The sequence below is a fragment of the Emys orbicularis genome, chromosome 8, assembly GCF_028017835.1.
Source record: "Emys orbicularis isolate rEmyOrb1 chromosome 8, rEmyOrb1.hap1, whole genome shotgun sequence".
NCBI classification, from domain to species: Eukaryota; Metazoa; Chordata; order Testudines; family Emydidae; genus Emys; species Emys orbicularis.
In genome coordinates this window covers 107,050,574-107,115,494 of record NC_088690.1, presented here as the reverse complement: position 1 = coordinate 107,115,494, position 64,921 = coordinate 107,050,574, and the positions used below count along the sequence as shown (strand labels likewise).

General features: G+C 50.0%; 2 protein-coding genes across 2 annotated transcripts in view; both read left to right on the top strand.

Moving 5' to 3' along the window:
- PDGFRB (platelet derived growth factor receptor beta) overlaps positions 1–14,328 on the top strand; it is a 27,822-nt gene extending 13,494 nt beyond the window's left edge. Inside the window, exons 12-22 of the mRNA XM_065409095.1 lie at positions 575–679; positions 1,210–1,320; positions 2,315–2,468; positions 5,746–5,912; positions 6,175–6,293; positions 7,289–7,411; positions 10,652–10,763; positions 11,101–11,200; positions 11,312–11,417; positions 13,328–13,566; positions 14,175–14,328. Of these exons, the coding sequence (XP_065265167.1) occupies positions 575–679; positions 1,210–1,320; positions 2,315–2,468; positions 5,746–5,912; positions 6,175–6,293; positions 7,289–7,411; positions 10,652–10,763; positions 11,101–11,200; positions 11,312–11,417; positions 13,328–13,566; positions 14,175–14,328 (1,490 nt within the window). The remainder of the gene's footprint in view (positions 1–574; positions 680–1,209; positions 1,321–2,314; positions 2,469–5,745; positions 5,913–6,174; positions 6,294–7,288; positions 7,412–10,651; positions 10,764–11,100; positions 11,201–11,311; positions 11,418–13,327; positions 13,567–14,174) is intronic.
- A 22,169-nt stretch (positions 14,329–36,497) lies between these two features.
- On the top strand, positions 36,498–64,237 carry CSF1R (colony stimulating factor 1 receptor). The gene is made up of 21 exons (XM_065409494.1): positions 36,498–36,546; positions 41,960–42,214; positions 43,619–43,903; positions 44,796–44,932; positions 45,853–46,012; positions 47,360–47,549; positions 49,761–49,876; positions 50,371–50,491; positions 51,202–51,392; positions 53,277–53,389; positions 56,468–56,594; positions 57,195–57,299; positions 57,697–57,807; positions 58,367–58,529; positions 59,378–59,469; positions 59,625–59,731; positions 60,874–60,996; positions 61,512–61,623; positions 61,979–62,078; positions 62,955–63,060; positions 64,106–64,237. The coding sequence occupies exons 1-21, from the start codon at positions 36,498–36,500 to the stop codon at positions 64,235–64,237; spliced, it is 2,895 nt and encodes a 964-aa protein (XP_065265566.1).
- The last annotated feature ends 684 nt before the right edge of the window (positions 64,238–64,921 follow it).

Genomic DNA, 64,921 nt, shown 5'->3' with positions numbered 1-64,921 from the left:
TACAGCCCTTTACCTGAGGATCTCGAAGCCCTTCACAACCGCCTGTGGGGCTGGGAGAGCAGGACCGGGACAGAGAGCAGGGGGCATATGGGTGGGGTAGAAACATCCAGGACTTTCCTTGGGTTCAGGAACTTTTGGTCCTGACATGCATGGGGGAACAGAGAGCGGGGGATAGGACCCATTAGAAATCTCAGGGCCGATACATCCAGGCCCTGGTCAAAATGATTGCTGAACTGTCAGAAGGAAACCAGGCAGAATAAAGCATCTCTGAGAATGAACCTCTGCGGGAATGGAATTGTCAAACAGTGCTACCCCTGGTGACCACATCTGGAATAGCTACAGTTCTGTTTGGGAAAGACCCTCGGGCTTTTCCTCCTTATTAACGCACTTCCCAGCCAGGCGGAAATCAGCCCTGGCACAGACATCATAACTCCCAGCTACCGCCATTCCCTGCTGCGATTGCCGTGGGTGTGCGGTGCTGCTGTCTTTCCTTTTCTGAGCAGCTGCCTTGTGGGCCCCTCCCGTCTGGCCCTGTTGCAGCTGAAATCTGCATCTCCCTGGTGTTTTGCTGCAGGGCGCACTCTCGGATCCGGAGCCTTTGGCCGAGTGGTGGAGGCAACAGCCCATGGCCTGAGCCATTCGCAATCCACGATGCGAGTGGCCGTGAAAATGCTCAAATGTGAGTTTCCCACCATCTCTCCCCTTCGTTCACTGCCACTCTACCCCTCTTCCATCATTCTCCCCCACTGCATCCTTCCTGCCCGCCAGGAGACATTCCCTCCCTCTGCATAGACACCAGCTGGGTCAGTCATTTGTCTCACCCCTCCCAGCCCTGGCCATGGTGGGACCAGGACGGTGCTAGCTACAGGTCTGTTCGCTCACAGGTGATTCTAGCAGGGTTCTGTGGCCCCTGCCTGGCACGGACAGGGGTTTATTTCTAAGCACCACTGTCTTTCTTGCCTTCTCTCCAAAAGGCAAAGGTCTAGGTAAGCAGGAATCAGAGGGAGTTGCTTATGTCAGTATCAGAGCCGGGCTAAGCACTCAGGAGCTCCCGGCTCCCAGCCTTGTTCTCAGAGCCTCTCCCTCCGCCGACCCAGTGCTGTGTATGTGACACCAGTTCCTTGGGGGCTGTGCATGTGTCAGGGTCGTGCTCTCGTCTCTCACACCTCAGCATTCTTATTTCATCTTACTGATGCGTCCATTTAACAGCTACCGCCAGGAGCAGCGAGAAGCAGGCCCTGATGTCTGAGTTGAAGATCATGAGCCACCTGGGGCCTCACCTAAACATTGTCAACTTACTTGGAGCCTGCACCAAAGGAGGTACCTGTCCCCTCCCCTGCCCCTCCCCTGGACATGATCCCCCTTCATCACAGCTGGTACCTGTCCCCTCCCCCTACTGCCCCAAACATTAGCATCCTGCTTAGAGGTCACCACCCTTAGCATGGTTGCCAGGCTGAGCTTAGGCGGCCCATCTGTGCACATGGGCCTGCTGCCTGAATGGGAGAAAACTCTGCATGAGTTGCCAGATTCCACTCCTCCCTGCTGCGTGTCCATCCCCCTCCAGCAGCAGGCATAAGAAAATGGTCTCCATCCAATCTCCTTCCAGCAGCATGACCCGTGAGAGGGGCCGATGCTTTGTGGAGAGCCCAGGTAGCCGACGGTGCTCCAAACTCGAAGGCCAGTGGTCCTGCCTGTTCTCCACTCATCTGCATGTCCCAAACGCCCAGCAAGCAAAGGGCCTCCCTCCCTTGGGCTCCCTGAGTCCCCTTACAAGCGGTTGGGAGAACGTGCAGTGACCTCTTTGCGAAGGGGTTGGCAGTAGAGCCGGTCAGGAATTTCACTGGAAAATGCTGATTTGTCAAACTGAACCTGTTCTCAGGAAGAAGTCGGTTCGGACAAATTTTTCAACTAAAAAAAAAAAAATGCTGAAAAGAAAAGTGTAGAAATTGTCGACGTTTTCACAATGAAAGATGCCAATTTTCTGTCTCAAAGCGACTTGTTGTTTTGAAATTTAAGCTAAGCGTAGTCAAAAAAATTGTTTGTCAATAAAAAATGGTCAAAACTGAAATGAAATGTTTCAGCTGACCCAGAACCAAACGTTTTGAGGGGGTTTTCAGTTCATGACAGTTTTCAAGATTTCAACTTTACGTCCTAATTCGGGACAGGAAAATTTTTCATTATCTTGAAAATTTTCACAAGACAGGAAGCGCATTTCCCACCCAGCTATGGTTGGTAATAAAAGAACAGTCCTGGCCTTGAGCCAGCAAAGCTGCCCCAAGCCCACACCTGACTCAAGCGTTCTCCTTTCCTGCAGGCCCCATCTATATCATAACAGAGTATTGCCGCTATGGAGACCTGGTGGACTATCTGCTCCGGAACAAGCACACCTTCCTCCAGTACTACACCGAGAAAGCAAGGCGAGAGATGGAGGTGTATGGGAATGCCTCTGAAGAGGACAAGGTGTACAGGTGCCTTTAAAGTAATAGCCTTCTCAGGAGCAGCAGAAGGTCTATAAAAGTAGGGGGGCCAACGGCGCTCAAGACTATGGCCCCGCCCTCCATGTCTCCCCTTCTCCCTGAGGCCCCACCCCCATGCCACCCCTTCCCCCAAGGCCCCGCCCCTTCTCACTGAGCCCCCACCCTTCCACTTTGACTTCCCCCAAGGCGCCGCCTTTGCACCGCCCCTTCCCCGCAAGACCCACCCCCTGCTCACTTCTCTCTAGTCCCTCCTCCCATGTTGCTCAGCCTTACCGGTAAAATGTGGGAGGGCTATCCCCTCCCACTTTTAAAAGTGGGGGGGCCGTGGCCCACCCTGTTCTGGCGCCCCTGCCTTCTATTTCCTTTATGCATGCAGCCATCCCAGCCAGCCACAGCAGGGTCCTGTCCTTTCTGGGGCACTAAACCCTAAAGATTATGTTCTCTTGTTCACACTGGGGAAGACTAGTGACTTACGGGTAGGCTAACCTATGAACCAGATCTGCAGTACTTTGATTTCAATGGAAGTTAGGAACCTAAATACCTTTGCGGATCTGGGTCCCGCCCTGGAATTTTCTGCTTCTAATTCTTCATTTGCAGAACAGGCCCTGTTGTGCTCAGTGCCGAAGTGGGCAGATTTAGCGCAGCTTTGTGACAGCTTTTCTTCCCCGGCTGAAAAAGAGGAAAATAGTTCTGTTACTGTGCGGCTGCCGTAAGAGGCGTGGGAAGCTCTCTGCGGGTTGACTGAGATGCATCGCAGACGGACGTTACAAAGCAGGGTTTTGTCCCAGCGCACAGAAGCAATAGTGAAATGAGACAGGCGCTCAGTACATTGATTGAAGCTCCTGCAGTTTCCATTTCAAGTCAGAGGAGACAATAATAAATGTTGAACAAAAGAACGTTAATCTGGGCTCAGTCTTCAAATTAAGGCCTTGAAAATGCTAGCTGCAATTTTGTGCATGCAGCAGATTTTCACAGGGGAGTTTTGGCAGGTGCAAAACCTTGGATTGCTGCATGCCAGTTGCATTTGTGCTGTCTAAATGGATTAGGGTTGCCAGACGTCCGGTTTTCGACTGGAACCCCCGGTCGAAAAGGGACCCTGGCAGCTCTGGTCGGCACCACTTACCAGGCCGTTAAAAGTCCGGTCGGCAGCGCAGTGGGGGCCCAGGGCTAAGGCAGGCTCCCTGCCTGCCCTAGCTCTGCGTGGCTCCCGGACGCGGCCGCCAGGTCCCTGCGGCCCCTAGGTACTGGGGTGGCCATGGCCTGGGAGGCTCCGCGCTCTGCCCCCGCCCAGAGTGCCCGCTCCACAGCTCCCATTGGCTGAGAACCGCAACCAATAGGAGCTGTGGGGACGGTGCCTGCAGCGCCTCCCTGGCCATTCATGTGTCTAGGGGCCACAGGGACCTGGGGGCCGCTTCCTGGGAGCCACGGTAAGTGCCACCGGGACCCCGCACCCCCTCCTGCACCCCAAACCCCTCATCCCCGACCCCATCCCAGCGCCCACCCCTCAAGGCGGAGCCCACACCCCCAGTACACCCCAGCCCCCTCCTGCACCCCAAACCCCTTATCCCTGGCCCCACCCCAGAGCCTGCACCCCCAGCTGGAGTCCTCACCCCCACACACACACCCCAACATTCCAGCCTGGAACCCTCTCCCATACCCTGAACCCCTCATTTCTGGCCCCACCCAGAGCCCATACCCCCCCCCACCCCAAAACCCTCAGGCCCGGCCCCACCCCAGGGCCCGCACCCCCAGCCGGAGCCGTCACCCCCCTCCCGCACCCCAACCCCCTGCCCCAGCCCGGTGAAAGTGAGTGAGGGTAGGGGAGAGCGAATGATGGAGGGAGGGGGGATGGAGCAAGCAGGGGCGGGGCCTCGGAGAAGGGGTGGGGCCTCGGGAAAGGGACGGGGCTGGGGTGTTCGGTTTGGTGCGATTAGAAAGTTAGCAACCCTAAAATGGATAGTTACTATTTAGGCAGTTAGGCCCAAAAGGAGACCTCAGGTTTTGTGTACAGGGTTACCATAGTAGCACATGCAAATGGCTAATTAGATATGCACCATCACCTCATTTGCACACTGTGATGGGGTCTGTCAGGCCTTCTCTGCTGCCTGCTAGAGGCTTTGGGTCCTGACAGCCTGGCCCAGATCTTCAAAGTCTCTGGACTCTTTTGCTTAAGGAAAACCTGCTCAGGGCCAGACTACCAATGAGACTTAGTCCTCCAGGGGCCTAGAAGGGCCATAAGGAGACACTGACCAATAGGGAGCCAGCAGGCCAGTTAAGAAGGCTTGCCTGTGTCTGAACTGGGCAGTGCTGAGTGAGAGAGGAACAGAAGAGGAGGTTCTTAGTACTAGCCCAGAATATTAGGGGTGGCGGGAGGCAGGACTGCTCAGGGGCTTGGCTTCTACTTAAACACTGTAACTAAGCAGTCATCTCTTGTGTTTACTAGTTTAAAGGCACAGAGCCAACCTTGAGTTTGGTTTAACATTAACCATTTAAAGACTGTGCTCAGAGCAAGGGCTGTTCTGCTCCAGCCCAGCCGCCCGCCTACACACAGGCACGCAAGAGTAAGCAGGCAAATTTGCACATGCTTTTGCATACAGACCGCAGGCCTCCCTCTAAGGACCCCGTTCGCCTGCACCAATGTGAGTTGACTCCTGTGCAAAAACTCACATGGGAAAAAATGCAGGCACCAAATTGCAGGTGTGCTTAGAGAGGCTGGGCTCAGGCCTTGTAGGAGATGTGGCCCAGTGGTTAACTAAAGAATGAGGATTTTAAAAACTCAGTTTAGTGTGGCTCCTGCCACCTCTCCTGAGAGAAGAGGGCAGTTCAATCTGCAGAGTCATTCATTCCCCTCTCCAGTGCTTTCAAAGGCACCAACGCCCCTCCTACCCCCACCTGGGGTGGCCCCCCCTCCTGTGGAGGGAGAAGGAAATTCAGAGTCAGATTTTTGCCCTTAGGCATGTGCGGATATGTGCATACAGTTGTGCACACCTCAGATACGCAACAAATTTCCAAGGTGCACGTGGAAAGGGGGCATTTGCTCACATGTGGCCATGCACATGCCAATACCTGCTTCGTGCATCGGAATTTGCACCCACCACTCAGGCCTGAGCAACGATACGTGTGCCATTGTCCATGCCTACTTTTGGAATTCTGGCCCTCTGTAACCACAGTCCCTGAAATTAAGCCTCCCTTCTCTGAATCTGAAATCCACTCCACCCTTTCTCTTACACTATCTGTTCTGAATGGTTTCTTTGCTTCCCCATTCCAGCCTCACCTCCTTCTCTGTCGAAAGTGACGGGGGCTACATGGATATGAGCAAGGATGACTCCCTGGACTACGTTCCCATGTCTGATATGAAGGGAGAGATCAAGTATGCTGACATTGAGTCCTCCAACTACGGCACTCCCTACGAGCTGGACAGCTATTCCCCCTCAGGTAACGGGAGTCCCTGGAAGGGAGGGAGATGGTGTTCGTGCCACGGTGACTGGTTTCCTTTGCTTTAGGAGCTGGTTGGGATGTGAGCTGATTCCCGCAGGGTCTGCTGAGCCAGAACAGTGCTGGCACAGTTTCTCCCACACTGAGGCTCTGTGGAGGTCTGAAAAACCCCAGACCAACTTCTGTTCCCACCGACGCGAGCCCCAGTTTTAATCCGTGTGGGAGCCTGGTAACAGCCGTTGTGCCTTTTTCCTCCCTCCAGCTCCCGAAAGGACGGACCGCGTGACCCTGATAAACGAGTCCCCATTCCTCAGCTACACAGACCTGATTGGGTTTAGTTTCCAGGTGGCCAACGGGATGGAGTTCCTCGCGTCCAAAAACGTATGTGTGCCGAGTCGCCAGGCGGGTTTGGCGGGAGTGGGCTCTGAAAGGGAAGAAATCAAAGCTCTTTCTTGGTGTGTGACATGAAAGTCCTCCTGACCAGCCAGACCTTCAGTCAGGCTTCACCAGGAGCCGACTCTGCCTCTCTGACAGGCCTTTGCGTCAAATAGCCACTGACTGCCTCGACTTGCTGGCACTGTCCTGGGGCCTGTGTGGCCATACTACGTGTTAAAGTAGGTCTGGCTCCACTGCCTTCCAAACCCGCAGCCTGCAGCCCCTTAGAGCCGCTCTCCGGTTGGTCCTGGTGCTGTCTGGTTTCCTTTCCTCAGAGCCAGAAGCATCCTCACCAGAGGCCAGTGCTGTGCCAATGAACAAACAGCCATCAGTAGCACACTCACAGCCTAAAGGCTTCTGGAAACAGATGCTTCAGTGGGTATTCAAGCTGAACTGCCAATGAGGACAGAGCTCCCGGGGTCTCCAAGGCTAATTCGACTGGCTGAGCTTAGGCCAATTGTCAGTGTAACCAAAGCTCTATTGTTTGTTAGGAAAAGTATATAGCTGGGGTGTGACAGCAATGGGGACGGCCCTAGAGCGAAGCCCAGAGTGACCTTTCTGGTGCCCCACGAGACAGGCGGGTCTCCCACCAGTCTCCTTCACATGCCTGGCCAGGCAGCTTGCATTAAATGAGATGCCAGCAGTATCAACTGTCCGTGCTGATGCTGGAGGAGCCTTTCTTCTTTGCTGGTGCCAATGCAATGCTTGAGCAAACCCAGTGAGCATGCTATGTCCGGGGTACGTGAAGGCGTAAGCCAGGCTGGCCTAACCCTGCTGCTCCTAGACTCCGACTGTCCATCTGCAATCTGCATCATTGCTCGTTTCGCTGCTTTCTGGGGGGGTTTGCTCTGGTACCATGACAACCTCCGTGGCACCTTCTGTTGCTGGTGTTCTGTGGCCTGGGCCCCCCCTCTAATGGCACCCTGTCTCCTCCCCTACAGTGTGTGCACCGAGACCTGGCAGCAAGGAACGTCCTCATCTGCGAGGGGAAGCTGGTGAAGATCTGTGACTTTGGCCTGGCCAGAGATATCATGAGGGATTCCAACTACATCTCCAAAGGCAGCGTGAGTCGGGGACCCAGGTCCCCTCCCTTCCTGCCCCATTCCAGCAGGCGCACACACACCTTGTTCTACCAGGCGGGAATCTCTCTTCCCAAGGACGGGGGCAGAACTCTCACCTGACTCCCTTGATCCTCCCCCCCTCCCCAAATAGTCCGAACAGTCTATTATCCTGACAATAAATCATAGAATCATAGAACTGGAAGGGACCTCGAGAGGTCACCTAGTCCAGTCCCCTGCGCTCAAGGCAGGACTAAGTATTATCTAGACCATCTCTGACCAGGTGTTTGTCCAACCTGCTCTTAAAAATCCCCAATGATGGAGATTCTACAACCTCCCTAGGCAATTTATTCCAGGGCTTAACCACTCTTACAGGAAGTCTTTCCTCATGTCCAATCTAAACCGCCCTTGCTGCAATTTAAGCCCATTGCTTCTTGTCCTATCCTCAGAGGTTAAGAAGAACAGTTTTTCTCCCTCCTGCTTGTAACAACCTTTTATGTACTTGAAGACTGTTATCATGTCCCCTCTCAGTCTTCTCTTCTCCAACTAAACAAACCCAATTTTTTCAATCTTCCCTCATAGGTCATGTTTTCTAGACCTTTAATCATTTTTGTTGCTCTTCTCTGCACTTTCTCCAATTTGTCCACATCTTTCCTGAAATGTGGTGCCCAGAACTGGACACAATACTCCAGCTGAGGCCTAATCAGCGCAGAGTAGAGCGGAAGAATTACTTCTCATGTCTTGCTTACAATACTCCTGCTAATACATCCCAGAATGAGGTTTGCTTTTTTTCAACAGCGTTACACTGTTGACTCGTATTTAGCTTGTGATTCGCTATGACCCCCAGATCCCTTTCCGAAATACTCCTTCCTAGGCAGTCATTTCCCATTTTGTATGTGTGCAACTGATTGTTCCTTCCTAAGTGGAGTACTTGGCATTTGTCCTTATTGAATTTCATCCTATTTACTTCAGAACATTTCTCCAGTTTGTCCAGATCATTTTGAATTTTAATCCTATCCTCCAAAGCACTTGCAAGCCCGCCCAGCTTGGTATCGTCCACAAACTTTATAAGTGAACTCTCTATGCCGTTATCTAAATCACCGATTTAAGATATTGAACACAACCGGACCCAGAACCGATCCCTGCAGGACCCCACTGGTTATGCCCTTCCAGCATGACTGTGACCCACTGATAACTACTCTCTGGGAACGATTTTCCAACCAGTTATACACCCACTTTATAGTAGCTCCATCTGGGTTGCATTTCCCTAGTTTGTTCCCTATCCCTGTGCAGCTAGTAGCTCTGAACCATCCTTCAGATTGAGAGGCTGGGGCTCGGAGAGGCTGAGCTGCGTCACCATGAGTCACTTGCAGAGCTGGGAATGGGATCCGGATCTTCCGACTCCCAGCCCCTGCTCTAACCACTAGACCGCACAGAAAGAGGAAGCGCTTTTCTGCAGGCTCCCATGCGAGTGCTTTCAAGGAAGGAGATTCGGGCCTTTCAGGTCGGAAAGGGCCCCTGGTTCCAACGAGCATCCTCCAGGATGTTCTCTTTGTTTTAAATTCCAATAGGCAAGGCAGGGCTGGGGGAAGATGAATAATCCCTACCCCGTCACATCAGCAGTTCTCAAAGAGCTTTATGAAGGAGGTCAGTGTTATTACCTCACTTTACAGCTGGGGAAACTGAGGCACAGAGAGGAGACGGGATTTGCCCAGGGTCACTCAGCAGGTGAGTGGCAGAGCTGGGGCTAGAACCTAGGTCCTGAGTGCTAGTGCAGGGGTTGAGCCACCAGACCACACTGGAATCATGTTCCACTCTCCTCCTCTTGCTGAATCACTGCCAGCCAGGCAAAGCTGGGAGTGGAGAGCTCGGCAGGGGTAGGTGAGCTGCCCTCGTTGCTTGGAAGCCAGAAGCAGCCAGTGTAACGCAGGAGCCTTGGCCACCCACTCAGTTCATGGGCAAGGGGCAAGGCCCCACCCTTTCCCCCTCCGCAGCAGGGCTGGGGCTTTCCAATCCAGCTTTGCTGCCGCTGCTGTTCCGCATAAAATAGGAAATGAAACCAGGCCCCTTCGCAATCCTTCCTGGGGATTATTTTTGATACCAGTTGCGCAAGGAAATCCACATCCAGCACAGGGCACCACGCAGCTGAAGCTGCACGCAAGGCGAGTTTCAGTGCAGCACAGGCAGGGCTGGATTGGGCCAAAGACAGGAAACATGGAGAGAAGAGGACTAGGATATCTATCTTGGTCCTCTCTTCCTGGCTTCTTAGAAATCTCCAGGCAGGTCCTGATCTGTCAGATCTATTCATAGTAGGGTGACCAGCCAGCAAGTGTGAAAAATCGGGACAGGAGATGGGAGGTAATAGGAGCCTATATAAGAAAAAGACCCAAAAATCGGGACGGTCCCTATAAAATCGGGACATCTGGTCACCCTAATTCATAGTGATGCACATTTGCCAGGTTTCAGACATCCAGCTTAGACTGGGATGGGTGGAAAGTCACCATGTGACCGCATTTCAATGGCCTGGTGTCAGCTGAGTCAGTTGACTCAGGCAAAGGCTGGGTGTCCATGTCACAAAAGCCTCCATTGCAGCAATCAGGCTTGTTGGCTGAGATGAGAATGGATGTAGAAACTGAGCTGATGCCTGACCTGAGAAGGCAGCTTCTCCTGGTCAGAGCTGAGGTGCACTGGAGAGCGGACATGAGGGAAGCTCGTGTTGCAGCTGCCCCAGGGGATGCCGGGGGGACGCTGGGGCCTTCTTTCCCTGGACTGTCATTTTGGCACCTTTCAGCAGCTGCAGGTCTGTCTCCGAAAGCCAATAGTCCATTTGGCCAGGTTGGTGTAGTGGCCCAGCAGGAGAACTCAGCCCTGGAAGGGAGGTGGCTTTGCAGGGCCAGAACCTCTCCGTGATGCTGTGAGTGGGGGAGAGACCTCAGCAGGGGGACAGCCAGTGTCAGTACTGAGTGGAACTGTGAAGGGGACTGCAGTTCTCCTGTCCCATCTGACAAGGGTCCGTGTAACACCCTGCTCTGGGAAATGGGAGTCAAGACCCTAAGGGAAACGGTTGATGCAAAGTGCTTGAGAGTTGCTCCAAGGGGCTCTCCTCAGCCTTTGTAAACTGGGCTCCCTGAAGAGTCAAGGGGAAGGTGTCCAACTTCCCTGCTTATTGGTGCAGAAGTGAGCTGTCCCCAGGGGCTTGGCTGACTCATGGGCCTAACCCATTCCTGCTCTCTCTCGTCCTCACAGACCTTCCTGCCTTTGAAATGGATGGCGCCTGAGAGCATCTTCAACAACCTCTACACAACCCTGAGTGATGTGTGGTCTTTTGGGATCCTTCTCTGGGAGATATTCACTCTGGGTAAGTGCCCTGAGAATCACCCTCCTTCAATAGAACACAACCCACCTCCCAGGACCACACAGGTCCTGCAGGGCTTGTCCCTGAATCTCCCTCCAGTCCCACCGTGGGAGAAAGATACCAATCCCTGAGTCCCATGCCACCCATGCCAGGAGGGGGCCTCTGTGACAGACCCTTGTCCTATCACACCCTGACTCACACAGGACTGGCGATGAAGGTGGGGTAGGAATGGTGAACAGATGGGAAGGAGGGTGGTGCTGGTGTTATAACAACACTGACAGTGTGAGTGTGGTGGAGCCTCCCCGTTAGCCTGGTTTCCAGCTCTTCTTTCTCCTCCTAGGTGGGACTCCATACCCTGAACTACCCATGAATGAGCAGTTCTACAATGCCATCAAATGTGGCTACCGAATGTCTAAACCCACCCATGCTTCCAACGAGATGTAAGTGTTCACTGTGCACATTTGCACTGGCCACATCTCCTCAAACTGGCTCCATCACCTCTTCTGCCATCTAACTCTATGGTGTCCTTCCCCCCCCCCCCATCTCCCCAGCTATGACATCATGCAGAAATGTTGGGAAGAGAAGTTTGAGATAAGACCTTCCTTCTCTCAGCTGGTGGTACTTATGGGGAACCTCCTGGCAGATGGATACAAGAAGGTATGTCCCAGGAATGCTATGTTGGGAGTGTGGGGAGGAGACTCTACTATAGAGGAAGGAGGGTCCAGTGGTTAGGGTACTAGCCTAGGGCTTGGGAGACGGGTTCAAGTCCCTGCTCTGCCAGGCTTCTTGTGTAACCTTGGGCAATGAGTCTCTCTGTGCCTCAGTTCCCCATCTATAAAATGGGAAGAATAGCACCGCCCTATTTCACAGGGGTGTTGTGAGGATAAATACATTAAAGATTATGAGGAGTTCTGATGCTGTAGTAATGTGGGACATGTCAGCACCTTAGTTAGATACACCACAGGCATTTCTTCCTTTGTCTAAATTAAATATAACCTATCCTTGAAATATACAGAATCTGTATGAGAAATGAGCCCCATTTTACAGCCAAACATCTTCTATACTTGGTGATGCATCTTTCAGCTGAGCTGGAGAACTGAGGCTCTGACAAATTCTGGTCTATAAGATCCCCAGGTATTTTGGGGAGGGAAAGGGGTGTTAATCCCATTCTCCAGCATAGGCGCCAACTCCGTGGGTGCTCTGGGGCTGGAGCACCCACGGGGAAAAATTAGTGGGTGCTCTGCACCCGCTGGCAGCCAAGCTCCCCTCCTCCCCTGAGCGTGCCACGTCCCCGCTCCTCCCCCTGCCTCCCAGCGCTTCCCGCCCGGCCGCCACCAAACAGCTGTTTGGCAGCGTTAGCACACGCCAAACGAGGAGCGGGAACATGGCTTGCTCAGGGGAGGAGGCGGGGAAGAGGCAGGGCGGGGATTTGGGGAAGGAGTTGGAATAGGGGAAGGGAAGGGGGCAGCGTTGGGGCGGGGATTTTGGGGAAGGGGTTGGAATGGGGGTGGGGCCTCATGGAAGGGGTGGAGTGGGGGCGGGGCAGGGGGCGGGTGTCAAGCACCCACGAGAAAGAGGGGAAGTCGGCGCCTATGTTCTCCAGGGCATACTCCAACTCAAGCAATTACATTCTGGCGATCTAAATCCCTCTTGCAGTTCAAACTGGACACAGCATTCTTCTTCACTTCCTGCCCTAAATGCTGTGTAGCGTTGCTGTGTGCAGTTAAACATTTGCCATTTCTCGGAGGTGGCTGGACTTTGGTGGCAAAGTGCTCCCTGTGTATAGTTTGTCTGAGATTTTGTAAAGCACTTCAGGCTCTTTCGGAGTCAGTGGTGATAATGAAATGTTAACAGTTTAATTCATAAGGCTTGAAATATATTTGCTGGTCAATTCAGAGAAAAAAATGAAAAGCGACACTGTTTCCAGCAATTTGCTATAAAGATCAATTTGCTGTAGGAAAAAAATCAGCAGCCTTTTGTAAAGTGACATTTCCCAGCGTGGCTGGCTGGGCATATTGGTAATACTCTGGATACATAAAAAGAGAGGGACAAATGTCAGGTGTGAGCATTGTCTAGTTGTTGATGCCCAGGATTGGGGCTCAGGAGATCTGAGTTCTGTTCCTGGCTCTTCCCCAGTGTTCTCGGGTCACTCCATTCCACGTGCTTCCCCAATTGTCCAGCCATCCGCGGGCGTGCCTCGGATTTTGGACACAGAAGGCCTGATTCTCCTCTCACTCACACAGACATAGAGCACCATGGAGAACAGCAGTATCACCCCGATATCTCAGGTGGCTCACCCAAAAATGGAGCCGCTCAGGGGATGCTTTGAAATCGGCCTCCTCTCTCCCAGGGCTGCCCTGAGGGCTTCGTTAGCTCATGTCTGGGAAGCACCGTGCGATCCTGCAATGGAGGGCACTGTAGCAGTGCACAGTGTGCGGCTTCCAGTGGGAACAGGGCCCAGACTCTGTAGTTTCTCTTTATATGCCTGAGGATGCCGGCTTGACCCCGGTTAGCGCAACCGCCTCTCACCCACCTCGTTTCTTTTGTAACCTGCCCCGCGGGAGCAGAGGTACCAACAGGTCGAGGAAGAGTTCCTGAAGAGTGACCACCCTGCTGTTCTGCGCACAAGGCCCAGAATCCCCGGGGTCAGCAGCGCCGGGCTCACCCCCAGCTCCGGCACCGGAAGTGTCCTCTATACAGCTGTGCAGCAGGACGAGGGGGACAATGAGTACATCATCCCCCTTCCTGACCCCAAGCCCGATGGAATCGACGATGCCCCTCAGGAGGCTTCGGTCAGCCGGGCCAGGTAGCAAACACAGGCCTCTTCATGCTTCCCCCGAATCTGATCTCTGACCGTCCTGAGATCTAAACAACAAATGCTTCACACAACAAAAGTGGAAGCAGGAGAGTGTGGTCAGGTAGAAAGGGGTGGGGACAGGGGGAGGCGGAACAGGTAAAGCAGCTCCAGGATCAGCTCCCTTCACTCTCAGGATCCTTAAATCTACCCACAGCCTGGCCTTTCCCTTCACAGCTGCCCAGTCTATCTGCACTGCCAGCTGCCATTCAAGGTCCTCACGCCAGGCTGGGCTTGGGGCCCGGGGAGAGGCTGGACAGCAAGTTGTTATGTATACGCAGCAGCTAGCGCTCTAGGTGTGCACAGCCCGTGGGGCGTTGATGGCTGCACTGTGTGTGCGTGAGGGGGGTGAATTTAAGTTCCATTTTGTCAATCGTTCTGTGGGAGTTGGAGCCTGTCTAAGATGGAGGATGGCACTAGGCCACTGTGGGGGCGTAGGTAGTTACTCCTCGTGCCACAAGAGAGCCAGCCATGTCTTCCCTAGCAAGTGGGTCCTTGCTTGGGACATCAGCGATTACAGACAGCACATTTATTTCTCTCCTTTCTCTCCTCCCCTTTAGTTCTACTCTGAACGAAGTGAACACAGCATCCACAATATCCTGTGACAGCCCCCTGGACCCACAGCAGGAAGGGGAACAGGAGGAACCTGAACCGAAGTCGGGCTGCCAGGAGCCAAGCCCAGGGCACCACGACATGGAAGAGAGTTTTCTGTAGAAAGGGCAGGGCTGATGCTACCCCACACTCTACCAGTGAGACCAGCTGGGGGGCAACCAAACTTGGTGGAGAACCTGGATGGGTGCTTCTTTATCCCGCCCTCCGTCCCACCTCCCAGCACAACATGGACTATAGAGGCACCTTTCCCCTCCCCCAGCCTCACTGCCACACTCCACCCCATTGATCAAACTACTGAGACGAGGCGGGGTCTCCTCACAGACAAACCTCTTCTCCTCACAGTGAAGCCTGCAGTGCTCCCAGACCAAGGGGCAGGGCTCCAGCGGGTCTCCAGAGGAGATGCTGCCGTTCACTCCATTTGTTTGATATCCCAGCCTCTTTCCCGCACCCCGGTGCAACAGGTGGCTCTGAATTCCAGTCTCCATCTGGGCCGAAGCTGCCTCTTTGATGTTCTGCGTATCCGCCACGCTGTGGTACAACGGCCATACGTGGCTTGGCTGGACAGACAGATTCCTTGCAGCTCCCTGGTGGGGCGTCGGGAAGCCGATAGGCCAGGCCCCAGTCACTAGAGAACCGGATCATACTGATTGGATTCTCTCTCAAGCACAGCAGAGCTATTGTAGCCGCTGAGGAGAAATGAGCCATGGAGAATCCAGTCACCAGGAGAAACCAGTCACGTTCTTCCCCGCTTGTCCTCTCCAGCCTTTCTGAGAGGAATGCGGCACCACAAGCACTGTGGTACAGGTACCTGTGGCACTGGGCCACAACGCTGCATTAGCACCCTTTTCCTCCACCCCCAAGGAGATGTCATAGGCTGACCCTCTTTCTGCCCACAACAGCACCCTGGGTTCCTAAGGGCCTGCCAGGAATCAGGGATGCTCTGATAATGACTCTGCTGTGGCAGCAGCAGCGCATTCCAGCGTTATCTTCCTCTGTGTGGACTTTAAGCCTAGATAGTCTCCATATCGATCATTTAAAGGGAACAAATAAGATCTCTTAATTCACTAGCCAGGGCCAGTATAGGAACAAAAATGGCTATTCATTAATCTTCTAGTGCCACGGAACCTATTTCACCTGCTGGGAAAGTCTCTCAGCCCAGCTGGCTCCAGAATCTTTGTTTTATCTTTGGGAAGCAGTGGTATGACGTTGGTGTTACTTTGTTCATACGAGTTCCCCTTTCTGTGCCGTCTGGGTCCCTCACGTGAATTGCAGCCTCTTGCCCTAGGTGAGTAACCAGGTTGCATAAACACAAGCCCAGGCGATCCAGGGACAGCGAGAGAGAGAGAGAGAGAGAGAGAGGTTGTGAAGTCATCTGAGAGCTGTATAGGGTTTATGGTCCTGCCACTCACAGTCTCTTTGACTGTACAAATACATGGGGGGAAGCCAACTTTTAAACAACAAGCAGCATTTGTGTTTGCCAGGAGCAGCCATTCTCATGCTGACAGGATCCATGGAGCCTTGCAGGATGGTACATTTTGGGACCCAAACAGAGGAGGAAGGATCAGGTTGTCGGATGGGAAGTGGGCCTAAGACAGGGACTTTCTCTTAGAAAGTGGAATGCAGAATGGAAATGTTGGAGAACCCCTCGTCTTGCTTCAAACCCCTCTACCCCATTGGCAGGGCTGTGACCTGTAGCGCTCTGAGCTTCCACTCGTTAGTCGAAGAGTTAGACCAGGTGGAAAACAAGGAAACCATGAAAATCGCCCAAAACAGGAAGGTTATGACAATGTCTTCAGCTTGGAAACCAGCATTTTCTCCCTTTTGAATAGCATCAAATTGCTTAGCACCCTTTTCCTCCACACCCACAGCTCCTTCTAGCTCATCCACTTCCCTGTCCCTCTCACACACATGGTGGCTGTGCTCTTATTAACAGAGATGGTTGGAAATGTTCACATTTTCAATGACGTTCTTTGTGGAGGTTTGTCGGCCAGTTTATAGAGCCGTCTAAAACTGTCCACCAAAAAACACTGACAATTTTGGTGTGTTTTCCAATCAGCTCTAGTTAAAGGTGACATATTTGTAAAGTTAAATCAAGAGGAACAGGTACCTGTGGCAGGGAGGGTTATGTTTTTAATAAAATGTGAAAGCTAAATGTAGCACTGTTAGTGGTAGCCAGCCAAGTGCTACTGCAATACTGCAAACCATGGCCAGAGGTGTTTCTCTATTTCCTGCAAGTATGGTCAGATTTCTCATATCCCATCATCCTCAGGAATCATTCTGTGAATGGCAACTCTTTTCCTACACACGCATCCTCTTGATCGTAGTGCAAGATCCACGTTCAGTGGACATGACTCAAGAAATGCCCCAAACCACAGGGAAGCAACATAGATCGTTGGGGTTAGCCCACTATTCCTCGGTTTCTTAGGTGCTCTGTATGGCACAAGCCACCACAGCTTCAGCCAGGTGAAGGGATACTGCTCTTATCAAATCCCCTGGAAGGGATACTGCTCTTATCAAATAGTTTGTGTTGTGTTTTTGTCCCAGCTTTCTAAGACCTCTCAATCTGGGTGGATTTAATAGATCCCCTCTATGGTCAGAGCCTTTATCTGCCAGGGCAGATTTCTCTTTTTATGATGCCCCATGCTACTACTTGAAATAGAACCTGTGATTTAAAGAACCCATTAGCTCCTGCCCGCACAGCAGCCCTAAGCAAAATTTAGCTGTACAAATCTGACCTTGTGAATCTGGGGCTAGCGGGAAGTCTGGCAAAGGTGTGCTGGTGCTGAACACTGTCTGGCTACTTCCAGCCCCATCTGGGCTTGACATGAAGAGTTTGATTTGCCTTCTGCTCCGCTGGGCTGGAAAGCTTTTTGGTTTCACATCCTGCTGCGAGTGTGCAGTGACTCGCTGCCTTGTGTCAGAGTGAGACGCCCCCTTGGATAAGGGCAGACAGTGCTGACCAGGTGAGCCTCCCCCAAGGTAAGAGTCCAGCTGGGTAGCCTCAGGAACACCAAGAAGGGAAAAAACCTTTTCAAAGAAAGGAGTCTGCTTGTTTTAATTCCCAACCAGCCAATGGGTACAATGGTGGCGGCTCCATGGGCAAAGTACACCTATCCCTTACAGTTGCCAGAAGAAATTCCGTGGCCAAAATCTGCCGGGCATTAAGGTTCACACCCTCTCTCTCTCGCTCTCTCTCTCTCTTTGCTTCTGAAATTCCCACCTGGATCCGTCAGACTTCTGGGAGCAACAAATGTTTTAACCCATCTGTTGCCTTCAATTTTGTAGCCATAATTTGTCCTGAAGGGAACCAATTCCTCTAGGGTTTTTATTTTATATTGTTACTATTTTTGTTTGTTTTTAATGTTGGGGGATGGGTCCAAACTGAACCCCTTTTCCAAGGACCCCAAATGATGGAGTCTCCAAAACCCCCAAAGGGAACCCAGTGCTGCAGTTTGGGCTCATCGCTGGTATATTTTTTTAACTCCTATTTTAATCTGCAGTCATTACAAAGTTATCCGCTCCAATATATGCACTTTCCTCCTGCCAGTCATGATTTCTGTGCATCCAGGAGTCTACTGCTACACTACAGTGTCTCTCTCCATATTTAAGATGCTGCTCAGACTGACATGTTTGACTTTTTAATGTTTGTCATTTTCAGTTGGGTGGGTTTTATGTAAGGAGAGTCGTGTTTAGTGTTTTGCGTCACATTATAAAGTCTAGAGCACAGTGGACTTTACTTGGAACTGAGTTGTCTCTATTCACCCCTGCGGGGACCAGCAGGTCCTTGGTGGAGTCGGAGCAGTGAGATGGGAGCTAGACATGCAGTGGCAAGGAGCAATCAGTAGAAAGTTGGCCAAAACTGGTGTTAAAGACCCACCTAATTTAGGATCACCAACTCTCTGGGAGGTACAGCAGCAACGGGCAGGAAGTATCTTGATAAGTGTTGGATGGAGATCCTGGGGAACGCCGTGTTATGTCAGTCCACAATACTGGACTAAGCAGGGGAGGGATATCTCATAGCTGTATCCTTTTGGGAGAGATTTGCCACAGCCCAAGCACCGGGGAGGGAGGGGATCCCTTCCTTGTTCCACTGCACAGAGGTTAGAGAAAGAACTAGACTAGCATGTCATTAGTCCGTCGCCTCCTCTCAGCCATGCAGGGTTGTTCCCTACAGGATTCCTGCTCCAGCTGAGTTTTAACTGAGTTTGACCCTAGCCTTTGCCTCATAGCAAGACAGGTGGCAGTCCCAGAACAGGTGGGTAGCGAAGAGTGACTGGCCACCTGCTCCCGCTCTTCCCCCATAAAGGGAGGGGGAATTTAAAGAGACAGAGCCTTCATTTTCACCCTTCCGTCTTCCCCCACATCAATTGATGCCAATCCCAGCTTTGCCAATTTTTGCAAAGGGGTTAAAATATTGGCACAGGCTCACACAACCGCCACACACACATGCAGGGTACCAGGGAAATGCGCTCCTTTCCCCACTTTAGGTTTAAGACAATGCTAGGAGAGTGGCTGGCTCCTGACCCTGTCCTACAGCACTGGTGACCCTAAATACGACCCAGTGGTTTATCTGCAGTGTTTCTCTTCAGGCAGCAGAAGGGCAACTGATCTGCAGCTTTCACATCACATTGCTGCAGGTGGCAACTCTACTCCATGGCCCATGGGACCAAGCTGCTGCAGCCCCTGGATTTCCAGGCCTGTACGGACACTTGCTTAGGTCAAGCCTATCAGAAACCTGAGCTGCATCAGACAGGTCACTGACACAAGCTACACAGCATGTCCCAGTGACGGCAGCAGCTGGGAATGTAACACATTGGGAGGGGGGAGAACCATTCATGAAATTCTGCCCAGTGAGATCAAACTGCAGTGGAATGAGCCACCCATCCCCGTGGCATGTCTCCTGGGCTCCTCCTCCCCTCACTTTCAAGCCTCGTTATAGGCTCAGCAGCTTCCTGCCTACTTGCAGTGATTTCAGACCTAGTGCATCTCTAGTTCCTCTAACCTTTGTTTCAACCTTTTGCGTTTCTGAAGGTATTCAGTGGGTAGGAGCCAAAGTGTAAAGCGCCAGGGCAGAACCGGCGCGGCACATCTGACAGGCTGTCTCTTCGGTCATGCCCTGGGCTTCAAGTGGCAGTGCCGGAATGGAGGGGAACACCCTGCAGGGAAGGGACAGTGGATTAGGAAGTAGGTCATCTTGAGCCGTGATGGCCTGATGCAGAGTTAAATGAAAGAGAATCACATATTTTGCTTGGAGCCACTCAGCAATGCCATTTTTAAAGGTGAAGTTACATTGATGCTGGTACTCTGTGCTCATGCAATCTTGCAGTCATGATCACCTCCACGCCTTATAGACGGGGAACGTTGGGGAGGGGCCTGCCCGCCAAGCAGACTAGCAGCCTCAACCCATTTGTTTCGATCTATGGTACTTACCTGGCCCCCATTATGGGGGTATCTCTGTGCCTCACAGTCTTTAGTGTATTTGTCCTCACAGCACCCCTGTGGGCCAGGGCAGTGCTCGTATAGCCACTGTACAGAAGGGAACTGATGCCCAGAGAGGCTAAGTGACTTGTCTAAGGTCACACAAGAAGTCTGTGATAGAGCAGGGAAATGCACCCAGGACTCCCAAGTCAGCACCCTCCCCACTGGACCAGTTCAATGGAATTCCCAGTTTCCCTTGGAGGAGCAAACCCTGCACTCAGACACGCCAGTGTAAATCTGGAGTGCCCGAGCGTAGGCATGGAGTTGTTCTAGGTTTGCTCCTGGGTTACTGTGAGAAGAGCTTGGCCAGACGTGTGATTCGTTCCCTCTAGACTTGGGGGATGAATGAAATTGAGGAGCCAAGCAGTGGAAGGGCCCATGACACAGGGGACTGGTCTGTCTCACCCCCCCCCCCCCCCCCGTTTGCTGTTTCCCCCTTTACAGACCGCACTACCAATTCCAACGCATTAGTGAGTTTGCCCATTGATTTCTCTCTCTCTCAGCCCTTCCCTCGCCCCGCACGGTACAATGTGGATAATCTGTTGGGATTGCACCTTTTTATAGCACGTTATTAGGCCTGTGTAGAATCTCTGAACAGAAACAGCGCCTGTATTTGCATTTTTCCTATTAACGTCTCCTAAGCCATCATGGGGGCAAGACACGGAACTCCGTTCAAACTAAGGTACCAAAGTGTTAACGTTATCCTAGGTTTACAAATGTATTTGTAGAGCTCTTATTAAGCCACATTTATACCGGTGAAATATTATTTTTTATGCTGTAAACTTTATATACATGTTTTTAAGGAAAGATTTTAAAATTAAAGGTGTTTCTTCTTTTTCAACCGTTTTCTTGCTGGTTCCTGATTCGTTTGCCTTTTGGGGAGGTTTTGGCTGTTTTTCTTTCCATAATCTCCTGTCTGGTTGCGTTTGTGTTTTGGTGGGAATGAAGATTAACTGTGGGGAGGCTAAGGGAGAGGAATGTTAATATGCTCTGTAGCGCTACCCAGGCTTAGGCGAAGCTAAGCCACGGTAGCGGGGCGAGATGGCCTATATAGCCAGCTATTGTGGAGGTGGATCGCCCTGCTCAAGACCTTCGATTATTGAGCACACGGGGGTCAGTGCCCTGAGTGGAGGCAGGTGAGTGGATGGACGCCATTCAGTAGCGTTTCGGGGAGAGGTGCAAATAGCTGGGCTCTAACAATTCCCAGGGAGAGCCCATGATCCCCTCTTGCAAACTCCACCCCCTCCTTCTCCCCTCCTGCAATAGGCCTGTATCACAGATTGCTTCCCACTGGTGGAGGCAGCCTGGATGCCACTTCCCCAGCACAGTACAGCGATGCCGGAGAGGTGGGATGGGCCTCTCTCCCCACCCCATCCACGGCTGGGCATGTTGTCTCTACAGCACGCCCAATCCTGGTCGGCCTGTGAGCAAGGCACCCAGCACAGGCCTAGGGATGAGCCAACAGCTGGTGTATGAATGCACCCAAACCTGCTGCATCGCTGGCTGCGGAGCCAAACCCAAACTCTGGGCGTTCGGGCCCAGCCATCATCAAACTGGGCCTGGAGCCGTGCTGGTCTCTCAGGTCCTGTAGGACAGTCACAGCTTATCTCTCCGAGTCACAATAGGAACACAGGAATTGGCAAGGTCCATCTAGCCCAGGTGCTTCGGGGGTAAGAACCCAACAGTAGCAGATGTGGGGTAACCTGTCCTTGCCCTTAATGGCTCATCCTAATCCCAAGCACCTGGAGCTTGGCTTAAACCCTGACGCATGAGGTGTAAAGCTGAGAGAGGCCAGGCACAGCGCACGCTCTGGGAGTGCAGGATTGAGAGTGGGGAGAGCGATAGCTGGGGCAGCGTGCCTAGCCTGGGTGCCTGAGTGAGAAGTCACACGTGGTTTGGTTGGGTAGATATCTCTCCCACCCCCCTGGTTCTCCTCCCACCAGGGTTCACCCACCCTCCTCTCCTTCCCCACCGTAATGTGCAGAAATTAGGTAGTGTCCCTTTAAGTAGTTTGGGAGCCCTCCAGAAGAAGCAGGTGGAGAAGTTTCAGAGTAGCAGCCGTGTTAGTCTGTATCCGCAAAAATAACAGGAGTACTTGTGGCACCTTAGAGACTAACAAAGGTGGAGAAGGTCTCCCAGACTATTTAAAGGGACATTACTCATTTCCTATATACTAAACCCCCTCACCCCAGGCTCCCTGCCTCCTTCCTTCCTACCCCGGCTTTCCCTCTCTGCCTCTGGAGGGCTTCTACAGTCCCCTAGAACCACAGAGAACAGTAGAACCCAGGCAGGCTACTTCCTAGGATAATGAACCTTGCTTGTTTAGCCTGGGCCTCAGGCATAGACTACAGCAGAAGACAGTGAAGTCGCCTGCCCTTGGCTGCTGGGATGGCCGGTCCTGTGCTCCTGTCTCTGACGTGCAGTGTCAGTGCAGTGTTGGTTGCTGAACATGAAGCTGATGGGTTTCTGAGAAGCTCGGGTTGGTTCTCCCAAGGAAAAGACAGACGGGTTTGTTCTGATTCATGTGGCAAGGCTGAGCTGTCACAGACAGGCTGGCACCTTTTGTCCCTAAACTGAGTCAGCAGGAGCTGACTCAGCAAGGGGGAAAAAAATCCCCTTCTCAATGAAGACTGCAGCAAGGTCTTGAATGCCCTGGGGAGAGGACAGCTGGAAAACAGGGTGGGGGAATGTAGCTAGCTGTTACTGCGGGAGCCAGTTCCCATTCCCCTCCCGTTCCATTCACTCCCTGTCCCCTCTTTGGATTTCAGACCTTTTGCATGAACACAAGCACTAAAGAGAAGCTGCTCGTGTTATAGTGAACACCCTAATGCCCAGGGAAGAAGCGCCAGTCATCAGGGGAGCCAGGTTAGGTGCTTGTTAGCATAATGCTTCACCTGACCATGAAGTGAAAAGGAATTCCCTTCTTCTGTTTCCCCCTCCATGCTGTGGCTGCAGCAATGAAGCATGGTGGGGTAGTACTGGAATTTGGCTCATGCCCCAGTCCAAATGTGAACCATGGAGTGTTGTCTTCCTTAGTCTGCAGAGGAACTGAAATAATCACTCTAATGGGATGTTGGCTCTGAAGCCTAATGATATGATTCTCAGTATTGTTCATTACTCATTTCTGATTATTTTAGCAGAAGCTTATTCTGGTATCATGGGCATAGTAAGGAACTCCTTCCCTCCCCCCTGCCCCTTCTCCCATCATTCCTTGTCTACATTCTGTGCAAAATGCCTGTTACTATTTACTCAGGATAAGGCAGATGCAAACTGTTTGCAAGTTCCTACGGGTTATTTGGTCATTAATTAGACACCTGAGGTTACTAGTTTGCAAATTAATTGTCCCGCAGACCAGCAGTTTTTAATAGGTCTGCACTGTAAGCGTGAGACTTCTTGTCAGTGATATAAAAATGGTGCTAATGTAGTCCAGCTGTGTGATAACACTGTCATGCTCTTCACGTAGGATGTGCTTGGGCCTGGTGCCATCCCATCAGCCAGCAGATCGAGGGACGTGATCATTCCTCTCTATTCGGCATTGGTGAGGCCTCATCTGGAGTACTGTGTCCAGTTTTGGGCCCCACACTACATGAAGGATGTGGAAAAATTGGAAAGAGTCCAGCGGAGGGCAACAAAAATGATTAGGGGGCTGGAGCACATGACTTATGAGGAGAGGCTGAAGGAACTGGGATTATTTAGTCTGCAGAAGAGAAGAATGAGGGGGGATTTGATAGCTGCTTTCAACTACCTGAAAGGGGGTTCCAAAGAGGATGGATCTAGACTGTTCTCAGTGGTAGCAGATGACAGAACAAGGAGTAATGGTCTCAAGTTGCAGTGGGGGAGGTTTAGGTTGGATATTAGGAAAAACTTTTTCACTAGGAGAGTGGTGAAGCACTGGAATGTGTTACATAGGGAGGTGGTGGAATCTCCATCCTTAGAGGTTTTTAAGGTCAGGCTTGACAAAGCCCTGGCTGGGATGATTTAGTTGGGGATTGGTCCTACTTTGAGCAGGGGGTTGGACTAGATGACCTCCTGAGGTCCCTTCCAACCCTGATATTCTATGATTCTATGGTTCATGGCCATAGCCAAAGCAGGAAGGGAAACAGTGACCCACTGACAGAAGGATTGCCCATGGGCTAGCAGAGGCATTGTGGGAGTGTTATTGTGATTATCTAGAGATACCTTCTGCAGGGGTACCAGAGGACTCTGAAGGGAGCTTCCTGTACAGCCCACCCTGTGCTGGAGGAAAGGTCTCCATCAGGTTGCTCCTTTGTGAGAGAGACAGTGCTTAATTTGTGCCAAGGCTGAGCCCCGGCACCTCTAGGCCTGGCAGTTCAGAGCCCTGGCGCCTCTGGGCCTGGCGGTTCAGAGCCCCGGCGCCTCTGGGCCTGGCGGTTCAGAGCCCCGGCACCTCTAGGCCTGGCGGTTCAGAGCCCCGGCGCCTCTGGGCCTGGCGGTTCAGAGCCCCGGCGCCTCTGGGCCTGGCGGTTCAGAGCCCCGGCGCCTCTGGGCCTGGCGGTTCAGAGCCCCGGCGCCTCTGGGCCTGGCGGTTCAGAGCCCCAGCGCCTCTGGGCCTGGCGGTTCAGAGCCCCGGCGCCTCTGGGCCTGGCGGTTCAGAGCCCCGGCGCCTCTGGGCCTGGCGGTTCAGAGCCCCGGCACCTCTAGGCCTGGCGGTTCAGAGCCCCGGCGCCTCTGGGCCTGGCGGTTCAGAGCCCCGGCGCCTCTGGGCCTGGCGGTTCAGAGCCCCGGCACCTCTGGGCCTGGCGGTTCAGAGCCCCGGCACCTCTAGGCCTGGCGGTTCAGAGCCCCGGCACCTCTAGGCCTGGCGGTTCAGAGCCCCGGCACCTCTGGGCCTGGCGGTTCAGAGCCCCGGCACCTCTGGGCCTGGCGGTTCAGAGCCCCGGCACCTCTGGGCCTGGCGGTTCAGAGCCCCGGCGCCTCTGGGCCTGGCGGTTCAGAGCCCCGGCGCCTCTAGGCTTGCCATGTCAGTTATGAATGTAAAAAAATTGCTTGAGCCGTGGCACCTCGTTCATTACAAATTAGGCACTGGAGAGGGAGGAGACAATAGAAGTAGAGGCCAGTGTAAAATCCGAGATGTTTTCTAGTTCTCGCAATGGCCTGGCTGCGAGAAAGCCTCATCTGTAATGCCTCTGCCTTAACTATCACATTTACAAGGAAGGGCAAGTAGCAGTAACAGAGGTAACAGGCCCAGACTGATTCGCCTCTTAATCTGAGCATGAATCGGACAGAGATGGGACAACAGGAACAGCTGAACGTCGTTCACGCACAGACGGTGAAAGGATCTGACTTGGCTGTGTGTCTTCTTGGATGCAAACCGTAAAACCCCTAAATGCAAAGATTTTGTTTGAGCCGCTAAACTCCCATCGGCTACTGACACGCATGACCCCTGCATGATTCCAGACCCGGGGGTCCATCCTCATGGAGACATCAACACTGAATGCTGCTCACTTGGTAGAAGACCCTCCTTGATGTCCTCTTAGAGACATGTCCTGTCACCTCCAACGAGGAAGGGTCACAGCCTTTGAGAGTTTGCTGGATGTGTGCCTAAGTGCAGCTCACCCAGTCAGCACAGTTACAAAACTTTCCTTGGAATGAGGTCACATTTACTTATCAGGCTCAGGATTAACATGAATTCTGCTACCCCTATGAATTAAGTTGTGGCTCGTTAGTCCTAGTTACTCATTTCTTAAGTAGATTTAGTCATGTTAGCCCAGGTCTGCTGGGTAATACAGTGCATCTAGTGTACACGGTGCAAATCCTCTTTCACTGCTCATCTCTGCTTCATCTCCTCCGCAGTGCCTGGAATGCCAGCTTTTCAAAGAGCGGCATTGACACTGTTGCAGCAAAGAGTTTATCCTAAGTCTCGTGTGAGGGACCTGACTTGATCTCCCTGCTCTCTCCATTGTAAAACTATGTAGCAAGATTTCATGATTTCTTCTGTCTCCAGTAATTTAGCCTTAAAGTTAGCAGGCATGCAGTTTCCTCGGTCGCAGTGCCACTAGCAACACTGCACATACTTGTCCTCCTTTGGGAGTACACTGAACGAGGAGCATCCCTCATAGAGGATAGCCTTTCTTTTTTTCTTTCTTAAACCTGTAGCCAACTTCTCAGTGGAGAGCAGTTCTCCCAGCAACATGTCAGCTCTTTCATAGATTCATAGATTCATAGATTCTAGGACTGGAAGGGACCTCGAGAGGTCATCGAGTCCAGTCCCCTGCCCGCATGGCAGGACCAAATACTGTCTAGACCATCCCTGATAGACATTTATCTAACCTACTCTTAAATATCTCCAGAGATGGAGATTCCACAACCTCCCTAGGCAATTTATTCCAGTGTTTAACCACCCTGACAGTTAGGAACTTTTTCCTAATGTCCAACCTAGACCTCCCTTGCTGCAGTTTAAGCCCATTGCTTCTTGTTCTATCCTCAGAGGCTAAGGTGAACAAGTTTTCTCCCTCCTCCTTATGACACCCTTTTAGATACCTGAAAACTGCTATCATGTCCCCTCTCAGTCTTCTCTTTTCCAAACTAAACAAACCCAATTCTTTCAGCCTTCCTTCATAGGTCATGTTCTCAAGACCTTTAATCATTCTTGTTGCTCTTCTCTGGACCCTTTCCAATTTCTCCACATTTTTCTTGAAATGCGGTGCCCAGAACTGGACACAATACTCCAGCTGAGGCCTAACCAGAGCAGAGTAGAGCGGAAGAATGACTTCTCGTGTCTTGCTCACAACACACCTGTTAATACATCCCAGAATCATGTTTGCTTTTTTGCAACAGCATCACACTGTTGACTCATATTTAGCTTGTGGTCCACTATAACCCCTAGATCCCTTTCTGCCGTACTCCTTCCTAGACAGTCTCTTCCCATTCTGTATGTGTGAAACTGATTTTTTCTTCCTAAGTGGAGCACTTTGCATTTGTCTTTGTTAAACTTCATCCTGTTTAACTCAGACCATTTCTCCAATTTGTCCAGATCATTTTGAATTATGACCCTGTCCTCCAAAGCAGTTGCAATCCCTCCCAGTTTGGTATCATCCGCAAACTTAATAAGCGTACTTTCTATGCCAATATCTAAGTCGTTAATGAAGATATTGAACAGAGCCGGTCCCAAAACAGACCCCTGCGGAACCCCACTCGTTATGCCTTTCCAGCAGGATTGGGAACCATTAATAACAACTCTCTGAGTACGGTTATCCAGCCAGTTATGCACCCACCTTATAGTAGCCCCATCTAAATTGTATTTGCCTAGTTTGTCGATAAGAATAACTCTTGCGCGTGTGGTTTCCAGTGAGAGAAAGGCATATGTTCTCCACACACTGACGCTCTAAAGTGGTGCAGCTACACCAGTGCCATCTGCATTTCCTGGAGCGTGGCCTACCTGTGCTCTTTGGTGAGAAGGAGCTGAAGGATGACAATGGCCTGGCCTCCCAATCGTGGCTTATGGAAATACCCCTCCAGCAATCTGTGTCTGAATGGAGCAGGAGGACAGAGTTCATTCTGCCTCTGGGATGTGGATCAGGCAGTTTTGCCAGCACACACAACGTACCCTTTCAAATGTTCTGCTGCCCCCGGGGTCTATGGACAGCTAACAAGCTCTGGTTTCCCCTTGTGGGAATGCAGCAGCGGTTCCTTTGGGTTCACATTTACTTTTGTGTTCTTTGCCCCTCTGGTACCTTCAGCCCCTGGATGAGTGACCCTTACGCTCGCCTTCCCAATTCATCAGTTCCGAAGATAACTGCAGTGACCCACCGGTGGGGATGAGCTCAACGGCTGCCTTTCTGGTTGGGGGCTTGATTTGCAGAGGTGCTGAGCCCCCATAATTCCATTTCAAATCAGTGAGAGCTGCAGGTGCTTAGCACCTCTGGAAATCAGGCCTTGGGGCTCCCACATCCCTGGAGGGGGACAAATGTTCTCCCAGCACAGGGAGTGGACTTGGAACTTTTGTTCAATGGGATGTTTGGGGAAAGTTGTCCTCTTCCTGCAGCTCAGGAATGCCCAGCTCAGTCAGTTCTGATGGCAGCAGATGTGGCAAATGTGCCTAGAAAGAAATCCAGCCAAGTACCAGTTCTGTTTCCTCTTTTCTCTGTGGTCCAGTACATCTGCGCCGAGCTATTTGCAGAGGGCTGCTCTGTTTACGGACACTACTACACGGAAGGAACCTCTGCACAGATGGACACACATGGATTTTGAACGCTGCTGAGGAACATGTAAGAATCTGGAGGGGGGCCCCTTTAAGAAAACCAGCTCTCACCAGCAGCTCCTTGTGGGGCCCACAACCCAGGCTAATGTTCCACAATTTACTGAGGAAAACCAAAGGGGTCTGTTTGCTTTTCCCAGATGGAATTACAGCCCCTTATGCATTGGCCAGGGGAGGCTTTAGAACAATGGTTCAGGAGCCAAATTAGCGATCAACATTACCCAAAAGAGCCACCGCCGTGTGAATTCACTGTTTCCTTTACTATTTTTATATGTAGCTATATTATTCTCACAGAAAAGTGACTAACTGAAGGACATAAATCCACACCGTGTAGAGGTCAAAGCATAGGGGTTTATTACACACAGCGCTGGCAGAGTGTCACCTGGCTTATTAGGCTCGGAGACACTGTCAATCAATTGATTACAATAGAATATATAGATTTTCCATGGGCGGGGGAAAGTGACGGGGTAGGCAGTTCCACACCCCGGGATAGGTTTTGCAGCAAGACAAGATAGCACAATAGCCAATGGTTAAAAGGTTACACAATGTCTCCACCCATGGTCTCAAGTTAGCAAGTTAACATTTAATTAATACTTTGATAAAATGTTATTAGTATAAAATATATATGTTGAATTCTGATTTGGGGTCCATAGGAACGGAGCAACTCCTTTGATTGTCCGACAGGTACATGTCTAGGGGATAAAGCAAAGAAACAGTGAAAGCATATGGAAATAGAGATTGTCTCCTTTATGTCTTAAGGCAGGGCATTGGTCCCTTGGAAGGGAGGTGGAAGGATGCCATATCATTATAGTGACATGTGCCAATATTTCATAAACTCAAGGTTGGATTTGTGGGAAGACTGTTTTCCCTTCAGGAGAAACACAATAGGAACAGGGATCCTTTGTTCAATTTGAAACAGTGGATGAAACATAATTATTCAGTTATTGCTTCAACATCTGGCATTTCTACTGACCAAGCGTATCTTAGCAAAGGCAATGTCATCTTGTTTATTCTGCTTTCTCTTAGCTAATCACTGTTAGCTAGGCCTCTGGTCTCTTAACCAAACTCTGGACTTCGGGTCTGAGAAAGAGCTGGCAAATCCATATACCAGGTTGTTATATAACATGCACATGGATTTTAACCATTCACTGGCCAAGTGTTCTACAATTGGTTAACAACATAGTAAAAGCATCCTGATTGGTTAATAACTTAGATTGGCTAATAATTAAATGACCCGGTGTTTTAATATCACGTGTGGCAAAGAGCCACCGGAGACCCATTAAAGAGCCATTTGCGGCTCCTGGGCCTCAGACTGAGTATCACTGCGCTATATGTTGAATTGGTTCCCAGGAACGCTGGGCAAGGTTTGGTACCCTCAGTAAAATTGCTTTGTATGTGGAAGACCTGGCATGTGCTGAGTTGTCACCTCACACCGTGGACTATCTATCCATAGTGTCCGAGCACATGTCCCGTGGTGACCTTGTCTCTCTTCTCTCCTTAACCGGGAAGTCTTCTATGACCATGTTATGCTTCTGAGTGCTAGCAGGGGGACTTTACTGGCGATGCTCAGGGAGCCCTCATTACATCTTTCTGTCTTCAGTAGCGAAAGCACAGGCCCTACTACAGAAGCTGAGTCTACACTAGCCTTCCGTCCTCCCTCCCAAATTTCATCTGGTGCTAACATGATAGGAATTTTTTCAGCGTTAAGGGCTAGGCGAGGAATAAGGCGATTAGCTGTCTGCATTCAGCAGCCTGTTGTAGTTGCTGGGACCAGCCACTGGGGGTGATATAATCTAGAATATCACAGCTCAGGCATCCCAGGTCCACTGGCATTCCAGTCCCATCAACGGTGCTTTGCTTTGTTACCTGTGGATTTCACTGGTTGGTTTGCTGGCATTTTGCACATTCTGCCGTGGGCCTGTCCAGAGGGAAGAAGTAATGGATGAGCTGTTTGAGAACTTGTTCCTGTCTCTGTAATGAGTTGGGCTCTTGTTCCTTCTGGTGAGTCAGTTCCCTCTGAGTTGGCCTTTGTTCCTGGAAAAAAAAGAAGAGGAGAGATAAACAGCCTTTAAAAATCCCCTCTGGCCTGGAAGACAGAGAGAGAGAATTAGCCCAAACGTCCCCTGCACTTTTGAGCAGCCAGTCTGCATCATGCACCCCACCTGCAAACACCCAGCTCCGGGACGTGACCTTCATCCCCCTCTCTGCCCTGCTCTGCAGATTTTAGTGGCGTTTCTGCTTTCCTTGGCTAAGCCAGGAAAAACTGCTGAAAGGAAATATTTTCCTTCCAAAAGCTGCCTTCTCTTTAAAACCCCCATGGACTTTCCACACAGCTTCAAGGGCTAGCCAGTGTTAATTAAATTCTGACCCAAATCCTGATCCACAGAGACATTACATCTATGCTACTACGTGGCATTTCTGTGGCACAGCTTTTCAGGGGCCCTTGTTACAAATTCTGATTATTTAGTGCCAAACCACATTTATGCCATTTCTGTTTTCCCTTCCCTTCCCCGCTGTTTTTTTCCTGCCAGACAGAAGAGTGAAGGGAGCAGATATATCGTCACCTTGGTTGTTGCGCTTGATTAAGTCAAGCCCTCACTTAGCTATGGACAAAGTCAAATCAGCCTCAGTTTGGTTTTATGCTTTGGCATTTGCATGCAGGGTGTTTCCTGCTGTGTTCATTTTAACACACTTAGATGTTAGTTTCAATTTGGTTTCAGTTTTCTTTCCTGGCTTTGAACTTGATTTGGCTTGAATGGCTACTGTTATGTAAGAAGGGGACTGCTTCCAGAAATAGGTCATTAGCTAAGAGCTCGGCCAGTAAATAATAACAGTAAGTGATCAATGATGCATAGATTGCACACCTATTTGAGAAAGGACTCTTTGAAGTCTCCCACTTGCATAAACAGGTCATTTGGTGGCAACAGATTCAGCTGGGCCAGCAAAGCCTGCACTGACAAGCCCAGCTAGGTAATGATAAAAGATATTGGACACTCTGTGATGACCGGTGTCAGGGCCGGCTCCACACACCAGTGCAGCAAGCAGGTGCTTGGGGCAGCCAACGGAAAGGGGCGGCACGTCCGGGTCTTCGGCGGTAACGCTGCCACCGAAGTGCCGCCGATCGTGGCTTTTTTTTTTCTTCTGCCGCTTGGGGTGGCAAAAACACTGGAGCCGGCCCTGACTGGTGTGCAACAAACTGGTGGGCTCAGTCGCGTGCCCAGTGGACAAGTTCCCACATCATAAACCAGCATTTATTGACTCCCTTCTTGGTAGCCTCAGCAGAGAGCATGAGCCACATCACCTGTCATTCACAGGGCTGATTCCTTCAGTTCAGGGCTGAGGCACATCAGGATCAGAAGACTCTTTCCCTATGGGCAGCTTATTCCATAGGTACCTGCCAAAGAGTTTCTTGCACCTTCCTCTGAACGCTAGTACTGGCCACTAGCAGGAGCCCAGACTTGATGGGCCAAGGATCTGATACAGTATGGCGTCCCCACATGGGCAGGATGGGCGAAGCTTGCACTGCCACTGTCTGTGCTTCATCTTCTCTATCAATCAACAGAGGCCTGCAGCTTTCAGGCATGTCTCACCACGAGCACTGAAGCCCCTTAAAGAAATGTAAAGCCCTGCGCTCGAGCACCAAACTAAGGGTATGTCTACACCCAGCCGCTAGTTCGGCGGCTGGGAATCGAAGTTCTGGGTTCGACTTATTGCGTCTTGTCTGGACGCGATAAGTCGAACCAGGAAGTGATCGCCGTCGACTGCGGTACTCCAGCTAGACGAGAGGAGTACCGCGGCGTCGACGGGGGAACCGCGGCGTCGACGGGGGAGCCTGCCTGCCGCGTGTGGACCGAGGTAAGTTCAAACTAAGGTACTTCGAACTTCAGCTACGTTATTCACGTAGCTGAAGTTGCGTACCTTAGTTCGAATTGCGGGGTAAGTGTAGACCAAGCCTAAGAAGCGCATTCTACCTCACCAGCACATGTGGAATCCCCATTGCTGCTCATGGATGGAGGAAACAATGAATCACTAATGGCTGAGCTCATGTCTAGTGCTTCTCCACCCCACCCCATCCTCTGGCCTGACCAGAGAAGCCAAGCTGCAATCATGCAACTGGAGATGGTGCCTGGCTGAGACATCTAACTACACCTATTTGCCAGATTCCGGCAGCTGAAGGAGTTATTTGGAAGGATCCCATGGTACAGGTCACAAAGCATATTCCTGACCTCACTTTCCATAAACCCACTCTGAGAGCCATGCCTTTGAAAAGGGTGTCTCATTATGGCAAGAAGGCAGACATATAATTTTGCAATGTGAGTGTCACCTCAGAGCATACGACTATATGGAAAAACCAAAATCCTTTCTTAAGCTCCTTCCATACAGGAAAAATACGGTCAGAGCAGAAGTGGGGCTGGAGCACCACAAAGTTTATGGTAAATTGTCTCCCCTGCTAGGTGGATCAAGGTACCAAATAACTGACAGGAGTTTTGCAAGCCTGCCTTTCCCATCTCCTGGGTGGAGGGAAAAAAGCAGCGATGCTCCTTGCATGCATTTGAGGTCAGGGGCGCTGGAACAATTTTTATAGTGGGGGGTGCTGTGAACCATTGAACCAAACTGTAAATCCTGTATATAATGGAAACCACTCCAAGCCAGGGGGAGCAGCAGCACCCCCCGCATCCCTAGTTCCAGCACCTGTGTTTGAGGTCTCCTGACATTTTGCAGAAGCACTGGCACAGGGATTTCTTTGATCATTTACCAGTTGCAAAGTGCTAAAGAAAAAGGCAGCTGGTGCTATCTGCAGACTGCACCAAGTGCTATGTATCGGGCCACATCCTCAGAGGGTGGAAATTTCCATGGCCCCATTGACTTCACTGGAGCGACATTGATTTACACCAACTGAGTCCCTGGCCCCATAAAGCTGTTTTGCACCAAGGTTCAGCACAGAACTGCTGCTTTAGCACATATAGCCCTCGGCTCTGGTTTACAATGGTCTCGGCAGAGTGGGAAGTGGCCACAACTTCGCTAATGCTTGCGGATAATGCTCTTGCATGTGGTGCATTGGTGCTAGTGGGGAGGCCTAACCTAGGGTGCTTTTCCTTGCATTTAAAATGCACCTATATAAACCAAACAACAGTAGGGTTACCATACATCCGGTTTTTCCCGGACATGTCCGGCTTTTTGGTAATCAAACCCCCGTCCGGGGGGAATTGCCAAAAAGCCGAACATGTCCGGGAAAATACCGGCCGGGCACTTCCCCTCCCGGGCTCCAGCTGCTCTGCTCCGGCGGCGCAGGGTCCGGAGGCAAGGCGGCTGCCCGAAGCCGGTAGCGCTCGGGCAGCTCGGCTCTTAAAGAGAGCCGAAGAGTCAGGGGAGGAACACAGCAGCTGGAGCCCGGGAGGGGAAGTGCCCGGCCGGTGGCGCAGGGTCCGGAGGCATGGGGGCTGCCCAAAGCCGGTAGCGCTCGGGCAGCTCGGCTCTTAAAGAGAGCCGAAGAGTCAGGGGAGGAACACAGCAGCCGGAGCCCGGGAGGGGAAGTGCCCGGCCGGGGGCTCAGGGTCTGGAGGCATGGGGGCTGCCCGAAGCCGGTAGCGCTCGGGCAGCTCGGCTCTTAAACAGAGCCGAAGAGTCAGGGGAGGAACACAGCAGCCGGAGCCCGGGAGGGGAAGTGCCCGGCTGGGGGCTCAGGGTCTGGAGGCATGGGGGCTGCCCGAAGCTGGAGCGCTCGGGCAGCTTGGCTCTTAAACAGAGCCGAAGAGTCAGGGGAGGAACACAGCAGCTGGAGCCCGGGAGGGGAAGTGCCCGGCCGGGGGCGCAGGGTCCGGAGGCATGGGGGCTGCCCGAAGCCGGTAGCGCTCGGGCAGCTCGGCTCTTAAAGAGAGCGGAAGAGTCAGGGGAGGAACACAGCAGCTGGAGCCCGGGAGGGGAAGTGCCCGGCCGGGGGCGCAGGGTCTGGAGGCATGGGGGCTGCCCGAAGCCCGAGCGCTACCGGCTTCACGGTTTGCCGGGCAGCCTCCAGACCCTGCGCCCCCGGCTGGGCGCTTCCCCTCCCGGGCTCCAGCTGCGCTGGGGAAGCGCCGGCCGGGGGCGCAGGGTCTGGAGGCTGCCCGGCAAACCGTGAAGCCGGTAGTGCTCGGGCAGCCCTTTTCGCGTGGCTGGGAGGGAGGAGAGGGAGTTAGGGTGGGGACTTTGGGGAAGGGGTGGAGTTGGGGCGGGGCTGGGGGTGGGAAAGGGGCGGGGCCAGGGCCCGTGGCGTGTCCTCTTTTTTTATTTTTTAAATATGGTAACCCTAAACAACAGCCTGACTCATGAAAGACACACACACACACACACCCAGCCTCTGCTTAAACCAAAACCCATCAGAGGAAAAAACTTGCAGAGAGCAGTGAAGGGTGTTGGGAGACACACCTAGACCCCTCCTGACAAGGGTGACAAGATGAAGACATCTCCATTAGCATACAGAATGGAGAGCAGAGACAACTCCCCTAGCCTCATCTGCATGAAAGCTGGGACAGGAAGACATCTCAATTTACATACAGAATGGAGAACAGAGAACCACACTGAATTCTGGGACCAGAAAAAGCAGGGAAGCACTGCATCATGGGAATCTCTGCTCCAGATGCTAATGAACCTATGTCTGCACACACCCAGCTCAGCAGTTATCAGACCAATTCTAGTAATGAATCCTTAATTGATATCCAAATACTGAAGCAGCCTAGTTGCATTGTGAGCTCCCTGGAAGAAAACACCACCCATAGCCAAGAGTGATCAGATCCTATTGTCTAGCCTAAAGAAAACCCTTGAGTCATCAGCTTACCTATAAACAAATCTAGTGTTCTCCCTTCAACCATTGTATTTTCTCTACAAAAATCCCTACTCACCCTCCAGTCAGTGTTCTGATGCTTGGATCCAAACTATGCATCAGTTCCACTGGAACTCCATCTTCTCCTGACTGATCGTGCTGGGGGCTCTGCCTGTCTCCAGCATTCAGGACCCTCCGCTACCACCATCACCTGGGAACCCTGACCAGTTCAAGCCTCATGGAGTGGGTGAGATTCCCCCGCTCTTTCTCTCTCTCTGTTTTCCTTTCTACCTTAGGTATTAACCTTTAATCATTTATGTTATGTTGGTTTAGCTCTCCTTGTGTAGTTATCACTATTATTCAATAAATATTTTTTATGGTTAAGTTGGTTGCTTCTCTCTCTCTTGCTGAACTTTACTTTTTTGTGTTTTTAGCTTCCCCCATTCACTCTACAGCAACGCTTCTTTTACCTAAGCTAAAGATCCCTGCAGCGCCCAAAATACTGTGGGGTTTGCTCATCAAGTAGGTTACTGCCAGTACAATTGTGTTGGGGGAGTGGGGATAGGGACGGGCTGAATCTGGGACGCATAAGGGTAACAGCTTGAAAGTGCTGCTTCCTCCAGCCCAGTGAGTCCAGAGACATATGAGGGGTCAGCTTGACAGTGCTGATTGACCCAGCCCGCGCAGATTTGTGTGTGTGTGTGTGTGTGTGTGTGTGTGTGTGTGTTCGTTCGTTCATCCGGTTCTGGGGCTGGAGGAACCCAGCCCTAGGGAGCCTAGGTCCTGCAGAGTAGCTCCATTGGGAGGGGACTTGCAGCAGAAAGAAGTAGAGCTCCATATGAAAACACAAGTGACACAAGCAGTACATTGATAGAATTACAGAATCCCCTTCCCCAAAAGAGTAACCCGAATAAATGAGCATACCCCAAAGTAATGGGCAAATCTGGTAACAAATACGCTCCTCCCATGCATTGGATGCCTGATGCCCCTATGGAATGATGGCCTCAGGTACAACCTGGCTTCTACGAACTGAATCCTGAGGATTTTGCCTTTGTTCAGTCCTTATGTGGACATCACTCTCTCTGATTTCACTGGGAAGCCGCAGATGAAGGCCCTCAGGGTTTGACTCTATGCGCCAGCGCCTCCACGGCTGTACCCCAGTGTGCTCCCTGGCTTCACACAACCTGCACTTGGTGCCAAATTTGCCCTGACAAGCCCTTTGAAATGATTTGGGATTCATTTCTGCCGCGGTGAGAATGTAGTAGACTTCTCGACAGCCAGGCGCCCAGCCCAGCAGCTTTCTGTCGGGCTATGGCAGTGCGTCGGCCTGTCCCTGCCACTTACGCTAGTGCATGTTTTGCGTCAAGAATGTTTTCTGTAAAGCTCCGCTTCATGCTCCAGCTTTTCTGACCGTAAATAATTGACCGTCACAAACCCAGGAGGAGACAGGGGTGGGAGGAGGCTAACCCAGGCCTACCATGAAGGGTGGGTTTGGGGAAGGGCAGAGCGGTGTGCAGTGTTGTCCTCTGCCATTGGTGACACTGTATAACTCTCTTAAAAAAAAAAAATAGGGATTTCCTAACTTGTGGTCAAAAGGAGAAGTTTATCCCAGAGAGAGACGGCAGCAGAGAACAGTTGAAGACTGCTCAGCAGCGCTTCCCAGTCCAGCCTTCTCCATTCTACTCGGGAGGATCCATTGAGCTGAAGCACTTGTTCCTTCATCTGCATCACAGCATACCTGACCTGTGCTGAAGAGGCACCTGCAGCCCAGGGGAGATGGACCCTGCCATCCTGGTGCTTCTGGTGGCAGCTGGCATCTGGCATGGTAGGTCTGACAGCACCAACTCCACTGAGCCAATGTGAGCCCGTGGCAGCTGGAAAGCAGTGGCCTGTAGGATGTGGCTAGAGAGATACTTGCATGTTGGGGAGACTCCTTCTGCACAACCCATAGGTAATTGTGCAGAACAGGAGGGATCCCAAGTTCCCTGGTCAGCGTTTGCTCCATCCTTTCTCCAGCAAACTCCCATTAAAGTCACTGGGCCAGATTTTTAAAGGTGTTTAGGACCCTCAAGATGCAGATAGACGCCGAGTGGGGTTTGCAAAAGCACTCGAGCGCCTAACGGATTCAGAAACACCTTTAAAAACCTGGCACTGAGAGCTCTGCCCGAGTCAGGATGGAACAGAAACTCAGCAAGGTGCTCCGGGTTTGGCCCAAAGAGCACGCAGCCCTGAGCCCAAAAGGGAGCGCAGCGCTCACGATCACATCCCCTGCAAAGCAAGGGGGCCGGGCTGAAGCCTAAAGCCCCTCATTCAGCAGACTGTTGCAAGGGGCAACTGCTGCAATGGTGGGAGAGTTAACAGGCGGCCCCTACGACACAGACGGAATAGGCAAGGGGTGGTTTGCCTTACAGACGCATTATGGCTCATTTATAGCACTGGGCACAAGAGAATGACTATGCGCTAAGAGCAACATGCCAACATTATCAGGGATTTACAGGACAATTTGAGGCTCCTAGGGCCAAAGGTATTTAGGTGCCTAAAGATGCAGAGAGGCACCAAGTGGAGTTTACAAATCAGGTTACGCACCTAATGCCATTGACTTTTGTTCTGTCTGTACAGCGCCTTGCACGGGGGTCCTGGTCCCTGACGAGGGGTCCGAGATGCTCTGAGAAGCCAGATAATAAATAACAACAGGAGTTAGGCACCTAACGTACTTAGGCAGTTTTGTAAATGCCTCTAGGTGCTCATCTGCCTGTGTCAATCTGGTCCCTTGTGTCCCAGCTGTTAGAGCAAAGGGCTAGGAACCGATAGAGCGCCAGGACAGATCTCAGCTAAGCTGCGGGCTCGTTCTAGTAGTAACACCTGTACTGTTGTTTTGAACATATAAGGCACTATAGAAACGCCAAGTGTTATTGGATGAGCATGGACAAGCCTTGGTGGGGGGGGTTTCTCTTGGAAAGGCTGTGTAAAAAGCAGGATCCTCAGTGAAAATCAGGTGCTACATCTGAGGGGCGCTTAGTCGCAACTCAGTCCCCCTCCGCTCAAGAGCATGAGCGATTCATTGCTATGAGGATGTGGGAGAACCAGCGGACTAGCCTGCCCTGGTTCCTGCAGATGCACTGTAACCTACGCCGGGGCTAGGGTATTGCTATGCTGTGTCAGATTGTGTGTGAGGGTTACAGCCCTTTGGTCATGCTGGTGGTGCATGTAGATTAGATGCTCTCGTGCCTTATGACCCAGTGTTTCCACCTCCAGCTGTCTAGTGTCACATTTCTTGCTCCATTATAATCTATTCCTATGGCAGCAACGTCTTTTCTGACAGTTTTTTTATGTCATCTCTTCTCCTTCTCTTTTCTGTCTCGCACCAAGTGGGATCCAGTCAAAGGCTTGTCTAGGAATACTGGGTTTGTTTATATCCCTACAACATGCCTAAGCCACTTCAGCCTGCTTTCTCCAATCGTCGGGAATACAGACGAATAAGGGCTAGGCCAAGGGTATTGTTAAGCCTTTCAATGGAATGGGATGGGAGAGGAATACAGCAAAGTCTGGTCTGTCTATTCTGATTTGGATGCTATACCCGTTCCCTGTCATTGTCTCTTTTCAATCCTCCAAGAGAAGCATGCAGGATTCTCCAGCCCAGATTGGACATTTGCAAAATAAAATATGGAAAGGGGACTGAGTGTTTTCTGGTTTTGCATTTCAAGCAATGGTGACATTGTGGGAGAGGTTCCCTCCCCAGCCCCCCTCCCCTGCTACGCCCACTCCTTTAAGCAAACTGAGCATCTGGGACTGTCCCAGGAAGACAGGAATGGCTGGGAACCCTGGGCAGGATGGGATCTTGGGATAATGTGGACTAGGCAGTTACTGGGGAGACACAAGGTTTCCTGGAGCCTAGAGAACTCTGTCAGGATCCCCACTGGAAACATGGACACGTTTACAATGTAGAGCCACATTCAGGGGGTCCATCTCATTAGGATTGCCAGGTGTTTCCCTACTGAGTTGCCCTATGAAGCCTTTGACAGCTGAGTTTTATCACAGTTATTCAGAAATCCCACAGCACCAAGAATCTTGCAGCATCCCAAGGTTTGCATGCACCAGCATTATCCCTGCATAAGTCTCCAGTGGGTCGTATTTTGTTTTCTGTCTGAATTTGATGAATCTGTTTCTTGACTCCTTAGTTGTTTCTTTTGGCATTGCTGTGTTTCCCCCTGCTGGGTCATGGTACAGTTTCTGGGTCCCAGATATGCTGTTTCTTTAATAACTTTGGGCCCAGTTCCCAGACATGGCATCCCTGCCCTCAGATCAAATAGGCTGGCCAAATCCCACATCGGATGCCCAACTTGCATGCAGTGGCTGGTTGTTTGCGTATCCAAGTGTGGGATCTGGACACCCTTTTAAGGCACCTGTGTTTGAAGATTGGGCTCTGAGGTCTGACTGCTCCAAAGGAGTTAGGCTTCTAACTTCTGTTCATTTCATTGGATGTTAGGAAACTAAATAGAAGTTAGAAGCTTAACTCCTTTTGAACATTCAGCCCTGAGTGTTTGACTCCTTGCATGCTGGGACATGTTTGCCAAAGGTCTATACCATTTTCCAGGGGGTCCTAACAAAGGCATGGAGTGCCACTTCACTGGACCATCCCGACAGGGCAGTGAGGGATGGACTGTGGGCTGTGCTCCAGTAGGGACACAGATGTAAGGTTATTCCCGATTCTGGAGGCAACTGGAGCTTCCTGGCTATTAGAATAATATGGACTGGACAGCTGGGATGTGTGTGTGAGAAAGAGAGATTGGGCACTGAAGGATGCTGCAGTTGACTCTGGTTAGTTAGTGCCTCGGGAATTGCTTCTAATGCAGGACACTGAGCCAGGAGGCCCCGTGCCTTTTCGATTTCCGACACCTGGTTTAAGTCCTGCTGACCTCTGTGTGAGCCTGGGGGACGTCGCTGGGCCTCCATGCATTCTCAGGCTGGAACCTCCCTGGATACCAGCATCTGCCTCTAAGCTTAGAGTCCCTGGGAAAATAAGTTTCAAAAAGAACGAGCAGCTCTGGCCAGATGAAGGGGTCTGGCTAATTGTCGTGGCTGGGATGGTAGAGGGGGATGGGCCTCATCCTGCAAGTGGAGGTCATTGTTACACAACCATGGTGTGGTGAAGCCAATGGCCAGCAGTTACTGACAACAATGAGGAAGTTGGTGGGTGACACTCTCTAGCTTCATGTGAGATTGCATTCTGGTCAGCGGGAGAGCTCCTGCCACGTTACAGAGGAGGGGGAGGGGGCTGTTTTACTGTCCTAATGCGTCTCACCAGCAACTCCGCTCACACTCGGGGACTGGCCCTGATGCATGCTTTAGCTGCTTTAATCAAAGCTAGCTCAGGTATGTCTACATGTGCTGTGATCACACCTCCCCACTGCAGTGTAGACATTGCCTTAATACTAATGGCCAATGCTAAGTTTACCAAGCAATCCAGTTAGGTGATACAGAGACAGCAAGGCACACTGATGGCTGGACAAGAAACCAACATACAAGCAGATCCACTCCCATACCCTCATACAGAGCTCTAGCATAGAAGGGAGCAGGAAACTATAGATACATGGAAAATATGGTTTCAAAAGGATTGTAGGATATTTCCTTCTCTGCTTGGGGAATAAATGGTTTTTTTCCAGTTTCTGTAAGAAGTCAAAAAACAGCAAGAAAAAGTTCAAGAGGAAGATATGTCAAATATTCCATATGTCGTCCTTTCCCATTTCTCATACACGTAGCTCTGTCGGAGTCTGCTCGTTGAGTTCCTGTTGAGTTAGGCCACATCTACACTAAGAGCACATTGCCAGCATAGGAAGGGTTTTTTTTAACTTGAGTGTATGTTCCTTTAAGATCTGGGGAAGGGGTTAGTGTCTGAGGAAAAGCAGAAGTGGGAGAATAGCCAGCTCTTGGAAGGGGCTTGCTGTGTATTGGGGGGGAAGCCAACCCCCCCAGAGCACAGATAGCCATTTGCAATGTGTTTCCTGTCCCCAGAAAGAAAACCTGTCATGAGGGTGTTGTTGCAGCTTTTTCCCCATAAGGCACTGATTCATTTTTCACTTCCCCCATCTCCATAAATATAGGCAGTGACTAAAAGAACTCGCTGACAAGACAAAAAGCATGTGTTTCTCTCTGACAGTGATGGCTGAAGGAGGTTCCAGGTTCCCCTTTACTCAAACTGATGAAGGAGTTAGTTCCACAATGTCTCTTAAAGGCAAATATGGCCACTCAAATTCAGGCCTGAAGTCTGACCCATTGCAAAATGGCGATCATTAGGCTAGGAGATCATGTGGCCCAGTGCATAGGTACAGGACTGTGAGTTAGGAGGACTGGGTTCCACCCCTGGCCCTGCCAATCACTCACTGTTTGACCTTGTCTAAGTCACTTAACTGCTCTGTGTCTCAGTTTCCCCATCTGTAAAATGGGAATAATAATGCTTCCCTTATACAATTCTTTGAGTACTAAAGATGAAATTCTATCAGATCTGGGTAGTTATCTGGCCTCTATCACCATAATATTTGAGTACTTATATAAGTACTATGTATTATTTTGTAATTTTCAAAAGCCACTACTCCACCACCAAGAAATTCAAGTTTCCCCAAAACAGTTTTTGATACAAAATCAGTGCTTTGAGCTCTTTCAATTGGCTCCGCACAACATAATTTGGCACATTTCTTTCCTGTTCTGTTCTGATGTTAGCACTTATGTAGTACACAGAAAGAAGTAAACAAAAGAAAATTGCATTGATCGCTGCTGGATTAAAAATACAGGCGTAGGATTTTGTCCCAACACAATTTGCATAATGTGCTTACAGCTCCACAGTGAAATTTACAGCCAAATAAATCCTGATCAATAGGAAAAGAACAACTTCTAAGAAAGTAAAACAAAGAAACTCCGGAGCCTGGATTAATCAGTGCAAAAGAGTGGATTTTGCCATCTAAGGCTCTGAATGTTCTGACATCAAATACCCCTCCTAGCCTAAAATTCATTCCATCTGAGAAGTAATTAAAATAAAAAGCCCAGCCAACCATATCAGCCTAGAATCTCTGCTATGTGTATGAAATGTACCAAAAGTCCAACTCTGGCCAGCCAGACCGGTCTTTATGACAACTCTTCCTTGTGCCCTTGCTAAGATATTCCCTGCAAGGTGAGATGAGATCCCACCAGTTTATCTGTAAGGCACGTCGGTTGTTCACCCATCCTCTCTTTCTTGTTTGCAGGCTTGGCATCTCCGACAATCGACCCTAATGTCACCGCCATGATTGTAAACAAGGGAGACCCTGTAAACTTGCACTGCTCTGGGGATTTCAGCGTGGAATGGGTCAGCGCAAGACAGAATATGATCGTGTACTCCAGTGGCACTAACAGCACTCTCAGTATTACCAGTTCCAGTTACAGGGACACCGGCACCTATCAGTGCGCTTATTCCAACAGCAGTGACATGGAGCGAGCATCCATCCATCTCTTTGTGAGAGGTAGCTAATGCCATTCCTTCACGTACGGTCACACTCATTTAAGGGTTGTCCACACAGGATAGGTTTACCTGTTACACTGATGTAGCTATAGCAATACCAATACCGTTATACCAGTATAACCCCCTCCCCCACATGTGGGCGCTCTTATTCACCCTTAGGGAGACAATGTGGCCTCATGAATAAAGCACTAGACTGGGCCTCAGAAGGCCTGAAGTCAATATTCCTGGCCTCCCACTGGTTCGCTAGATGAGCTGGGCAAGTCATGTCACTGCTCTGTGCCTCAGATTTCCCTTCTGTAAAATGGGAATCATGATACTGCCTTCCTTTGTAAAGTGCCTAGAGATCTGTGGATGAATAATGCTATGTAAGAGCTGGATATTCCAGATAAGAGCTACTCCGGGATTAGAGTGGCTTTCTTTTTTTGTTTTGCTTAAACCCCTTCCAAAACAGCATAAGCTAAACCAGAAGGTCCTCTTATGCCGGAACATATACTAGAGAGACCTCATTGGGACCCAGACCAATATAGTATGCATTTAAATTCACACCCTAGCTTATATCATTATAACTTTCTCGTGTAGGCAGGTTTTGCTTACTGCTTCTAGTACACTCCTCTAGTGCAGCGTTTCTCAACCATTTTGGTATCGGGGACCAGCTTGCTGCCTTCCTAAACTGTGTCAGGGGAAATCTCAGGGACCGGCACTGGTCTTTGGGTCAGTTGTTTAGAAACGCTGTCTAGTGCACACACTGGGGACTGTCACCTGGTTTCTGCTGAATATACGCTGCCAGGCATAGGGTTTGCTAGCTGGGGCCCTACGCAGGCAGGGGTGCTGTGATGATGTCATGGACAGAAATCCACGAAGCTATGCTCCCACCATTCCGTGAAGGCATGCAGCAGATCACCCCCTCGTGTAATATTGCACCTATGAAACGGTTGTCCTAATGGTTTCAATAACAAGGGCTTACCCATGCAATTAATGGAAACCTCATAGACAGACTCCTCAATAGCCAATCAGCTAGCATCTTCAAGCTTAGCCTTTTTATTACTAAAACCAGCAGCCCCAGTTGAAAGGTAATTTTCATTGAGTGCCTGGTGCTCCTCTAACTGTCCCTCTCAGTCTCTGTCTCACACACCCCATCACACCTGTACTGATGCTACAAATTATGTCCCCTCTCCTTAGGTATCATAGGCTGCACCTGTCATGCCGAATGAGATTTAAAGAACTAATAAGCCATAGGGTTATCAATAGGAGCAGGCCTTTAAGTGCTATAGCAGTTTAACACCAGGCAGCAATGCAAGGCAGACAGAAAGCTGAACCTATACTGAAATGTACCTGCTGGAATCCCATCCCAAGTATATGCGCTTTGCTTGATTTCACTCTCTGGTTTGTCTTATTCCATCGATAGATCCCAAGAAGGTGTGGTATGTCCATAGCGTCAGTGTCAGAGTAAGCGAAGGCCGTGATGCACGGCTGCCATGTCTGATCACTGACCCAGAGTATGGGTCCAACGTTACCCTGCTGAAGGATGATGATTCTCCAGTCTTACCAGGGACTGAGTTTTCTTTCAGCCCTCAGGATGGAGTAACCATATACAGCGTGCAGCAAGATCATAAAGGATATTACAGGTGTGGGGCCCATATCAACGGAAAAGTGGAGAGATCATCGAAAATCAAATTGATTGTTCTAAAAGGTAAAGGGTTAGGTTTCTGATCACTCTTCCAGCAGTTCCATGGGGAGGCAGCTATTGTTAACTCTGCCAGGAGCAGATCTGGGGGAGCTCGTTTGGGGAAAGGTCAGACAAGCTGGAGATGGAAATGACCTACTGGGCCACGGAGGCTGGAATTTTCAAAGGAGCCTAAGGGAGTTAGGTGAACAGTTCCCATTGAATTTCAGTGGGATTTGGCCACCTAATCCCCATAGACACCTTTATAAAGCAGAGCCCAAGTCCATCCCTCTACCAGTGCTGGATTGTTTCTGACTGTGTATTCCCAGGACTTTGTCCAGTCTAGTTTTAAATGTTCCCATTGATGGGGTTCCCTGGGAGACTGTTCCACAGCCTGACAGGACCCTTTTTTCTGTACTCTGTTTAGCACTGATGTGCTATTGGGCAGTCCCATGTACACTGCTGTTACTACATGAATAATTCATTTTATCGATGGACTCCTATGAATGCTGATAATACCCCTGGCACCTTGCTCCTCCGCCTCCTGGCTTTTTGCATCATGCAGATCCTTGCAGATGCATCCAACAGCCTGAAGGAAAATCTGTTCTTCCTACTGGAACACTGAAAATTCTGAGGCCATGGTGCAGTTGTCTTGCAGATCAGCAGGCAGATGGGACAGGGATTCCTTACCCTTTAAGCCTTTTGAGCCACCTCGTGGTGATGGCCCCGCCCTGAAAGTGGTAGTGCTGGGAGGAGTGGGGATGATGATGGTGGTGAAGGTGGTGGCAATGATGGGTGAAGGGATTAAAGTGGATGGTGGCAAGAGCTAAGCAGCCAAGTCCTTGGGGGATTCTTCAAGAATGCAGAGGCCTTTAAGCCCTCCTGTAACTAATCCTTGCCCATCTCTGCCTTTGTTTAGCAACAGTAAAGCCGCTCTCCGTCACGGTGGAGCAAAAAGACCATGTGCGAATACAGGGGGAAAGTTTCCAGATCATCTGCAATTTAATTTCTCCTTCCCACAAGTACAACGTCAAGTGGATCCATCCAGCTCAGAATGTAAGTCGTTTTCCTCTGTCCGTAAGGGGAATGTGATCTCTCTGGAAAATGGGGAGGGAGAGGATGGCCAGAGTCATTCCTGACTCACAGAGCCTTCCATATGGTAGCAGCTGGCGGGAGCACAGTACTGAAGCGCATGATTAGACTGCGTATTGTACACAAACGCGGGAGACTGAAGCCCAGCCATCCTTTCTCTCTCTTCTTTGTTGCGGTGACAGTTTACAAAGGGTTTAAGAGACACTTGCACACATTCTTGGTGGCTCACTGTACTAGAGAATGAAATGGGGGTTGCTTTATCGGGGTTCGCTGAACATGACCCGCAGTGCCTGCAAAATGACATGTAAACCCCACTTCTCCCAGCCAGGCTTGCCCCAGTAACCCCATCAACATCCTATCTTATAAAACAACAAACACCCTCAATACGCACACACTCCCCTAGAGAAGGGAGATGGGGAGAGCGAGGGAGATTTTCTTGTGTTGACTTTAATACATTATGGGTTGATTTTAATACTTTTCATACATAAATAAAACTTTGATGGGTGCATTTTAAAAACCTAGGTTAGATTAGATAAAATAGTAGTTCCTGTTTTAGAGTTGTTAATGTCTCAGTGTAGGCGATGATACAGTATTAGCATACAAAATATAGCAGTCTGTTCAGATAATGCAATGTAACTATAGCTCATAATCAAAGGGCTGATAATGACGGTAAAGAAATCTATATGCCTGTCTACGCTACAAGTATCTGCACTGAAGACTTCAATTAACTGTATCTGTTTGTCTCCACTTGTCTCCATTTTAGCCATATAAATTCTGGGACAAGGTCTAGTAGGGTAGAAAACAAGATGAAGGGCACAGTAATCACTAATCCTGATTTTTGTTCCAAAACAAATCAGTCTAACATTCCTTCCCTATGACTGCAGGTCACCACCACGACCAACAACAACTTTGAAGATGGGGACTATTACGTTTCCTTCACCCTATACATTCCAGCGGTGACAATAGGAGACAGTGGACGATACAGTTGTGTAGCAAACAATTCTGTGGGATCCAGTAATTCTTCAACTGTGCTCCAGGTTGTAGGTGAGCAATTCCTGAATGGGCAAGAAAAGTGAGACCATGAAATGTGTGCGCATGTGCACATACGCACAACCACGTCTCCCTCATTCATTTGCATCTAACACCACAATCTTGTCCCTATGTTGGTTTGCCAGTGGAGACTCCCTGATTAGACCCACGTGGTTCAATCCCAGAACTCTACAGTGGATAGAAAAGGGAAGTCTAGGTGTCTTGAGGGGAAAAGGGCAGGTGCCACTATCCAGTTAGTGATCTGGTCGCTGGTGCAGTCAGATGCAAGGCCAGGGAAGATCTTCTCTTTTTCTACAAGTTTAATAAACAGCCTCTAAAAAAATTCATCGGACAAAGTCACCCCAGAGGCCATTGAAACAAAAGCTGACTGTGTCCCCCACACTAGGAGATGGTGGGTCTGTCCCCCCTTCCAGTGGCAGATCCACAGAAGAGAATAAAACTCTAATGCAGATGCAAGTTGAAAGAGCTACTTCTGCAGTTCAAAAAGAAGCAGCTCATCCTTTTAGCTCTGAAGCTCCTGGGTTCAAATTAGCTGATGACCAAAGCAGGGGTTTGTAGTGTGCTGCTGGGGGAAGGAGGGCTCAGATCTAAATGTGCTTCCCAGACAAGTAGAGACCAGGGACGGACTGGACTCCTGGGGGATGCACAGGTGATACAGCTTGCTAGTTTAGCCACATCACTCTTTAGCATAGCTGACTCAGCCAATGCGTTCAACTCCTCCCCCTTCCCAGCTATCCTGTCACCTAATCAGTTAACCTCAAGTCCTTGTCATATCAGCTGTTCCCTCCACTAGCTGTGTATGGGTCACACTTTATAGTAAGGTTCTATTTATAAAGTGTTAATGGATGGTTCATAGATGTTATACGCTTGTTGCAGACATGAGTAGTGTAGGTCACACATGGTTATAAGAACACCAGCAGACAGTGTTAAAGATACTCATAAGCCATGGTTCTAAGCAACCAATTAACCTGCTGGACTCTAACAATCTCTAGCAATTGATTAGCCATCTATTAACCCTTTATAAATGGAACCTTAATATGAAGTGTGACCTGTCCTGGGTACGCCCCAGCCTCTGAGAGTAGCTGAAAGCCCGTCAGGAAAAGACACCATTGCACTGAGAGAGTGTAATTTCATTGTCCCGCGTCAGGCTGAGCAGGATCCCACCACGAACTGGGATCAGCAAAGACTTCTCTACGCCCAAACCAATCTTGGTGTAAAGGCGGGCGACTATTGAGATCAGTGGAGATGGGCTGAATGCGGGCTATGCCAGGGCTAAATGTGGATGACCTTTGTCCTTCGCAGACACACCCACTGATTGGCTTTGCTCTTTTTGTCCCTCAGAGAGAGGTTATGTACGTCTGTTGCCCATGCAGAACAGCAGCCACGAAGTAAAGTTGGGAGGAAATCTGGAACTGCAGGTCTTGATTGAGGCTTACCCCAGACTTAGCAACTGGAGTTGGACCCATGAGAATCCTTCCCAACACTCTGTGAGCGCCCTACGCAATGGCCAAATGGTCCCTGGTAACAACAGGTATAGTATCGTCTCTCGCCTTTGTGCTCATCAGCAGAGTATTTCCAACCTGCCAGCTGGATCCTTTCCATTGGGAACAGGGTCCCCCTACAGCAGACCCCTTCTAGGGGGGATTGTCTGGTAGAAAATTATTCAGTTTAAAGGGGCAAGGGGACTATCCTTCCTTATCCAGGGAGCAAGGCAGCCTTTCCTTGGGCGGCGCCACAGGGGAAGTCCCCATCACTCTCATGGGCATTTGCTACTGTCGTTCATGTTTGTTCATTTTTTGGTTGGGGGGCAAAGAAAATGCAAATGTGGGCTGAGGACAGGGTGGCTTCTCTCAATCCAAACGGACACAGCGATAAAGACAGCCATGTCTTTGTAATTCCTATGGGATGTGACGGGGTGGAGGAACCATACGCCTGCATGTCTCCTAGTGCATCAGACCCTTCCATTACCAGGGGCTGCACACCACAGATCCACACTTAGTCCACCAGCCAGAGAAACAGCCCCATCCTCCACTGTGCTCCCAGCTGACTCTGGGGCCAGTGGACTTCGGCTGAGACCGAATTCCCTAAGTGGCCTCTCCCATGTCCACTTGCACTTCAGCTCCACCTGCTGGCTTCACCAGCGGCCATGGAGCCTCTCACACAGGCTGGGGGATGATGGCCAATGCTGGAGGCAGGTGAGAGGCAGATGAGATGTGGCCATAGGCCATAGGCCATAGGAAAAGAGCTGGCTGGGACCTCACATGTGTCACTACACGCAGTGCCCCACAAAACCTGGAGCCGACCCAGGCCACAACAGCACATTTAAAGAACAGAACCTTCTGTTAGTTGGGAAGAACTGGCTAATTCCCCTTTTGTTTCTCGGAAACAAACAATTACCCACCGCACGAGGAACTGGAGCATTGAACTACGGAGAGGGCCCTCCGTCACTCAGTGTCAGGGTTCTAAGGGCTGTACTGGGGTTCAGGAACACTAATGGGATGGGATAGATGGTGGGGCAAGTTAAGTAATCAGGGAAACGTCCATCTTTTCAAAATCTGTGTGGCTGGCCATTCCCGGTCCTTCTCAGTTACAAACTGGAGACTGACTCTCCTCAGTGTCTGAGTTCTCTCTCCCGCTGGGGAGGGTGTACTGTAACCTCTCTGGAGTTTGCTCTCTTCCAACACACTGTTTTACCACTTTGTTGAGTCAGCACTATAGATAGCAAGGGAAATAGGGGAACATCACATGGGAGGCAAGCTGCTCACTTCATCTCCTGCTCCAGCCAGGGGGATGGTAAGAAGATATCGTTGTGGAGTGTGTCCCCGACTTCTCCCCACACACATAGGGATTATAATAATGACCATCTCTCTGGGCTCAATCAAGTCATATTTGCAAGGCACTTTAAGATCCTCAGCTGAAGGTGCTACTATAAAAGTGTCTTGCAAACTTAATTTGATTGAGTCCAGAGAAGTGGTCATATTATAATCTCCATTTCACAGATAGAGAACCTCTTGCCGAGAGGCTAAGTGACTTGCTTATGGTCACAGAGAAAGTCAGTGGCACAGCTAGGAACAGAGCCAGATTCCAAACTTCCAATCTTTTGCTTTAGTCACTGGACTTTAACCTGTCTGGGTTGGCAATCCAGAAGTGCCAATGATATTACGTGGCAGCTGTTTCCCAGTTCCTGGTGCCTTTCATGTCACTGTTTACATCACAAGCTGCATTCGAGGTCAGTGGAAGCTGCATGTGCTTAGCCCCTTTGAAAATCAGGCCTAAGATGTGCTGGAGAGGGGAAAGTGTTCCTAGCACTCCAAGGCCGGCACAGCACAGGAGCAGGTGTTTTTAATCCAGGCTCCTGGGTCAAGGCAGGGACAGAAGCTCCTGTGGCTATGATGCTGAGATCCCTCTTGCCTGTCTCTAGAGCCCAGCTGGCTGAAGATCGAAGTCCCCATAGCACTCTCCAAACAGAACAGAGAGTAACGCTGCTGTCCTGGCCGAAATCCTCGCTCTCAGAAGAACAGGTCTCGAGTCCAAGGGGAAGATTTTCATTGCCTTTCACCGGGGGTGAAGCAGCTAGCTGCCATTGGTGCCACTGAAAGGCTAGGTGTGGATTATTGCTAGGAACGCACTGGCAGCTGCAAATGTGCATGCAGTGATTGCACCAGCACTGCGCAGCATTGAGAGACCGGATTGTTTTTGTAATATGCAGCTTCCTTCAGTTACTTTTATTCTCTCGGGACAGGTACACCACCACGCTCTCCCTGAACCGGCTGAAAGAAGATGAAAGGGGACTGTATACATTCTATGCTGCGAATGATGCGGCCAATGCATCCGTGACCTTCAGCATCTCCCTGAAATGTAAGTGCCCTGCTCTGTGCTGCTTCTGTCGTGCCGCCAAATCTGCGACGCAGCAGATGGAAACCACACAGCAGCCAACAGGCTAGTGGATAGCAAGGGGATGAGCGGAGATGGTTCTTGCTCTTCCTGCTAGCAAACAAGGAGCTTACAGAATTAGTTCCAGGAAGGCAGCTGTCACAGGAACAATCAAAGCAGCCACCGAGAACATCAAAGCTGCTAAATGCTGCCTCACTTACGCCTGTGGGGTGGTGCACTCGGGAGAGTGATGGTAACAATTGCCAGAGTGGCCCTTTCACAGTAATCATGGTGCTTTTCAACCCCAGCTCTCCAAGTCCAAGAGACCAAAGGGAGCTATTACTGTACCCCCTTCCCCCAAACACATAGCACTTCCCCTGCCATTTTGACATTGCACATAAATAAGTGGAACTGAAATGTAGAGAGAGCTGTGTTCATATGACTTCCATACCTAACACTCCTTTGCATTCCCTATTCAGTCCCGCCTGAGGTCCATCATGTCGGGATGGTATTCAATGACTCCACGAGCCTTCACTGTGTAGCCAGTGGTTACCCTGCTCCACATATTGAGTGGTATCAGTGCCCCGGGCATGCAGACAGGTGAGAAACATCAGAGAGGGCTGGGGAGCCTTCCACTGTGCAATGCACCCAATCGCAATGCCAGGGCTCGCCGCTTCCTTCCCTGCCTCTGCAGTAGGAATCCAAGATTCCCCATAGATGTCATCTGCATTTGCTAAACTGCTCAGCACAGACTTGCAAAAGATACATGACAATATATCGGAGTTCTGTCCAATATTACAACAACAGAGAATTCTTCTGCTATTTAAAATAGATGTTTATAGATTTCAGCGTCTGTTTTGGGGGTGGCTTTTCAACCCCAGAAGGTGACGGGTCCCGGTTCATCATACCAGTGTCTAGAATACACACTAAAACATGCTTGCTGAGGGGGAGACCTGCTTGATGTGCTATTGCCCCCAAATTCAGCACAATCAAGCAGATGCAGCCCATGCAGTGAGCAGGAGCTGGGGCCAGTTTTTCCATTCACGTGCAGGGGCCCTGCTTTGCTGACCATCTCTATCACCTGAATGCAGGGGGCAAGGGGGCAGTGCGGTGCCACCACTGAATTACTTCCTTAGGCAGGTCTATTCTCTCTGAAGTTGGAGGGGCAACATGGAGCATTATGACCCCAGACCTCTTGTCTAGCCATTTGGGTCCACCTAGCCCTCTGCGATGAGGTAGCAATAGATTCCATTTGTAGTCAGGCATGTTCCATGGAAATGTTTTCTCTCCCCTGCTTGGTGTTTCTGCAGATCTGACCAGGGAAGAACACTGATTCGGAATGACACCAGCCCAGGGGTCATAAGCAAATTGCCCTTTGGAAAGGTGAAAGTAGAGAGCATCCTTCAAATTAAGGAGTTTGAGTACAATGTTACCTTTTGCTGCTGGGCCATTAACAGCGAGGGGAATGACTCACAAATACATAGCCGTGTCCCTTTTACAGGTGAGATAAATCAGAGCATTTATTATTTATAGATCATTAATCAATTTAATCCAGGCCTCAATTAAAGATGGCTACCGGCCATTCGGGATCCAATCCTTCCTGTACATGCACTCCAAATGCCCCACTAACTGCTCTCGTTGAGTTCCTCAAGAGGGCAATCAGATCAATCCTAACTTGAAGGGATTAAGTATGTCTCTTCCCCCCCCCCCCCCCCCCCGTCCCTGATAACATACTGCTAAGGAGGACTTCAGTTTTCATTGCTTGCATCCGTGAGGACATCATTGGTGACCTGGAGAATTTGGGTTTGAATCCTCTGGAGGTTGGAGGGGACGATGGGTAAATCTTTAGTGCAGTGCCAGGGGTTTTAGCCACACAACTCCTTAGAACATCAATAGAAGATGCATGACTAATTCCTGAAATTACACCCAAAATAGCATACCTGTCTGCATAAATTCAAACCTAATGAAATCAAGAAGAAAATATCATCGTCTTGGATCGCCTGGCCTTCTCTTGGTCCTAAGTGGGGAAAAGACATGTCTTCGAGTTTAATCTAATCCATTCATACTGGCATTTCCAAATACATCTGCTGCCTTGGGGGAAATTTCATTTCCGGCCCCATAGCATTGTAGGTATGTTGGTAAATCCTGGATTTCTAAGGGTAGGGCTTGCTGCACTGCATGTTGTTCTCCTGACCCTGTGAAATCTGGAAGAGAAGGTAATGCACTAGTATAATTATCCCCTACATAAGGTACTATCATATGGAGACCCAGAGATTTCAACTCAAGACTTTTATTACTACAAACATAGGCTACTCACTTCGCTAAGCAAGCAACGCCAATGACAAAAGACACTGTTATATCGGCACATCAAATTCCAGGAGAGGGCATCAATACACACACAGCTCAGACCAAAAATGTGCCAAACCGCCCATTTTCACGCTCAAAGCCGTACCATTTTTCTCAGATATTTATATGGATTTGCTAACTTAATCCAGAGTGAACCTTCACTTTGCAGGATGCTGAGCAGAGCTTTAACCTGTGGAGATGACAGTGAAACGTCCCATCTTAGACATCCCCCCCAATGGCCGTGTTCAGCAGAAGAACCTGCTTTTAGTTGTTACATTTATAAGTAAAATACTGACAAAGATCAAATGCATAATAGCCGGCTCTTTCCTACCACAGTGAGAATTTTTTGTCCACCCCTTAGTGCATATGAACCATGTTAGCACTGGGGTAGAGTCACACAACAAGATGCTTGAGCTGTAGATGATAAGGTGGAGGTTAGTTATATTTCCTGGGTTTATAAGGACAGTTGGTTCTACTAGGACTGTATGACAGTCCTGTTCCTCCGCTAGTGCTTACCATAACACAAGGGACATGCATCTGCTGGTGCTGATATCCCACATGCAGGCCAGGACAGAGGTGTATGTGAATGGAAGCACTAGACGACATTCTGTATGGAACAGGCCTGCGGTGGCCCTGGGCAGATGGACTAACAGGCTCCTTTTATTGTTAATCATTCTGAGTCAAATCCTGAGGTCTTTACTCAAAAGGATTTTACTCTGTCCTTATTCTGGCACATTCTCACTGAATATGGGTCTCAGGAGCTGTCCAGGTATTATGAAGGGCTGGCTGGTTTTTGTTATTCGTCCCTGTTTCTATTATATACTTTGTAGTACAATATCTTTTATCTTGAAAAATTAAGACCTCCCTCCCCTGACTCCTTTGGGGGCAGCACATCAGCTCTGGGGCCACCCCCGTGTAATTATGTACAGGGGGTTTCTAGAGCAAATCGCTGGTTGGGTAAAATGCTAGCGTGGATGATGCTCTAGTGAAATAAACATCTGAACGGCTGGTTCTCACCGTCTTTCCTTTGTTTCTCTAGAAAGAACCCAGATGCGCCAACATGAGCTCTTCAACCCCATTCTCTCCGCCTCTGTGGGAATATTGGTCTTGCTTCTCCTGCTGCTCCTCTTCCTGCTGTACAAATATAATCAGGTCAGACTCTGATTCCTGTCAGGCATGTATAAATGTCCATATACACAGCACTGCCCCACCCAGCGATGCAGCCAGTGGGTTCGCCACAATGGCCCAGATCCTCAAAAGCATTTAGGCTCCTCTAACTTCCACTCCAATCCATGGAAGGTAAGAGCCCGAGGATCTGGGCCAATGAGTTGACATCTCACTGAAGCTCCATTGGCTCTTAGCTGGGATACTGTAAGATCTGGGAATGATCACCAGTCCCTGAGCCCACTGCTCTTCCCCAAGGCTCTGGGCTCTGGCATGAGGACGATGGAAAAGGGAATTGAGGGCTCGTCTTCTATTTGACGTTATTTGCATCTATTAATTTGGAGGGGGGGGAAATAACAAGCTGGGCTGCGCCTGCCCCGGCCTGGGGGATAAAGCGAAGGGGGAGAGTACAAGAAGTATCCCCCACAATCATTTGCACCCACGCTGGGCACACTCTCAGTAGGGAGTATTAGCCCTGGACCTGGCAAACGCCAGTGGCTGTATCAGCCTGCTGGAAGGGGGCAAGGTGAGGATGGGGCTATAGAGGAGCACAGCAGGCAAGGTCAGACTATGCCCACTTCAAGGGAGGCAGAGCTGCCCTTCTGATGCACACTGATCTAGAACCCCAGGAGGAATTCTAACTCTGTGCCTGCCTCAAGGCCCCTCTCCCACCACAAGAACGTGGCCTAAACCTGACCTCTCATTAGTCACTCAATTCCAGTGGAAGTCTGATGCAAACCCCCCAAAGCCCAGCCACTCATTGTACAGGCTCTTGCTCCCCAAGTGACTCATCCCAGTGTCAGTGGCTCACAAATCTGTGCAAGATGTTACTCAGAGCACTGGGCAAAGGTGCTAGCTCCTGCGTCTCTGAACTGGCACATGTGAACTGTAAGAGTATTTTGCATGGGTCAGCTGAAACATGCAGTCAACTGAGGGCAAAACTTTGCCTTTTCAACCAGAGGTTTGCAATTTTTTTGCCTCAGTTTCCCCTACTCCCCACTAAACAGAAAGCTGTTTCCACAGTGAAAGTGGATGGTGGGAATGCTAACACCCAGTTGTCTCTAGTGAGACTTGTCTATTGTCTTCACACAGGCACTGCCCCCGTTTTGCCTAATAGAGCTGTCTCTTGCTTTGGGGAAATCAGTGATAGAATTTTGGCAATAAACCACAAATTGTCCGTCCTTGCAAAACTGCTGAAAACAGGATTTCTTTTCCCGTCAGAGTCGACGGGTTTTTGTTTGTTTGTTTTTCCCCACAGCTCTTGTTACATGCCCTGCTGCATGTGTTTCAGCAAGTGAGCATAAGGGAGCTTTATCCTCAGTTGTTGAACTCCTGTTTCTTGTCTGTTTAAGCTGATAATTAGCATGTAATAGCTTACAAAATGAGGAAAAGCTGTCTTCAGTTCTGAGAAATCTCCATCCCAGGCAGAGTAACTGAGACCTCAACTCTGGATTCTACCATCACTGGAAGGAACAAGCCCTCAGCCACCGATATGGAGAGAGAGGCCAGTGGGGATCTGAGCGCAAGCACAGCACCGTTGATGCTGGGAATTTAGGAGGGCCTTGGAACACACAGAGAAACAGGAGGTGCTTCTGAAAGGATGCATCACGGCTGGGTTTCTTAATCCACCCTGGATCCCTGCAGCCTGAGACAATTCATGGGGAAAAAATCAGCAATGCTCCCCCTGCATGTGCGGTCTACAGTGACCCAAACCCAGGTGCGCACCTTTGATGCAATGTAGGACCTACCCTAATTGCAGCAGTTTCTGGGGACTTGGACCTGCTGCCTTCTTCTATCATTGGACAGACCTTTGTGGGTGCAGGTGTTTAATCCTTAGACCTTGGATCAGGAAGAAGGGAAAACTGCCCAGCCAGGAAACACAGAGATCTTGCACTAGGTGGTGTCCATCTACCTCAGTCTTTCTCCCTTTCATGCCAGTGGCTCACCCAGCTCTCTAACCATCCACACGGGTGACTCACCTTTGTCTGCAGCTGCCCAGCAGCAGCAGGAGGAGGAAGAAGCGGTGGAGGAGGAAAAATTTCCACATCCAGGAGCTTGGCCGCAAAGTGAATCATCGCATTGAGCCAGCACGCTCCACTCCTTCTGCCAGTGGACAAAGACAAGACCTAGGCCCTGCTGTGCAGACAGAGGAGATGTCTCATGGGGGTGGGCAGCACAGATCACTCTAATGCCAAACTGTTTCACTTCCTCTTTTTCCTTACATTAGCCTGGTCTCTCCCCTCCTTCTGACGTGATATTGACAACAACCGTATCAAGCTGATGGCTGCTTCTGTCCACCGCCGAGAGCAGCTTGCCCTCCCCTTCCCTGCCTGTTTACTTCTGCTGGAATCAGACACAGGCAGAAGAGGAGAAATGCTAAGTTCTATTTCTCTGTTTTAACAGGAACAAAACCCATGGCAGTGCTGTGCTCAGCGAAATGGAGTCAGAGCACAAGGCGGTGCTGGTTCAGGAATGCAATGGGGAGGAAGGGAGGCCCCTTTAGGAGATTTCCACTGAAACAAAAGCACCTGCTACGCTGACATCTGCTGCCCACTCAAACCATCTAGAGAGGTGCTTCCTCCATTTGTGGGACACACCAGCTGTTCTAGCACCATGTTCCCAGATGCTCTAGCCTGCTTGCCCAGAGAATGAAAAGAGACAGACAGTTTAGGAGAACACTGCAGGCCCCCTTGCTGCTACTTGAGGAGGAAAATAGGAGTGCCAGCCTAAATGCCGACCTCAGCTGGTGGAATCTGTAGTCCTTAACATTCAACCAAGAACAGGGGGCAATCAGGCTTCACGACCAGCCAGAAGGACCCATGATGTAGGTCATAATGCTTAGAATCAGCTTGTCAGCGTTCTCTCCATGCACCCCACATTCAAAAGCAAGAAGCCCTAGCTGGTATAAAAATAGGACTCTCCACAAAATCTATGGAGCTACGTGAGGAGAGCATGATGCCCCAGGGAAGTGGGGATTTAAAGTCATTGTGATAAGCTGCATTAGTTTTACAGAGCCTTGTAGAGCAGGAGAAGGAATCTCGATTAATCAGATTCTCTTCTTTACAGAAACCAAAATACCAGGTGCGGTGGAAGATCATTGAGGCCTGCGAAGGGAATAACTACATCTTTATTGACCCCACCCAGTTGCCTTACAATGAGAAATGGGAATTCCCCAGGAACAACCTGCAGTTTGGTGAGAAACATTCAAAGCTTCTCTACTGTTGGTCAGCGATTCAACTCGCAGATCCAGATTCTCTGATGTGCAAAGCTAAAAGGACGCTGACGATGTCCAAACCCTTGCGTTCTCTTGCGTACAGGATTAGAACAATACAATACAATATTGCCCCCATCCAAATGCTCACGTCCTCTTGCATGCAGAACTACAAACAACATGATCCTGCCCTTTCTGCAGCCTTCCACGTGCTCTCACATTCAGAGCTAGGGTGATATGATTCTGCCCCGACCTGTCACATGCAGGCTCACACATTCAGAATGAGATCACCCTCTCCAGACTTTTTCTGACATGTAGAGCTAGATTGATTCCATGTCTGGACATTCACTTCCTTACAACTCTGCCTTCACTCCCAGTGAATGCCCCACACATGTGGGCAGAGCTCCATGTCACTCGTGGATTCCATATTGCTCGCATGTTCTGCATCTTGCCAGGGTTCTGCTGCTGACATGTCACTAGGCCGTCCGGAGGGTCTGTTCAAAGCAGTTCTTTTGAAAATCACCATCACTGGGTTGTTGTTGTTTGGTTGTTTGGTTCTTCTAAGCACATTTATTTTTGTAGGAAAGACCCTGGGAGCAGGAGCCTTTGGAAAAGTGGTAGAAGCCACTGCTTTCGGGATGGGGAAGGAAGACACTGTCCTCAAAGTGGCTGTGAAGATGCTCAAATGTAAGTCAAGAGCAGACTGCAGAGCAAGACACACTGAAAACACAAACACATGTCCATAGACTTTGGGATGCGCTTGTTGCACTGGTTGCCAATAATGGATGAAAATGCATGTTTTTTAGGCACCAGTTGTGGCAAGGCAGCCATAGCTGTCCTAGGCAGATATATATCCAGGCAAAGGAAGCATGTTCGTCATCTTCTCCTGCCTCAGCTCTTTCCTCCTCTCTCCCTCCCCATTTTCCCACTGTTTTCCTCTCTCTCATTTTTTCCTCTTTCATCCCCTTTCCTGCCTCCCCCAGCTCTCTCTCGCCCTTTCTTTTCTCCTTCCCCCCACCTCTTCTCTCTTTCTGTCCCTACTCCATGTCAGACTTGAGGTAATCTTTTTCCAATTTCATTCCAGCAACAGCCCACACAGATGAACAGGAGGCCCTTATGTCTGAGCTGAAAATCATGAGTCACTTGGGCCACCATGAGAACATTGTTAACCTGCTGGGAGCCTGTACTTATGGAGGTAGGATGAGATGGCACCATTCCCTCTAAAAGCCTCAGTAGGCATCCTTCTGAATTCTGTTTTCAGTGACACCTCCACCCCCAGGGGAACACTAGGGCCTTTACACACTTCTTAAGTTGCTGACTCCTCCCAAGGAGATGGTCTGCTTAGATGATCATAATGGTCCCTTCTGGCCTTAAATCTATGAACATTCCTGTGGAGGCTTTCCATGCTTATTTCTTCTTCAGGAAGCTCCCTAAGGGATGTGTAAACCAGTCTGCCTGCCTGCGCTACCAGAGCTGCACATCCCGTTGCCTAGCCAGGCTCCAAGAATTAGGGACCATTAGCATGGAGACCTATATCTGACCGAAGCTGCAGTCTCAAGATTATCTAACTTATTAGAATCTACCATTCTCACTAGAGATGGAGACTCACACCAAACCTACGTATGTACTCATGCGCCTATTCACCCCCACTCATCCAAGCATGCCATTCTAAAGAGGAAACCAGGCCTCCAGGAGAGAGAGAGAAAGGGTGCAATGAAGTCACCTCTTGGTGATCACCACTTCCTATTTTTTAGGCCCAATTCTGGTCATCACTGAATACTGTCGCTATGGAGATCTGCTGAATTTCCTGCGGAAGAACGCAGAGTCCATAATCATCCAGGACTCAAGCCTGGACTCCTCTCTGGATAGCACAGCCGATTACAAAAACATCTATCTGGAGAAGAAGTATGTCCGAAGGTAAGACTCAGGACTGGAGATTGTACATGCAAGCACTGGAATAAATTGCCTAGGGAGACTGTGGAATCTCCATCATTGGAGATTTTTAAGAGCAGGTTAGACAAACACCTGTCAGGGATGGTCTAGATAATACTTAGTCCTGCCTTGAGTGCAGTGGACTGGACTAGAAAACCTCTTGAGGTCCCTTCCAGTCCTATGATTTTATGCAGAATTCCAATGCCTGACAGCAGGAGGCAATGGGAAGGTTTTATTGGCATGAGGTTGGGAGGTCATGGTACTCACATGTAGAAATATTTCACTTAAAAAAAAAAAAAAGTATAGGTAATTTTTTTCAAATCCTCTGTAAAGCCAGAATGCACCTGGCCAGGCCTTGGAATGGAAAATTGTGACTGGCACATTTCAGAAACCTCTGAAAATTACCTACAACGTTTTCCACACAAATGTGATTTTATGCTTCTTATCCATTCTCCCCCCTCGCACTCCCCATCTCGGCTACTGAGTCAAAACTATTCCATTGTTTGCAACTGGCGTCATGTCTCAGAATGAGATCTGGCCAGTCACACTGATCCAGGATATACCTGTTACAGAAGGAAAAGTGCATTTCTAGAAAGGGTAGTTACAATCTATTTCTTTGCTGAATGCTCCCACACACAATCTAATTAGCATGGAGTATATAGATCATTATTCACTTTTGCTCTGCAGTTCAGCTTTTAAAATACGCCAAACCTCACAGGTAACTTGGAAGTGTTTTCTCTGCCCAGCACCCTGGGGTCAAAGGATGAAAAGACCGATATAGCCCTGATTGTTTTTAACAACTTGTCCCCTCTCTGTTGTTCTCTCTGGTTCAGTGATAGTGGGTTTGCAAGCCAGTGTTTGGAGACCTATGTTGAAATGAGACCTGTGCCATCAGACTCCATGCCAGCAGGGGGTAAGTTACAAGGTACGGTTTCCGTCTTCCATTGGGCTCTGCATTCTGATAGGCATACTGCTTGTATCATTCCCCATTGTGGGCCAGGATTCAGTGCACTCAGCACTTACATCCCCTGCCAGAAGACAGTTCTTGGGTTAACCATAAAGGGCTCTTCTCTGTTCCAGGCAAGAACCCAGAGGAAGAACAGGATACTCGGCCCCTGGATCTGTATGACCTGTTGCAGTTCTCCAATCAGGTGGCCCAGGGAATGGCCTTCCTTGCCTCAAAGAACGTAAGTGGCAAAGAGGACGGTGGCCCAAGGGCTGCCCACCAGGCTAATTAAGAAACACACTTGTTAGCCCATAGCATAAAGCATCTGAGGGACAAAACATCGTCAGCCTTGTGAACTGGGGTGGAACCTCTGTCCTTGAGCCTTTTGAGTAAACTGCTGCTGTGGATACATGCCCCTTCCAACTTGGGCAAGGGGGCTAGCAAAGAGGCCTCTAGTATTCAACTTCCACTTTTTTGGGACGCAGGATAATGGGTCTTCTTTGCTTATGTGGCCTCACCCAGTAGCCAGTTCAGATTTCATTCCATAATCCTGCCTGTATTTCCTGGAGAGTGACAACGGAATTTTGTGTGTGTGTTGTGTGCCATTTTCACAGCTCTTCCACCCGGCTTTTACATTAGGTCAAGGCTTAAGCTCTGCACAGTCCTGCACTTATAGCCTTTTTTTTCAGGAAAAAGGAACAGAAAGTGACAGTTGAGATTTCTGCCTGAACCTGGTTATATATGTATTTTAAGAAAGAGCAAATGTATTGACTGTTCTCCATTGACACGGTCTGCAAGGACCCCGTACATCTGAGACTCCATCAACACGGCACCCGAGGGCAGGGCCGAGCGATTCCAGGATATAGTATGAAGTGTTTCAGAAGTGAAGCGGAGTGAATTGGATTTAAAAAAGAATTTAAATAAGTTCATGGAGGAGAGGTCCATCAATGGCTATTAGCCAAGATAGTCAGGGATGTAACCCCATGCTCCGGGTAACCCTAAACTGCTGACTTCCAGGAGCCAGCAAGAGAAGACGGGTGGATCTCTCCAAATTGCTCTGTTCTGTACACTCCCCCTGAAGCTCTGGTACTGGTCGGTGTTAGACACAGGATACTGGACTAGATGGACCATTGGTCTGATTCCATATGGCAGTTCTTATGTTAATAATAAATTGTAGGAAGGGGCACATATAAAATGAGAGCACCTGAAATTGTGATTGCTGACATCTAGTATTTTCAAAGGGCTTCATGAATTCACCTGCCCCGCAACTGTTGGGTGGGCAATTACCTTCTTATAGGGAAGAAAGGCCGAGGTTTTGAGAGTGTTCCATCACTGTAGCAGGATAATTTATTTGGATGCTGTTTTGCCGTCTGTTCTGTCCAGTGCATCCACCGGGACTTGGCAGCAAGGAATGTGCTAGTGACCCACGGACGAGTAGCCAAAATCTGTGACTTTGGGCTGGCGAGGGACATCATGAATGATTCAAACTATGTTGTCAAAGGCAATGTAAGTAACTGGGAGCATTAGCAGAGGTGAGGTGTAGGGCAGGGATTCTCAAACTTCATCGCACCGTGACCCTCTTCTGACCACAAAAATTACTACATGACCCGAGGGGGGGGGGGCCAAAGCCAGAGCCCACCCGAGTCCCACAGCCCAAAATGGGAAGGCCAAAGTCCCACCGCCCTGTGGGGGGTGAACTGAAACCCAAGGGCTTCAGGCCCAGGCAGGGGGCCTGCAACCTAAGCCCCACCACCCAGGGCTGAAGCCCTCAGGCTTCAGCCCCAGGTGGTGGGGCTTGGGCTTCAGCCCTGGGCCCCAGCAAGGCTAAGCCAGACCTGGCAACCCCACTAAAACAGGGTCGTGACCCACTTTGGGTTCCCAACCCACAGTTTGAGAACCGCTGGTGTAGGGTGTTTAAGGCGGGGAGGACGTGGTTAAGGACAGAGGGGGGAGAGAACAGGACTAGAATTGTAGTGCAAGTGGGCAAGTTGCCCCCTGAGTGGAACGTTTTGCCCTTGCAGGCCCGTCTGCCGGTGAAGTGGATGGCCCCAGAGAGTATCTTTGACTGCATATACACTGTGCAAAGTGATGTGTGGTCCTACGGCATCCTCCTCTGGGAGATCTTCTCGCTGGGTAAGGAAGGGTCCTTCAGAGTTCTCTTTATATATCAACCTCCATCACTTACCCAGACACAAATGTCTTTAGGCAACAAGTAGAGATTAGGGAAGGGCCGATTGAGAAACTGGGCTGTGGGAGGTAGGGCGCAAAGCAACTTCTTTAACACCAGCTGTACAAATTACTCATCCTTGTCAGTGTCTGTTACCATCAGCAACCTGCCACAGTAACTGTCCTATTCAGGCACGAGAAACTCAGTCTATGCAAACTCCTGCAGCACCAATCCAAGGCATGTTGCTTATTGAGCTTGACTGCAAGATCTCTCGTTATCACGTCTGCTCTAACCACAGCTTGTTTTCTGTTATGGTTGCAGGTAAAAGCCCATACCCTGGCATGCTGGTGAATAGCAAGTTTTACAGCATGGTGAAGCAGGGGTATCAGATGGCCAGACCAGACTTTGCTCCTATGGAAATGTAAGTACAGCCACCCAGAAATGCACTTGCTGCCCCTGGAAATGCCTGGGTAGCAAAGGAAGCAGGCACCACCGCTAGTGAAAAAGCTAGCGCTAGGTTATTCAGGGTTATTCAGGTTACTGAGGGCCAATGAACTCTCCTGCTGGAAAGTTAATGATTTACTTACTAGAGCACTACAGCTAGACTCAAGCCACAGAGTTTCCATCCCGATTTCAAACAGGACGCAGTTTGGGAGTGTTTGGTCTAGGATTTTGTTGCAGACCCAACTCTGCTTAGAGCCTGTCATTTTGCTGTTTAAGATGGCACGTAATGCCACAGGCAGTAATACCATTGGGTAGGGATATTGCCGCTGGATACACTAGCATGCAGTGATGGGGTTTTCTGGGAATGGACTATAGTTTCCTTCCAGAAACCACCCATGACATGACACCACCTTGTAAATATTAAGGAAATGGTTTTTTATCCCAGTGAATCCCCTTAACCCTTGAAGGTAGGAATGTAAACACAAATTCTTGCAGCCAACAGAAAAGCAGCAAGCTATAATCTACAGTCCACACTGGTAAAGCAGGGACTCCCTGAATATGTGGCTTCTGGCTCTTTAGGTTTCTAGCAGTAGTCTGTACTTTGCTCTCCTAGAGTTCTCTCTTCCATCTGAGGAACTCAAAAGCACTTTACCAATATTTATTAATTACTCCTTGCAAGCATGTAGGGGAAGTGCACAGAGAGGGTGAAGGATGGCTCAGGCCAAAAGGTCATACACCCCAGGCATGAAGTGTGTCCATCCTATTACAGCTCCCTGGGAGAGCCTGGGGCCATGTCAGCCTGCCCATTGCTCAAAGCAAGGCTAACACTTGGTACTGCTGTTTGATGCTGCAGGTATCGCATCATGCAAGCATGTTGGAATCTGCAACCCACCCGACGGCCCACCTTTGACCAGATATGCCATTTCATTCAAAAGCAACTGGATGCCAACAAGGAACAGGTGAGACACTTTGGAGACTCAGGTGCAGATAAGTGGGGGGAGAGAAAGGATGTTCCTTTCCATCCGCCAGCAATCCAGGGCCCTGCCTTATCTGTTGCTTCTCATCTTTTAATTAAAAAAAAACATTTTTTTAGTGCTGGTGGAAAGCACAAAAAGGTACGGAACTGGAGTACAAAGTCCCCCAACTTGCCCTCACATCGGTACATTGGCAGCACTAGTTTTCTGACGGCATCCATTTATTTCAGCACTAGGGACCACTACTAAGTGCTAAGAAAATGGGTAAGCCAGCACGCTGATTCAGTTGAGGCTGCCAGTAGCCATGATGTTCTGCGGTGTGGACATGTCTACATCTCCATTCATTTCACACGGGCAACTGGTGGTAGCAACCATACTTTGTCACTTCTAACCTGGAGTGGCGTGGAAGCAGTGAGGCAAGAGGTGCCATACCTCATGAACATTATCCTGAGCTATCCAAGTGGCCCTGGAGGAAGCACTGGTTTGCTCTTCAGGAGGCACCTAAGCAGGTTGTTGATTATCAACAGTAGCTCCCCTGCACTTAAACATGCCACACCCTTGCCTGGCCAGTAGCACCTTGTAAATCAATTAAGTACTAAGAAGGCTTAAAAAAAATACATCACTTAGTACTGTGCATAGTTGGAAATGCACAAGAACTTCTGTGTCATAGCCTCTCTGCTTTGCCAACTAGAGCACAAGTTACAGTCGTACCATAGAAGACGCAGTATCAACAGCACATACCGTATTAACTGATTATGTGGGGGAGCTTGAAGTCTAGTTTGTGCCTTACCCACCAGGATAGTGCCCAGCTCCTGTACATTCAATCCCTACTGAAATCAAAGGCAATTCCGCATCTCCCCCCAAAGATAAGAAAATCCACCAATGTAAATCTATGCAAAAATGATGAGTCTCCTGGGTGTGGAAGCAGCAGCAGCATTTCCATTTTGGCAAGTGATATGGAGAACTAGGCCACAGCTGGGTTTAAGTAAACTCAAGGGACTGAAATCTATTTGCCTTTTCTTACTTTAAGGACTATACAAATCTCCCCAGTAGCTCGGAGGAAGACAGCGTGTGCGAGCCCTCTGGCTGCTGTGAAGAGTCCTGTGACCAAGCAGATAGCAGTCAGCCTCTTCTGAAGAGCAACAATTACCAGTTCTGTTAATGTGTACGGTCAAATTTGGATGGATCTTCCCCCATCATTGCAAAGGACTTGGTCCCTCTCTTGGCTAGAAGGCAGGTTCCTCTTGCTCAGTGTCTCCTTATCTCTGTGCTTTCTGAAGTGTGAAAGAATTACAGAACTCCCCCCTGAAAGGGCATCATTAGAGGAGCTAAGAGCCAAGACTCATGCGTGATCCTTACAGTTGTGTTGAAGCATAGCTCAAAGTCACCAGGAATGTTAAACGTGATCCATGTATATGAGGAGAGGATCAGATCCCTTTAGAGTCTCTCACCAACACTGGTGACATACAGGCCCATTGATGCAGTCGTCTTGACAAGCAGTTCCTAACTCTATGCTAGTCAGTTCGTGCTTGGCTGGCTTTTGGCTTGTAAGAAGTTTCCGAAGGCCAGTTTTGCAGGCTGGCATGCATCCACCATGTATTGTTCTACACGGATATGTATTGCTGTGCACCTATAATGGAATCCTTGTGTTTCTGTATGTGTGTGTGTGTGTGCCTGCAGGCACAAGAGCTTCAAAGTAAGCCACTTTAACTCAGACAGCCCTGCCTGTTACAGCGAAACAACCAGCCTTTTTCTTCACTAGTCTCCCTCCCTCTCCTCTGTCTATGCACGTTAGAGTATTAGTTATAGCTGAAGAGCTTCTCTAGCATTAAATATGTGGCATACC

Coding starts and splice junctions, on each gene's coding strand:
- CSF1R (XM_065409494.1), top strand. CDS start 36,498: ATGGACCCTGCCATCCTGGTGCTTCTGGTGGCAGCTGGCATCTGGCAT. Junction 43,904..44,795: donor CAAATTGATTGTTCTAAAAG/GTAAAGGGTTAG, acceptor GCCTTTGTTTAG/CAACAGTAAAGCCGCTCTCC. Junction 46,013..47,359: donor AACTGTGCTCCAGGTTGTAG/GTGAGCAATTCC, acceptor TTTGTCCCTCAG/AGAGAGGTTATGTACGTCTG.